We start from the raw sequence: 72,089 nt of genomic DNA, 5'->3' as shown, positions 1-72,089 counted from the left end.
TGTGGAGCAATGGCGTCCTGAGACGCACACGTATTGCTCCACCAACTGTGCACTCTACCAACCCTCCGAACCTCCTGAACACAACAAGACAGTATTACTTCAGCCATATCTCAAACCTACTTAATATATCATACAGAAGTTTCGAAAAAAAATAATTAAGGTTGAACTTACCAGTATCCGAGGTTCTGCCGAAGGGCCACACGGAGGCTCCATTGACACCCACTCTCAGCTTGACGGCATTGCACATGGTACTTCAACCGGTCCGATTCGATCATCCGGTACTCCACACTCCTGCAAATACTGTAGTTCTTCACACACTGAAGCACTGCCTCTTAGCTTTTGAACCTGTGGCCGACCCGAAACTTTACACCACCGTCTAGGATGTAATTCTCTTCACCCGTGTCAGAAAACGGAGTCCTCTCATGCATGGCGTCCACATCCAGACTGTGATAGTGACTTGGCACTGCCGATAGCGCCGGAATTGGGTGAGGTGGCGGCAGGACATGGAGCGCCATGGTCACGGCAGGTGTCTCCGGTACAAACTCATCCTCATCCCCACCATCGAATGAATCACTGTCTGCACTGTCTGGCCATTAATGCCTTGTTTTCGTGAGAAAAACCAGATAGAAAAAGGATAGAAAATGTTGGTGGAGAATATTAAGAGTTACACATCCTTTTATAGCTGCTGCAGCTTTGTCTTCTATCTATCTTGTTTACACTGTAAACGAGATGAGCATTTCATGTATCTCGTTTACAGTGTAAACGAGATAGACACATGACAGCTGACGTGTCCTATCTCTGTAAACGAGATACACGAAATGCCATCTCGTTTACACTGTAAACGAGATAAGACCATGAAATTTTAAATGGTAAATAATTTTTAAATTATTTATTTTAGTAATTATTACATTTATTTTATTTATAAAAGTAAAATATCCATATGCTAACAAGTCTCAAAGAATAAAATGCATATCAATACACAAAGTCAAAATGCATAGACACGAGTTAAATTCCACTTTGGTCTTTGAGATTGGCGAGTTGCATTGATTTGGTCTCTGACTTCTCAATTGCTACAATTTGGTCCTCCAGATTTAAAAAAAAAATGCACTAATATATTTTCTCCTCAACACCGTTAGTGAGATAGCTCAGGTCTTGCCATGATGGACATATTAAAACGATGTTTTACATGTTTTGATGCTAAAATAGCACTAAATGATGTCATTTTAGTATTTGAACAATATTAAAATAGAGGGGGTATAATGTTTTAGTATTATTCTAACCCTTAAACGACGTCATTTACTGTCTTTTTTAGCGCCAAAATGCATACAACGTCGTTTTAATATGTCTAGCGTGACAAGATTTGAGCTACACAACTAACAGCGTTGAGTTTCAGCGACGGAAAATATACAAAAGACTACATTAGTATACTTTTTTAAATCTAGATGACTAAATTATAACAATTAAAAAGTCAAAAAATAAATCAGTGTAACTCACTAATTTTAAAGACTAAAATAGAGTTTAACTTTTCACAAAAAGATTTTCAAATAAGATTGTATTAAAGCGCAAATAACAATGTCGTTAACAATATGAGGATTGGGGGGTGTGGTTTGCGGCCCATGACAACATATTATTGCAAATCTATTATTATGGTACAATAATAAAAATTATATATTAGGTCTTAAAACATGGCAAATTAGATTGAGTACGAAACCAATAAAATAATGACACATGAAAAAGCTAATATCTATTTTGAAGAAATATAACTACCAATTGTAGGTTGAAAATGTCAAAATAATACTATGAAATAAAGGAATAGAAAGTAAACGAAAATGTTTCTAACGCTCGCGGCTCGGGGATAGTTGAAACTTGAAAGAATGCTAACTATCAAATCATTCATATATATATATATATATATATAATCAAATATATAATCAAATCAAGATTTTACTATATAATTATAAAAAATATTATTATTTATATATTAAAATTAATAATCAATTACGTATAAATATATATAATTTAATTTATTTTTAATATATATTTTATATTTTTATATATATTTTATACTAATAATTAATTAGTATAATTTATTTTTATATATATTTAATTTATTTATTTATGCCAACAAATTATAACTCAAATAGTATAATCTTCTTATATTCAGTTAGAAGTTGCGAGTTTGAATTTTTATATCTTTGGTAAAAAAATATTTAATTTACTTTTAATATATATTTTGATAAATATTTTTTCTTAATTTTTTTCCCTCGATCCGTAATTCCATATTAACATTATCAAAATATTCAATATTCAATAAACCATAGAAAGTAGAAACATAGTACTAAATATTTCAACAAATGAAAAGGTATATCATATTTATATATTATAAAAAGGTGGGTAAATTGAAGGCAATTATTGATGATTTCATTTGTAATTGGTTAGGCTCAGGGTACCTTCTTTTTCCCCTACATTCATAAATTTTGATATTCCCACCCCACCTTACATTACATTGTTGTTGCCCATTTTATATAAGCCGCACAATCTTCTTGTTATAGCAACAACCTACAACAATTAGGGAGAGAAGGGTCCTAATAAGACCAGTGCCTTGGGAGTAAAAAAAAAAAATCCCAAAACCCCTCATTATATAAAGAGGGAGAGAGAGAGGAAGAGAGAAAGAAAGAAGTTAAGGAGAGAGTGCAAAGCAGCGCGCACACACAGAGACCCCCTAAAAAAAGAAAAGAGAAAAACATTCTCTTCATCTCATCTCTTTCTATATACGTTTCTTATTCTCTTGTCTTTTTGTTACCTTTTTTTATTACTCTTTGCTTCTGTCTCTGCTTTTTGTCAAATGCGGTGTTGTTCTGTTCTCTTTTAATTTGGTTTGATCAGAGAGAGAGAGAGAGAGAGAGATTTGACTTCTCTTACAATCAATTGTTTGGTCTCTACTTATCCTCGTGAAAAGAACCAACTAAAAAAAAGTGTTTCTATATTGAGATCTCATCTAGCTAGCTACCTACACATAGTACATAGTGTCACTGACATTATTCCAGCTCCGTCAATTCATCCATTGTTTTGCGTGACCCAGAAGAAAATTACAAATAAATAAATAAATATTCCTGCTTCTTTAACAAAGATTGTTATTAGCTTGTTCTTATTATAAACCTCTCTTCCACTACTTTCTCTTGTGTGTGTGTGTGTGTTTTGTCTCTTGAATATGGATGGGGTTTCGTTTGAAGGCGCAAAGGATGACATAACAATGCAGTTTGCAATGGTGTGGAGCCAGATCAAAGCGCCATTGATAGTTCCAATGCTGAGGATCGCGGTGTTTTTATGCTTGATCATGTCGGTGATGATGTTCATAGAGAGAGTGTATATGGGCATTGTGATTAGTCTCGTGAAATTGTTTGGAAGAAGGCCTGAGAAGCGTTACAAGTGGGAGCCAATGAAGGACGATGTTGAGTTAGGAAACTCTTCTTACCCCATGGTTCTTGTTCAGATTCCTATGTACAATGAAAGAGAGGTAAGTTAATTAGTTTGTTTGAGTATTCATTATACTCTTCATAATACACAAAGATGGCTTCTTATTATATTGCTTGTAAAAATAAATTAGCCAAAATCAATCAAAATTTATTTTATTAAACATTCATTAACTGTTATAATAATTAATAAATATTAAATAAAATAAATTTTAATATTTTTTTTATTTTCTTAGTATATTACCGTTGTTTCTACCATAAAATGCAGGTTTATCAGCTTTCAATTGGAGCTGCATGTGGACTCTCTTGGCCTTCTGATAGGATCATTGTACAAGTTCTTGATGACTCCACTGATCAAGCAATCAAGGTAATTAATTACCGTTTCGCTAGAAAACTAATTAAGAATAAAGTCAACTCTAACTAATTAAATAAAAAACAGGCTTGTTACAAAATAAAAAGGAAATAATCATTTACTATCCTAATATTTTAAATTTTTAAAATAAAAAATAAACTTAATTGACTTATACTTTAATTGGCTTCCTAAACTTTTTTAATTAATTAATATCAGTAATGTCCTTTCCATTTATGGCAAGAAAAAACCGCCTCTCCGCTGTCCAAAAAATTTATTTTAATTAGATTTCAATCATTTAAATAATTAATTTAAATGAATTTATAACACATCTTCAGATCATTGTTTACAAAAATTATTTATAATTACATAAATAATTAGAGACTAATTAAAAATTTTTAAATTATAAAAGATACTTTATGTTTTAATCAAATAAATAAAAATCAAACAAATATTTACTCAATTAATTAGACTAAATTTAGTTCGTTAAACATTTTCACAACTCCACAAAGAAAAAAGACAAAACATATTTGAGTAATTATTTAATTTTTGTTCTTTTGTTGATTATGTATTACAAAATTATTCTTAGATATAACTAATGAATTTTGTACTATATGATAGTTATTATTAGTAGAAGAATGGATGGAGTAACATTGATTGACGTTGTGATGTGTGAAAAAATTGCAGGAATTGGTGCAGATAGAATGCCAAAGGTGGGCAAGCAAAGGTGTGAACATAAAGTATGAAGTGAGGGACAACAGGAACGGATACAAAGCAGGGGCTCTCAAAGAAGGCATGAAACGAAGCTATGTTAAGCAATGCGATTACGTTGCCATTTTCGACGCTGATTTTCAGCCTGAGCCTGATTTCTTGTGGCGAACCATCCCATTCTTAGTGCACAATCCTGAGCTTGCTCTCGTTCAGGCTCGTTGGAAATTTGGTAATTAAAACTTTTCTCTAACTCCCTTAACATCCACGTTTTAACGACAATCTCTTTTCTTAGTCCTAATTTAGATTATTTAAAAACTGTCGGTGACATGAGTCTTTTTGTGTGTGTTGAGTTTGGTTGGTGCTGGGTTGGGTCCCACTTTGTGGTTCAACGACCGTGCAAATGTCACACTCTAGCTAACTAGCAGCACCTTCATCTTTCAACTTTCGTTTCATGTTTGCCTTAGATTTAAGCCACGTAACCCCCTTTTTGTTGATGTCAAAGTTTGACGCTAAATTTAACTATTAATTCTAATATTATATGATTTATAAACTCAATTTCTATAAAAAAAAATTGATACTTGAGTTTTAGTGTCTATTTATTATACTTTGTTACCAAAATTATATATGTATCTATCATTGTCGTTTATGATATGGTGTTCTTTTACTACTTTGTGTCTATGGTCCACCCGCTTTTATAATCTCCTCCAAACTTTATATAATAGAATCTTGCGGGGAGAAATTTTTTTTAAAAAAAGAAGTAAAGTTTATTATTTTTGGTCATTATTTTTAATTATTAATTTAATTTTTTTAATTTAATAATTTAATAATATATTTTTAGTTTTTTAGTTTTAAATATTATTGATTAATTATTAATTAAAAAAAATAAATTTTAATAATTTTTTAATATTTAAAAAAAACTTTTTAAAATATAAAAAGTAATTTTACTAAATTTATTGAAAATAAAAATTTTATATTTTAATTTATTAAATATTTTTAAAACTTGTATTATTATCTTTTTAGAAAACATCTTTATTCTTTAGACATTTTTTTAATTAAATTCTATATACTATATAATATATTATTTGTACACAAAAATTACTGTACATATAAACATCTAATTTAATATTATTAAATCAAATTGTGATTATTTATTTATTTATTTTCTTTACTTTTAAATTTTAAAATTGTCTAAGCGGCCACTAATTTCATACACAAATAGTATTTTCAAAATCATATTACCAAAAAAATATTATTTTATTCTATTTGGGGTATAATTTTTTAATTGTCATGGTATTCTCAAATTCGATAGATTAAAAATCAATTTATCACAAATTTAAAATCTATTTAATATTTAGAATTTAGGGTTTATTGATGGCCAATAAATTATTGTATGCATAAGACATAATTCAAATATCTTAATAACTGCTTAAGTGGACAAGTGAGCTGATCACTCGACAAATCATGATGATTAGTTTTGGCGATTATTATTTGGTTTCTTTTGTTCCTATGCTAAGTGGAAGCTGCTGATTGGTTACTCTCTTCATTATTTTTTGATGTCCAGTCTGTCATTAAAAGGCGTTAATGAATTGATAGATGATTATTAACCATGATATAATAATTATGGCTTTTTACATATTATTTCCCTTGATTATAATTCATTTATAGTAGGAATTGGATCTGGTTGAGTCAATGTGAGGCCGAAAAGTCGGGTAAAACCTGGACCATACTGCTTAATGCGGAAAAAGTATAACTAAATTCGCAAGTAAAGGCCTCATCAGAATCCAATTAATTGATCATTAATGCCTCAGAATCCAATTAATTGATCATTATTAATTACTTTGAAAAGTAGGTGTAGATTAGCAATAAATAATATAAGTACTCCTTAATTTCAACGTGGTCAAAATAGTTGTTTCAACAAAGACTATGCTGGTAGTCATTTTAAGTATGATAATGAGTTTCAAGAGTTAGTAATTTACGATGACTATATAGATTGTTTACTTATAGGTTTATTAGCTTTATAATTAGAACAAGAGTCAAGATTTTTAAAGGGAAAATTTTAAAATAAAGGGATGCAAGGTTTTTTAGAGAAGTTATAATTTTACATATCAAATTTATTTTTGTAACCTCTCATCCAATTTTAACTCCTACCCGCATATATATTAGAAAAAAACATTTAAAATTTTTAATGTATTTAACATATTACAATTTTAATTAGTGTCCTTATGATAATTAATGGTTAGGATAACAAGCTACATGTAAATTTTCATGAAACAATAATTATAACAACCTGATTGAAAGTTGAAATACAAGTTGCAAAACAACATGCATACAACTAACAAACTAAGAAAAGTAAAATATATACTACTATATAGTACTATTTGTTAATAAAAAGCTGCTATCTTTTCCTAAGGAATCGTATTCCCAATATTGGGAACATATGATAATGCTTTAGAAACATGTGCTCTCTTGGGTGGCTCTCAAGATGTGATATGAAAGATTAAAAGGGCCACACACCTCACTAATACAAATAAGTATTGTTTCCAACATGTGCACCAACCAGAAAATTTTCCCCATAGCTAACGCCCTTCCCCTGTTCTAGCTAAGAAAAATTTGATATTTTGAGCTGGTCCTAAAATAATTGTTCTTAAAGAGAGCAACACACGAAATCTGCTTCTATCTACATGTGTATTTCAAAGGGTATTTCTGTCTAATGCATGTTCCGAAAACATATTTAAGCATGCACAGTTTTTTTAAAATAACCTTTCCCTGGTACGTAACATTATAAATAAAACAAAATTTAGTTAACAAAGGGTCCAGCATCTCCAATACTTTTGGAATATAATTTTTATACTTACAAGAAATAAATTAATTTCAAAAGTATGACTTTTTATTAAAATCATAGACAAAGTGAAATCGGTCTCACTTTAGAGAAATAGTAATCATAGTATGAATCATCTTGATGAAAAATTAATTAAATTTTGTCAGTTGTATAACTATTTTGATAGAACAATTAAAAATAATATAAAGTTTAAGTTGAACCGAAACAAAAAATTAAAGCCACAAATTTCTCATTTAATTTTAAATTATTATTTATGACATATAATTTCATAAATACTAATTAGACATTTATAAAACTCAAAATAAAATTAGGATTTAACTAACATGTGCTCTAAGGCATATATAAACTTACCATTAATAGAAGGTTTTAATTTTTTTTATTTAATAAATATAAAATAAATACATTAAAAATTAATTTTTTTGTATTTTCAATAAAAAAATTTTCAATTTGTAATCTTAACATATGTTTTTAAGGTAAAAATAAATAAACCCATAATATTAAAATGAAAATATGCATAGGCGTTGCTCTCTAACTACATTAACAATTACCAAAGTATAGAAGATTTCAATTCTTCCAATATATTTAAAATACTGAAATTTAAAAAATAAATAAGTATAGATATTCTTAAAACAAATATTAAATGTAACATATAGCAGAGCACAAACATCATTTTCATAACGATAATATTAAAAAAATAAAAAAAAAATCAGAATTTATTTTATTTAATATTTATTAATTATTATAATAATTAATAAATATTAAATAAAAGAAGTTCTTACTGTTTTTTTGTTACCAAATATTTCGGTTTTCATCGAGAGAAGAAACGTGTTTGTGGCGTTATTATGGTTGTTGATGTAATCATTATTCTTATTGTGGATCTCCATCTTCCCTTTTACCCATCTTTAATTCACTCAATGACTCCTACTGCTGTGTTGCTCCGGCAGCAGCATGTGCAAGTTTTTAATGGTGGACCTCATTATTTTCCAGTCACTGTCTATATCTACTAACCGACAGCTGAATTTATTTCGAACTCTCTCCTTTCTGCCAAATCAATACCATGTCATTGTAAATTTCATGCCAGCTATGTTTTTGACATGCCACTAATATAACATAATATTAATTAATTTTTCTTGTTTTTAATTTTCAGTGAATTCCGATGAATGTTTGATGACCAGGATGCAAGAGATGTCACTGGATTACCATTTCACAGTGGAACAAGAAGTGGGCTCTTCCAGTTATGCCTTCTTTGGTTTCAACGGTACAATCATCTTAATATATATAATAATTTAATTACATATTGCAAATATATATGTATTCTTCAACAACAATCATGCTACTATTGTATAAGGATACATCTATAGTGTTAAAAAAAAGTTTGATTATGCTGCTATAAATAAATTTGATAATCATTTTGTGAAAAGTTTAATTATTTGTTGAAAATATACGTTAAACAACATTTATAAATATACACAAATATGTTGTAACTAATTTAGCTACTCTTTTAATTTTATTTGTGATATGATGGATGATTATAGGGACTGCTGGAGTATGGAGAATTGCGGCGCTAAATGAGGCTGGTGGGTGGAAAGATAGGACCACAGTGGAGGATATGGACCTTGCTGTCCGAGCTAGTCTCAAGGGATGGAAATTCTGTTACCTCTCCGATTTGAAGGTAATAAATAACGAACAATGTTATATGACTAACACAATTTATTATTTTTAGTCAATATTTAGTTAATATTCTAAATTTTAAACACTAAATTCTAAACTCTAATAGTATAAAAATAAGGTGGTGCTTATATATACCATCTTTCAGTCATTGTAATAATGATAATAATCTCAGTTGGAAAGTTGTGTGTATATTTATATAACATTGATGTATGGTTTTGTTGACATGGATCTATTTTTTGTGAGTAAAGGTTAAAAATGAGTTGCCAAGTACTTTGAAGGCCTACCGCTACCAACAGCACCGTTGGTCTTGTGGGCCCGCCAATCTTTTCAGGAAGATGGTTTTGGAAATTATCAGAAACAAGGTAAGCTTTAGACCTCATACTCAAATTTATATTTGTCGGTATATGGATACTTACATTTCAAATTCCATGTATGTTTTGTCCAATGCAGAAAGTGTCAACTTGGAAGAAGGTACATGTGATTTACAGCTTCTTCTTCGTTAGGAAAGTTATAGCACACATCAACACGTTTGTGTTCTACTGCATCGTGTTACCTGCGACCGTTGTGGTTCCTGAGGTTGTGGTTCCAAAATGGGGTGCTGTCTATATCCCTTCTGTCATCACCCTTCTAAATGCAGTTGGAACTCCAAGGTCTTTCTTGATTCCTCTATTGGTTTTCTTCTGTTTCAATTCTTCTCTACAGTTGAATTGGAAAGAAAGAAACTTGTGTTACAAGTAAACAAACACTTTTGTTGACCGACTTTATTCTCTGTTTCCTATGCTTTTGTTTCAGGTCGCTCCATTTACTTGTGTTCTGGATTCTCTTTGAGAATGTCATGTCTCTTCATAGAACAAAGGCGACAATTATCGGTTTACTCGAGGCTAGCCGAGTCAACGAATGGGTTGTCACTGAAAAGCTTGGAGATGCTCTCAAGAGTAAAGCCGGAGGTAAAGTAGCATCGAAGAAGCCTCGATTCAAGATTGGAGACAGGTACAAAAGGGTTTTTCATGATTTAGTTGTTCGCTTCTTCAATTTGATTAAATATTACATTGAAAAATCAATGTATCTGATATCTTTGTCTTCATCAGGATTCACTTGTTGGAACTTGGTGTGGGATTTTACCTCTTCTTCTGTGGCTGTTACGATGTTATGTTCGGGAAGAACCACTACTTCATCTTCCTTTTCATCCAAGCAATTGCGTTCTTCATCATGGCATTTGGATATGTTGGCACCTTTGTTCCCACCTCGTAAAACTATTTGGCTATGTTCTTCATTCAGCGAAATTTTCAGTTTGTGCCTTCACTTGTCAAATGCGTTGTAGTATATAGGGTCTGGCAAATTACACAGCATATTAGTATAAAAAGAAAAGGGGTGATCATTTTTTTTAAGGTTTTGCATAAACAGAGTCTCTGACTCTTTAAAAGAGTAAATTTCCTTGTGAATAGCAAAAGGCATATAACGGAAGTTAACGGAGGTTCTTCACCTGGGAAACAAGTATACACAAAAGACGAACACAGCGTCGACAGCATCTATGGTGGATTGTTGATAAGATTTTGTAGCTTTTTTTTTTCTTTTTCCTTTTTATTTGTAAACACTTTTAATTTAATTTCTTTACATTGTATTTGTTTGATGAAATAAGCAGCTCTAAGAAATGGCTTAAAATACACAGAAGGTTCTATATATTGCATCTCTTTACTCTGTGTAGCCTCTATGTTAATTAGTTAAATCTTACTGAAATAACGAAATTCCTTTGGCATTCCCTATCTAACAAAAACAGCTAATCAGTTTATGTTAAGATTAACAAAAGTGAATAATCTGATGGGAAACTCAGTGGTTCTGGACAGGATTACAATATACAAGCATTTACTTTAGCACAATGATACATCTGTAAATCTAAGAAATCTTTCCTTAGAATAATCATGTGTGCAGTTAATTGTGATAGCCTAGTGACTAACTGTCATTGCACTAAATGTGTGAAACTCCAATTGGTTTTGTTCTCAATTCAGTCGACTGAGGCGCAATGTCAGCTAGTCATTATACTGTCAAATTGACAATTAATTGTATATATAAGTATTCCTTTAACTAAATGACTAATTTAATTTGTAATTATAAAACTAAAAAAAAAAATTCTTAGAAGTCAATATTACACGATTAATATTATGGTCAATATTTAACATAAAAAAATATTCGTAATTTTTAAAAATAAAAATATTTGAAATTTAAATACAACCATTCAAAATCTCCAAAAATATATATTTATCAGACGAATGTTAGTGCACTCCAGAAAAAGTAAGGAGTGTGTTAAGTCTAAGTAGGTTTACAAATGATGACAAACATTTCTTTGGGTTGAAAGCCCAATGCTGTTTAATGGGTGTTTTAATTGTTGCCGGCCCCAATTATTCAAGTTCATGCTGCACCAGCCCAAACCAGCATAAGCTTCAGCAAATCAACATGCTAAAGCTACAACACTTAGTGCTCATGTGCTCTTTAGTGCTCCAAGAGTAAAAAACAAGCCCAATGCTTCTCAAAGCACCGTTCAGCAAATTAAATGGCTATGTATTTGCTAAATGTCATAAGAGGACAGCTGGATCATGCAAGGATAGGTGTAGTTTTGTGAAAGCAAAAAAGATACAAGGACATCTCCACTCTCTTAGCAGAGCAATATTCGGTTAGTGGGTGAGCAAAACACAAAAGCAGTAGCAGCAGGAAAATGAAGCAAAATGAAAAAGCAGAGCATGCTAAGGAAGAAAGAAAAATAAAGGACAGCAGAGGTAGTGGTCGAGCTCCTCTGATAGCAGAGGTAGTGGAGCATGATGAAGAAAGGACTGCATGCCAGCAGTGATAGCTCCAACGAGCAGCTGGTACAAGGAAATGGAAGAGGCAAAAATGAAGGCAAGCTGAAGACATATAAGAAGGCTCACTCCATCATTTCAAAGTAAGAAAAAGAGATTACACACTCAGAGCACCATCTCAAATATTGAGCTGGAATCTTTTTCTTCTTCTCAAGCTTAATTTCTGATCTTTTTGTTATAGCTATCTTGTATCATTTTCTGTATTGAGAAAAGGCTAATCTTGTGAGGTTGAAAAACCAAGAGAGAAAAGGCAAGAGTGATGCAAAAGAGCCACTTAATTCTGATGTAATTTGGTTTTTGAACTAGGATTAGTTCCCCTTGCCTAGTTGGGTTAGCACTGGGTGAAGTCTGAATCTGTTAAATTTTCCTTCCTAGTTGGGATAGCACTATGGGAAGCTAAGCTTTGGTGAAGAAAGCTTAGGGTAGATACTAGTTGAATTAGAGAGTAATTCAATAGTATTGGTGAATGTAATCTGTGAATTATAGTGAAAATTCCACCATGGTTTGTGGTGGAGACTGGACGTAGGATTCATAGCACAAAGAATCCGATACAAGATACATGCTGGCCTATTTCTCTTCTTCCCTACTCTTTACTTATTCTGCACATGAGATAAAATGAAATAATCTCCTGCAACTTGAGCTTCTGCTGAAACAGAGTTTGAAACTATAAGTTTTAAGCCAACTTGATTCAACTCCCCCTTCTCAAGTTCAACTAGAACCTTCAATTGGTATCAGGAGCAAGGTCTCAAGGAGTCAAGCTTCACAGCTTGGAGTAAAGATCCATGGCCAACAACATGAATCCCAACATTGTGGCTTTCACTCTCACTGAAGGGCAGTCTAATAATAGACCTCCCTATTTCAATGGCAGCAACTATTCCTACTGGAAAGAAAGAATGAGGATCTTTGTGCAGTCAATCGACTACAACATCTGGAAGATCATTCTCAATGGACCTGACGTTCCCACTAAACAAAATACTGATGGAGAAGTTGTGGCAAAAGAAGACAGCGAGTGGACAGATGAAGAAAAGAAGAAGGTTGAACTCAACGTCAAGGCAATCAACCTGATGCATTGTGCAATCAGTTTTGAAGAATTTAGAAAAGTGTCAAGGTGCAAAATGGCTAAAGAAATATGGGACAAGCTCAGACTCACCCCTGAAGGCACTAAGCAAGTGAGGGAGACCAGAATTGACATGCTAATGAAGGAGTATGAAATGTTCAGCATGAAGGAGGATGAGAGCATCGATCAAATGTTCAAAAGGTTTTCAATAATCATCAACAATCTGGATGCCATGGGAAGAAACTATTCTGAAGAAACTTTAGTGAGGAAGATCCTGAGAAGTCTTACTAAGAAATGGGAAGTAAAAAGCACAGCCATCTCTGAAAGGAATGATTTGATCAAAATCACCTATGATGAGCTAAGAGGCAAGCTATTGGCCTATGAAACCACTCATATGCCTCAAGACAAAGATGACAAAAAGAAAAGTATAGCACTAAAATCAAGAATGACAGCCAAAGAGGAAGAATCTGATGACAGTTTCTCAAATGAAGAAATTGTGCTCTTTGCAAGAAAAATGAGAAGACTACTGAGATACAAAAGCAAAGACAAAGGAAGCACTTCATCCAAAGACTTCAAGAAAGATCAAGTCAAGTTCACATGCCACCACTGCAAGGAATCCGGTCACTTCAAGTCAGATTGCCCTCAACTTAAGAAAGGCGAAAAGTCCAAGAAAGACAAAAAGGTGATGATGGAAACATGGGAGGACTTGGAGAACGACGCCAGCTCAGAGAGCTCAGATTAAGAAGCTCAATTATGTCTGATGGCAGATCATGATGATGAAGATGAGGTAGATTTCTCTGACTTATCTATTGATGAACTGCACTACATTATCAAAAATATTTCTGTAAACTCTAAGAAACTCTTGGATAAGTATGCAAAATGTAAGAAAGAAAATGAGGCATTGAGGACAGAAAATGATCTTCTTTTGAAAAAGGTTAAGGCTACCGAAACTGGTAATGAATTTTTTTTAAAAAAAGAAAGTAGTGCTTTGCAAGCTGAATTAGAGAAATTCAAACTCAAGCATAAAGTTACTGCTTCCACTGATTTGATTTTTGAAAACAAAAAGCTGAATGAACAAATTAAAAATTTGAATGAAGACTTAGCAAAGTTTGTTCAAGGTTTTCAAAATCTGAACAAACTTGCTTGTTAAAGATTTGGGTCTGAAAAATCTGGACTTGGATTCAAAGAGGAAAATAAGGCTGTTTTCATACAAAACATTCAAAAATCTGAAGCCTCCTCTTCCAAGCTTTTCAAACCAAAAGGATTCAGCAAACCTCAGAAATCAGTAGGCAAGAATCATTGCTACAAGTGCAATAGAAATGGTCATGATCCTCCTCAATGTTTCATCTTTCTTAAGTCTTTTGGTAATGATAGTAAATTATATAAAGTTGTTCATGATTTTAATGCTCCTGGGCAACCAAGAAGATTTCACATCAAAGGATCTAAATGGATTTGGATACCTAAGGTTAGTTGAAGAACATGCAGGTTTGCCTTACATCCAAGAAAAAAATGGACATGTGGTATCTTGATAGTGGATGTTCAAGGCATATGACCGGAAGGGATACTTTCTTCATTAAACTCAACAAGTATGATGGAGGATTTGTCACTTTCGGAGATAATGGTAAAGGTAAAATAATTGCCATTGGTAAGGTTGGCAAAGATTTTTCTACTTGCATAGATAGTGTCTTTTTAGTTGATGGGTTGAAGCATAATCTATTGAGCATAAGTCAATTGTGTGACCTTGGATATGCTGTAACCTTTAGGAAATCTGATTGTAGAGTCATTAATGAGAAAATAGGGGCTGTTTTGTTAAGAAGTGACAATGTTTATGGTCTCACACTAGATGATCTTAAAGTTCAAAATGTAACTTGTTTCTCTTCAATAGAATCTGAAAAATGGATGTGGCATAAGAGATTAGGACATGCTTGCATGCTCCAAATCTCTAAGCTTGTAAAGAAAGGCTTAATAAGAGGTCTTCCTAATATAAAATTTGATAAGGACATCATTTATGATGCTTGTCAAATGGGTAAACAAATAAAAACCTCCTTCAAACCCAAGGAAGACGTCTCAACTAAAAAATCATTGGAGTTGTTGCATCTTGATTTGTTTGGACCAACTAGGACTCAAAGTCTTGGAGGAAAAAGCTATGGCATGGTAATTGTGGATGACTATACTAGGTTTGGTTGGGTGTTCTTTCTAGCTCATAAACATGAAGCATTTTCTGTTTTTGAAAAATTCATCAAAAAGGTTCAAAATGAAAAAGGTTTAAGAATTGTTTCAATTAGAAGTGACCATGGCAAAGAATTTAAAAATCAATATTTTGAATCTTTTTGTGATGAATTGGGCATATCACATAACTTCTCTTGTCCTAAAACACCTCAACAAAATGGTGTTATAGAAAGAAGAAATAGAAGTTTACAAGAAATGGCTAGAGCTATGTTATGTGAATATGAAATTCCCAAGTTCTTATGGGTTGAAGCTGTGAATACAACTTGCTATGTTTTAAATAGAACCATCATTAGGAAGTTTTTGAAGAAAATCCCATATGAACTTTGGAAAGGGCATCTTCCCAATCTTAGTTACTTTCATGTATTTAGCTGCAAGTGTTTCATACTGAATATCAAAGAAAATTTAGAAAAATTTGATCCTAAAATACATGAAGGCATTTTTCTAGGTTATTCCACTCATAGCAAGGCATATAGAGTTTATAACAAGAACTCCAAAACTGTTGAGGAGACCATGCATATCACATTCTATGAGTATAACAATGTTCCTAGTGTTTGCTTGATGATAGTCCATGTTTTGAAGCTGAATTACCCAAGAATACTGAACCATTTCCTCAAAATCCAAGTTCTCATGAAGTTGCACCTGTTAGCAGCAAAAATTTCAATTCTGCAGGAGACAATTTGGAATTATCTCCTGTCGCAGCTGATAATATTGATGCAGAGGCCATTGCTGATCAAGAGGAACCTGAATCCTCATCTCAAACCAGAAGGCCTAGGGAATGGAAGTTTCTGAAAAACTATCTAGAGAAATTCATAATTAGTGATCCCTCCAAAGGAATATCAACTAGATCATCTTTGAAAAGAGCTGAATCCAATAATCTAGCTCTGATATCAAAGATTGAGCCTCAAAACATTCAAGAAGAACTTGCTGATCCATCTTGGGTGTTAGCTATGGAGGAGGAATTGCAGCAGTTTGAGAAAAATCAGGTCTGGACATTAGTGCCTCACTCAAAAGGAAAGAAAGTCACTGGCACTAAATGGATTTTCAAAAACAAATTGGGTGAAGATGGAACCATTGTCTACAACAAAGCTAGATTAGTTGCTCAAGGATATGATCAAGAGGAATGGATTGATTTCGATGAATCCTTTGCACTTGTAGCTCGAATGGAAGCAATCAGATTGCTCCTTGCTTATGCAGCTCACTGTGACTTCAAGCTATTCCAAATGGATGTAAAGTGTGGTTTCCTCAATAGCATAATAGATAGAGAGGTTTATATGGCTCAACCACCTGGGTTTGAAAACAAAACTTTTCCTAACCATGTTTTCAAACTAGCTAAAGCCTTATATGGTTTAAGACAAGCTCCTAAAGCTTGGTATGATAGGCTTAGCTCATTTTTATTGAAAAACAAATTTCAAAGAGGAGCTACTGACACCACTTTATTTATTAAGAACTATAATGATCATTTTATTCTTGTGCAAGTTTATGTTGATGATATTATCTTTGGTTCGGCTAATGAGGATTTGTGTGCAGATTTTGCTAAGCTTATGACAAATGAATTTGATATGAGCATGATGGGAGAGCTCAATTTCTTTCTAGGCTTGCAAATAAAGCAAACTGTAGAAGGCATATTCATTCATAAAGAAAAATATGCAAAGGAACTTGTCAAGAAGTTTAGGCTGGAATGTGCCAAGCCAATGGGAACCCCCATTCATCCAAATATCAAGCTTGACAAAGATGAACATGCCAGAGATGTTGATGAGACACGCTATAGAGGGATGATTGGTTCCTTGATGTATCTAACCTCCTCAAGCCTGATATCATCCAAAGTGTTGGAGTGTGCTCAAGGTTTCAATCAAAGCCTAAGGAATCCCATCTCTCAGCTGTCAAGAGGATCATCCGATATGTGCTTGGTACCACTGATTATGGTTTATGGTTTCCTAAGACTGATTCATTTCAAGTAGTGAGTTTCTGTGATGTAGATTTTACTGGGGACAGAATTGATAGAAGAAGAACTAGTGGCATGTGTTGCTTTCTTGGGAAATCACTCATTGTATGGTCAAGCAAGAAGCAGGCTACATTGGCACTTTCAACAGTCGAAGCTGAGTATATTGCAGCCTCCTCTTGTTGTTCTCAATTATTATGGCTGAAAACTCAATTAGCTGACTATAAGCTGAATGTTTCTAATATTTCATTGTTTTGTGACAACATGAGTGCTATAAATATTTCCAAAAACCCTGTTTTGCACTCAAGAACAAAACACATTGAAGTTCGATTTTATTCTATAAGAGAACATGTGCAAAATGGAAACTTAGATATTCAGTTTGTTAATTCTAAAAGTCAGTTGGCTGATAGTTTCACCAAACCCTTGATAGAAGAGAGGTTCTGCAAACTAAGGACTGAACTGGGCATTCTTGCTTCATCTTTGTTCTCTTAACGATTCTGATGTTGAGATTTTTGTGTTTTGTCTCATAAATCGCGATGAAATTTTTTTGCAGATGATGAGTAAACTTTATTAATTCACTATGAAGCTGACTGGATTCATACCTAACCACAATGAATGATGGACCTCACGTGCTGGAGCAGTTGATGAAATATGGGCTTTCTTTACTGAAACCATTGGGCCCATTTCATTATTGCTTTCTCGATATTTTGACAACTGCATTTCACTTTAATTGGGCTCCTTCAATTTTTCATGGGTTTTAAAATTTTTTTCTTTCGCTTGCTTTTTCTATTTTCTTTAGGCATCATTTAATTTTTTTTTGGTTTTTTCTCTCTCCTTCTTTTAACGTACGAAGGTTACAGCTGTAACTTTCAATGATTTTATAAAACATGTTAAAGTTTTCATTTTTATCTGTTTTCAAGATGCAACCTTTACACTCCTCCAAGCATATAATAACTTCCCACTACATGCATCTTTTCACACTACTCTCTCAACTTCTTAATTTTCTGCAAACCAGTGTTCTATAAATGGCTCGCAAGAAAAGAGCTATCCGCAGAGGCTCTTACAGTGGCACCCATACTAACCATGCTGATCATACGCACTCCTCACCTTCCCAATATCCTACTCACTCTTCTCCTCCATCTCCACCAAACCCTTCTCCTGACATAGCTCGCACTAAGATCACTGCTCGCTGCCTTGGTACTGCTCCTCGCCCTAACCCTACTGCTCCAAATGTCTCTCAACCAAGCTCAGGTAAACCTAGCTCTTCTAAAGGAAAACAACCTCTTCATGATGAAGATGAAGAGATTCCTGCTTCTCAGACTCGACATACCCGCAGTACAGTCATTAATTTTCCTCTTCGTTCAGTCTCTGAACCTAAACTATCCAATCCCATTGGTTACCAGTCCTTCTATGCTGAGTTTCCCCGAGTCTTTTGATCGTCGTCGTTTTCAATCTCTCATGAACTACCTATTTTTCTGCAAAGACATCTATAAGCGCACTCTCTGTCCCCCAAAGCTTGTCAATCTAGACAAACTCTGTAGGAAATGTTTGAACTTTACACCTCTATTTCCATGTCAAGGATGGATTCCCATTCTGTCCATTAAGGAGAAAATTTATCCTAATCTGGTGAAACAGTTCTATAGCAATCTGTCCTACAAAGAAGGGAGAATCGCTTCTTTTGTCAAAGGTAAGGTGATCATCCTCGACAAATACTACATAAGCAAAGCCCTAGATTATTAGGACGGGGGGTGGGGGGGTGATGTCTATACATCGGGTAAGTGGGACGATACCATGAATGTGTCTTATTTTGAAGCTCTGAGTACTGTGTGCATCAATATCCATCTCTTAGAAGGTACTGCTCCTACTCACAAGGCTCTTGGTCCAATCCGTGCCTAGTTGCACAGGATTGTTAATCACATCATTTTGCCTCAGTGCGGCTCTCTTTAACGTGTTTCATTTTGTGACACACTGGTTCTATTTGCTCTTCTCTCTAAAACTCCTATTTCTTTTGCTTACTTGATTGTAAGACATATGCATGCTTGTGTCAGTACCAATAATGATTTACCTTATGCCATGCTTCTTACAAAAATTTTTTAATATTACAATGTTGATTTTGGGGGCCGAAATTTCAAAAGATTGTAACTCATACATAAAAGGGAGTGGTGCAGTAAAGAAAACAGCACCCAGACGTTGCCAGACTGATTACAACACTGATGTTTCCTCTGTTGATGAGGATCCTCTGATTTTCCCTTCAACCTACACCACAATCAAGGTTATGATATGCATTCTGAAGAATGTGCTTGAGGAGTTCATCAATATGACAGACCTTCTTCTCACTCATGGTGCCGAGCGCAAAAGGAACTAAGTTATGGAGGAAAATGCTCTCAGGAAGACCAAAGGGAGAATTAGGATTCTGCGGGACTTTGTGGAGGATATAGAGGTTGGACTCATAACTACTGACAATGAGGGGGATCACGATGAAACCGCTGATGAATCCAACTCTGATGCCTAGGCCTTTTTTAACTCATCTGTGCTTATGACTCAATTTCTTTTTGAATTTGTTTATTTTTTTTGGATGAATATAAAGACTTTAACTACTATGCCACTAACAAATTTTGTGCAGGTGTTTCTTTCCCTCCTTGATGACAAAAGGGGGAGAAAAGAAAATGAATGATAGGATTGGCGTAGACATAACTAATTAAGAATGATGATGACTATGTGACTATTGTGACACTTGTTTAGTGATGTTTTTTTAAGCTGAAATACTGGTAGTCACTCTCTCCATGTTATAGTGTATTTGTGTTTTGGGCGCCTTTGTGTAATTTCTATTCACAGAGTAAGCCATGATTAAGGGGGAGTAATGCTAGCATTGAGGGGGAGCAACTCACAATCCAAATGTCATCAAAGGGAAGTGTTCTCAACTCATTTAACCTAATTTTTAATTTCAATCACCCTATTTTATCATGTTTATCATCAAGGGGGAGATTGTTAAGCCTAAGTTGATTTTGGGTTTACAAATGATGACAAACATTTCTTTGGGTTGAAAGCCCAATGCTGTTTAATGGGTGTTTTAATTGTTGCAGGCCTAATTATTCATGTTCATGCTGCACCAGCCAAGAGAGAAAAGGCAAGAATGATGCAAAAGAGCTACTTAATTCTGATGTAATTTGGTTTTTGAACTAGGATTAGTTCCCCTTGCCTAGTTGGGTTAGCACTGGGTGAAGTCTGAATCTGTTAGATTCCCCTTCCTAGTTGGGATATCACTATGGGAAGCTAAGCTTTGGTGAAGAAAGCTTAGGGTAGATACTAGTTGAATTAGAGAGTAATTCAATAGTATTGGTGAATGTAATCTGTGAATTATAGTGAAAATTCCACCATGGTTTGTTGTGGAGACTGGACGTAGGATTCATAGCACAGAGAATCCGAACCAGGATACATGCTGGCCTATTTCTCTTCTTCCCTACTATTTACTTGTTCTGCACATGATCTAAATGACAATAAAATAAAGAAAATAACTAAAGATAACAAATACTAAAGAGACATTCATGGCAAGGATTAAGAATCAAGGTGTTCTATCCTAGTCATTATTCATAACAAAATAATTACCAAGAGTTAAGCCTATTATGTTATCCCCATATTGAGAGAAAGTCAAATAGGCCTAGTTAATCCCAATCCATAAGTAGCATTAATGGAAACAAGATTAACTAACAACTCTAGATCACCAACATAAGTTGGATATTAATGACTCAAGATTACCAAGCTTCTCTTTCCAAGCCAAGAATGCTCAAAATGTACTCTAAAACTAATTCAAGCATTTTATCAAACACTTGGTGTGCATAAAAAGGAAAGCATATTAAATTGCAATAATAATAAAATCTAAAGCTACCAAATGCAAGAAAATAATAAGAACTCAATTAAGCAACAATAAATATAGAAACATCAAATTACATCAAAGGAATCAAAATTAACAAGAGTGTTCATAAACTAAAAAATGGTATAAAAGAGAAATTAACAAGAAGAACTAAAAAAATTAAGGCAGTTAAATAAGAAAAAGTAAATGAAATTAGATCAAAGCAAGAATTAAAACCAAAATCTAAGAGAATTAGAACAAAATCTACCCTAATTTTAGAGAGAAGAGGGAGCTTTTTGACGTTAGGATTTTTGCCAGTAAAGAATTTTATAAAAATAGTCGCGTTGTAGATATAGTCTCTAAACCAACAGAAATCCCTTCGTACAAATATTTTAGTTGTCACAAGTAACAAACCCCTTTGAAATTGATAACCGAGTATTTAAACCTCGGGTCGTCTTCTCAAGGAATTGCAGGGAGGTGTTCTTATTATTGGTTATGAAAAAGTGTGTTTTGGGGTTTTAGATTAAAGTAAAAAGTTAGTTGAATGACAAGAAAGATAAAATAATAATAAAAATAAACTCTTGGCAAGGTATGAAGAACTGGAAGTCCTATCCTAGTTATCCTTATCAATTGTGATGAGAATTGGATTTTTCTCCCACTTTGTTAACCTCTAAGTATGAAAGTAAGTTAAGTGGATGAATTAATTTCGATTCCTCGAGTCTTAGTCTTTCCTTGGGAAAGGCTAGAGTTATTGGAACTCGAATTAATTCTTGAAGAATTCCAATTTTCAATCAACAATGAGTTTGATAACTCAAGAGTCACCAATTAATCAACCAAAGCCAAAAGGGAAAAATCTAAATTATTTATATAAATAAAAGAAATCAATCATAAACAGAGCAAAGCAATCTTAAATCTGAAATACCTCAAATAACATTAATTAAGAAAATTATATGTAACATGGAAGAGTTCATAAATTAAATTGGGAAAATAAATAAAAATAAAGAACCTGGGATTGAGAGCCACTCCTAAAACTAAGAGAAATCCTAAATCCTAATCCTAAGAGAGAGGAGAGAACCTCTCTCTCTAAAAACTACATCTACTTCTAAAATTGTGAATATGAGAGCTTCCTCATGAATGGATGCATTCTCCCACTTTATAGCCTCTAATCTGTATTTTTTGGGCCGCAAACTGGGTCAAAAACAGCCCAGAATTTGCTGGTTGCGAATTCAAACACGCTGATTTTTGTCACTACGATGCGGCCGCATGGAGCACGCGGTCGCGTCACCTAGCGTCAGAGAAACTTTAGCATATTATATATCAAATCGAAGCTCCGGACATTAGCTTTCCAACGCAACTGGAACCGCGTCGTTTGAACTTCTGTAGCTAAAGTTATAGTCGTTTGAGTGCGAATAGGTCAGGTTGGACAACTTAGCAATTTCTCCAGCTTCTTGTATTCCTTCCACTTTTGCATGCTTCCTTTCCATCCTCTGAGTCATTCCTGCCCTGTAATCTCTGAAATCACTTAACACACATATCAAGGCATCTAATGGTGATAAGAGAGGATTAATATTAGAAATTATAAGTCCAAAGAAGCATGTTTTCAATCAAAGCACATAATTAGGAAGGCAAATGTAAAACCATGCAAATAGTATGAATAAGTGGGTAAAGAGTTGATAAAAACTACTCAAATGAGCACAAGATAAACCATGAAATAGAGGTTTATCACTTTTCTCTCTAGAAAATGACCTAAAGCATGGTTCCTGATGCCAAGGCATCTTAGGCTAGTTTCACTAGCATTTTTCTGTTATTTTTAGTTGTTTTATGCATTTTCTTGAGCCTTAAGTAATCATTTGGGCCAAATAGTCATGCTTGTCTTAAATCATTCAAACATGAAGATTTTGATGCAAATTCCATGAGTTTTTAGTTATATTCCTTGAATGCTATGAATGAAAGATTTCTCATGAAATTTTGCAAGACTTTGATGCAGTTGTTTGGATGATTTCAGGGAAGAAGAGGCTAGGCAAGGAAGCAACAAAATCAATAAAGGAAGCTTGAATATCACATGTGGAGTTTAAGTTCCAGTTTAAGCTTAAACTGGAGCTTAAACGCCAAAACCATGAGAGCTAAGGAAATGCTGAAAGTGGCATTTAACCTCCAGTTTAACCTTAAACTGGAAGTTAAACGCCAGAATTAGAAATGCACCAGGGAGCATTTCCACGTTTAAGCTCCAGTTTAACCTTAAACTGGAGCTTAAACGTGTTCGACTATTTTTTCTCCTCCAGGGTTGCTTTCTCATTTCCACGTTTAAGCTTCAGTTTGACCTTAAACTGAAGCTTAAACGTGCTCGAGCTTGTGCCTCCAGGGAGTGCCAGCGTTTAAGCTCCAGTTTAAGCTTAAACTGGAGCTTAAACGTGTTATATGGAACAGCTTGACCATGCCTTCTTCAAACATAAATAACTTGAGCTACAAAACTCCAAATGAGGTGATTCAAAATGCATTGGAAAGAAGACATCTAGAGCTTTCCAAGCATATATGGCATGCATGGTGGATACTAAAAATTGAGGGAGAAAACAGCCCCGTAATGTGCATAGAAGAGCATAGTACCAACATGCAATCAGGCCAGCTGACCTCTTCACCTTCCATGGAGTATAACTCGAGTTGTAGAACTCCAAATGATGCGCTTCCAGTTGCATTGGAAAGTAGACATCTAGAGCTTTCCAACGATGTATAGAAGTATGGGGTGGACAATGCAACTGAGCTCCCAAAATTGGCATTTTCGAGCACGTTTAAGTGACTTAAACGTTGGCTTAAACGCTGTCAAACCAACCAGCAACCTTGTCACCTTCAATCAAGCATAACTTGAGCTATAGAGATCCAATTGAGGTGCTTCCAGTTGCGTTAGAAAGCTGACATCCATAGCTTTCCAACGAGATATAATAGTCTATATTTGGCATCAAATTGGCAAGGTTGACAAGAGAACAAAGTGACGACTCAAGAAAGGGGGGTGCAACGTTTGAGTGTAGTTTAATGGATCATTATCCTTTTTGGATCAATTATGTCACTCTACCCTTCAAGCAAGCAAGGCCCATCAACAACACCAAATCAAGGCCACAAGAATCATCTAGAATAGTTTATTTTCATTTGATTGTAATTTGCTTTGAATTTCATTTTCATTTTGTAATTTAGGGAGCCTATTTAAAGGCCTTAGTTTCTGCATTTGAGAGACGGGGGATTGAGGGGGAATCCAGCCCCTGAGGGGGAAGTTTAGACACACGGAGAACTTTGGATCATTTTCTTTTAGTTTTGTAATTGAATTCAGAGCTATGACTCACTAAACCCCTTTCATTGGGTTAGGGAGCTCTATTGTAATTCAATGAATCAATAATAGTTTTATCTTCTTCTTCAATCTTTTCTCTTGAATTTTGTTAGAAAGCTTCTCGATCTAATTCCATTGGGTAGTTGTCTTGGGAAAGAAACTACCCATAATTGGAATCCTTCGGAACCTTGGGAAAGGAATGGAGGATTCATGCTAGAGAAGCTTTCTCACAGTGAATTGGATTGGGGTTTGGATGGATATTGTGACATGTAATCCTACCAAATTGTGGTTCATGAAACTGTGTGGTATAATCAGTGATCGAGCATCATCTCTTCTTATGAACATTTAAACCAAGGGATTGGGAATTTGTTTGTTTTTAGGGAGAATTGGTGAGCCAAGGGATTGGGATCCAATCATATAAGATTGCCAAGCAAAATTCAATGAATGCATTGGTTGAGGAAGGGATAAAAGTTGTTTTGATTCGGAGATCTCAATATCTCCTAACACCCAATGAACTCCCCATTTCTGATTTACCACTTTCTCTTTACATTCTGCAATTAAATTCATGCAATCACCCCCATCCCTTTTAATTTCAGCAATTTAGCTTCTCGCTCTTTAATTCATGCAATTTTACATTCCGCAATTCTCATCTAAATCTTGATTCCGCTCAACTAGAACATACTTCTAATCCGAATTGCTCACTCAACCAATCCTTGTGGGATTCGACCTCACTCTATTGTGAGTTTTTACTTGACGATAACCGGTGCACTTGCCGGAAGGAATTTTGCCAATCGTGCAATTTCCTAAATCGTAGCATAACAAGTTTATGCGCATCAAGTTTATGGCGCCGTTGCCGGGGATTGGTTTTCGATTGACAATTCTCTAATTGGAAGTTAACTAGATTGAGCAATTTTTCTTTTCTTTTGTTAATAGTTTTTGTTTCAGTTTATTACTGCTAATTTCTGCAAATTTTAATTTGTTTTCTTTGCTTATTCACTTGTTAGCATACTAACCACTAGCTGTTTGTGATATTGCCTCACTATGGAATTTCCACTATCTTTGGATGAGTATTGTTTGAGACTGAGCACATTGCAAAAAAGAAAGGAGTATCCATCATCTTTTGGTCAATCAAAATTCATGAGAAACTCTCCACCACCACAGAATGATTCATGTTATTATGCTCATGGTGGGTGGGAGTATCAGGAACAGGAAACGGGGTACTTCCCAGAGCCACAAAATGGTCCATGTTTTGGTGAATTTGATCACTACTCAAGTTGTGGCTGGGAAGATCAAAACCAAAGAGATTTCACTTATTCACACCCCATTCATCAAGAGCCATCACCTCTGAATTATCCAACCTCACCTCCTAGTTTTACATATCCAAATTCTTCATCACTTGAGCATTTCTCAGCACAAAATTCCTTCTCAAATTCATACAATTCATTTCACTATCCACAAGACTCATTCCACTACACACAAGAGTCATACCACTATCAACACTCCAACCAAAGACTCTATCAGCCCACACAAAACACATACTCCCAGCCACCATATCACAGCCAAGATAATCAACCTCATCAACCCAATCCGAACCAATCACTTCATGATCAGTTAACCAGGATAGAAGGAATGCTTGCAACTATGGGCAGAGATGTGGCTGATTTGAAAAGCTTTAAGGAAGAAGTGATATCCAACTTACAAAATCAAGGTGCTGCCATTCAAAAGCTAGAAGCACAAATTGGATATCTATCAAAGCAAATCCCTACCCACAATTCTTCTAGTGATACCATGGCAAACCCAAGGGAGGAATCAGAAGAACAAGAAAGGGAGAAAGTCAATCAAGGGAGATCACACTCCAATGAAACAGAGAGTTGCAAAGAGGAAGGGTTCATTGAACCACAAATTCAGGAAGCTTTTGATGAACAGGATACTCCAACTGTCCAACAACAACCAAGTTCTGAGATCAAGGATGTGAAGGCAGTAGAGACAAGCACCAAAATGAGGATTGTGACTGAGAAACAAAGGACCATATCCATGAAGAAGAGAAGGTCGAAGAACAATCCAACTCCTGAGCCAACAAGCAAGTTCACTCAAGCCAATCACAAGGGAAAGCTTGCTGGAAAGAGGCATTCACAACAAGGGGCACTAACTAGCTCCTTTATCCACTTGAAGTCATTCCTCTTAACAAACTGGAGGAAGAGGAAGAAAGTCAGGAACAGCATGTCAAGCTAATGACAGTAAACGAGCGTTTGTTGGGAGGCAACCCAACCAAAGGTAGTTTTTCTTTTGTAGTTATTTCAATAAAAGAGTTAAGTAGATTTATCTGTATTGCAAGGAGCTAAGTTTGGTGTTGCACACCAAAACAATTCAAGGGTGAATGTGAGATTCTAAGTTTGGTGTTCTACCAAAAACTTCATTAAAAGCACATTTCTACCTCAGCATGACTAGTCACTAGCTCCAACCAATCAGGGAAACTACTTAAACAATAGTTTAATTTCTAGTTCATAGTTATTTTCTTAATAAAAGCACATGAGGTTTTCTGCATATGATCCAAATTGCTGCATATGGCAAGGAACTAAGTTTGGTGTTCACACACCAATCTAAGTTCAGAGGCCTACAAACATACATGCATGCTAACCAATTCTCAAAGTGCTTGGGGAACAAGCAACTTCTAATAGCTTTGCAGGAAGACAATCAATCTCATGGAAGGAATATACATCATCATCAAAGAGAACACCGAGGCTAGGAAGGATGATGAACAACAAAGAAGATGCTAAAAGGTTGTATTGTCACTTAATTGCTTGTACTTTGAATTGCTGATATTGGAAGTTTGCATGCACCCCTGCTTTAAGTTTGAGTCATTGCAGTTTTTGTTTGTCTGTTTGTTTAATTTCCAAATAAGTGATAGTCTAAGTGTCTGGATAAACTTCACTTGCTTAAATGTATGCTTGCCATGCTTGTTCTGTTTCCAAAAATAAAAGAAAAGTTTGAACAAAAGTAACTTGGCTCAATTAGTGACAAATCAAGTAGAATTAAGTGGTGGTATGCATGCTTGATTGTTTAGTCAGATCACTAGAAATTGAGTGTAGAATTATCATTTTTTGTGTAGAATTTGAAAACTGTCTATGGATCTTGATGAATAAATGTCTTTGGCCATGAAAAAGAAAGAAAAAGAAGAAGAAAAAGCCACTGAAAAAGGGCAACCAAAAAAAAAAAAGCAAAAAAAAAATTGAGAAAATAAGCTAGGCACCAATGGTTTGAACTTCTGAGACAAATGCCTGTAGTGTTTATGTATTAAGGATATGCTTGGATGAATAGGTTCTGAGGAGTGTTTCAACACTTGGTAACTTGGGTTAACTAACCCGGGATTATCAACCAAAAGTCCATTATCAAGAGCAACCTAAATACAAAACATTTAGTCACACAAAGAGGTGCTGGGCACCAATGTCTCAAGAAGAAATGTGAACTAAAATGCCTGTAGTGGATATGTGTAGTGCACTGATAAGAAAAAGAAAATGCCAAAGGCTTGTGCAACACATGACACTGAGCAAACAAGGAGCAAAGGAGCTCTAAGGAAAAGAAAAACAAAGAAGAGAAAAGTGCCAAGGACATAAGAATAACAAGGGGCCATAGCAGTGTTTGATGGATGCAATGAAAAAGTGATAATCTTACTTGATAAGAATGAAAAAGTGATGCTGCAACTTTCTGCATAAAACCCTTCTAATGAACTTCAAGTGCTTACTAATATAGCCAATGTAATTGCTTTCTGTTTCATACTTTCTTCTCAAGTAACTCAGGACTTGCTTAGGGACAAGCAAGTATTAAGTTTGGTGTTGTGATGCCAAGGCATCTTAGGCTAGTTTCACTAGCATTTTTCTGTTATTTTTAGTTGTTTTATGCATTTTCTTGAGCCTTAAGTAATCATTTGGGCCAAATAGTCATGCTTGTCTTAAATCATTCAAACATGAAGATTTTGATGCAAATTCCATGAGTTTTTAGTTATATTCCTTGAATGCTATGAATGAAAGATTTCTCATGAAATTTTGCAAGACTTTGATGCAGTTGTTTGGATGATTTCAGGGAAGAAGAGGCTAGGCAAGGAAGCAACAAAATCAATAAAGGAAGCTTGAATATCACATGTGGAGTTTAAGTTCCAGTTTAAGCTTAAACTGGAGCTTAAACGCCAAAACCATGAGAGCTAAGGAAATGCTGAAAGTGGCGTTTAACCTCCAGTTTAACCTTAAACTGGAAGTTAAACGCCAGAATTAGAAATGCACCAGGGAGCATTTCCACGTTTAAGCTCCAGTTTAACCTTAAACTGGAGCTTAAACGTGTTCGACTATTTTTTCTCCTCCAGGGTTGCTTTCTCATTTCCACGTTTAAGCTTCAGTTTGACCTTAAACTGAAGCTTAAACGTGCTCGAGCTTGTGCCTCCAGGGAGTGCCAGCGTTTAAGCTCCAGTTTAAGCTTAAACTGGAGCTTAAACGTGTTATATGGAACAGCTTGACCATGCCTTCTTCAAACATAAATAACTTGAGCTACAAAACTCCAAATGAGGTGATTCAAAATGCATTGGAAAGAAGACATCTAGAGCTTTCCAAGCATATATGGCATGCATGGTGGATACTAAAAATTGAGGGAGAAAACAGCCCCGTAATGTGCATAGAAGAGCATAGTACCAACATGCAATCAGGCCAGCTGACCTCTTCACCTTCCATGGAGTATAACTCGAGTTGTAGAACTCCAAATGATGCGCTTCCAGTTGCATTGGAAAGTAGACATCCAGAGCTTTCCAACGATGTATAGAAGTATGGGGTGGACAATGCAACTGAGCTCCCAAAATTGGCATTTTCGAGCACGTTTAAGTGACTTAAACGTTGGCTTAAACGCTGTCAAACCAACCAGCAACCTTGTCACCTTCAATCAAGCATAACTTGAGCTATAGAGATCCAATTGAGGTGCTTCCAGTTGCGTTAGAAAGCTGACATCCATAGCTTTCCAACGAGGTATAATAGTCTATATTTGGCATCAAATTGGCAAGGTTGACAAGAGAACAAAGTGACGACTCAAGAAAGGGGGGTGCAACGTTTGAGTGTAGTTTAATGGATCATTATCCTTTTTGGATCAATTATGTCACTCTACCCTTCAAGCAAGCAAGGCCCATCAACAACACCAAATCAAGGCCACAAGAATCATCTAGAATAGTTTATTTTCATTTGATTGTAATTTGCTTTGAATTTCATTTTCATTTTGTAATTTAGGGAGCCTATTTAAAGGCCTTAGTTTCTGCATTTGAGAGACGGGGGATTGAGGGGGAATCCAGCCCCTGAGGGGGAAGTTTAGACACACGGAGAACTTTGAATCATTTTCTTTTAGTTTTGTAATTGAATTCAGAGCTATGACTCACTAAACCCCTTTCATTGGGTTAGGGAGCTCTATTGTAATTCAATGAATCAATAATAGTTTTATCTTCTTCTTCAATCTTTTCTCTTGAATTTTGTTAGAAAGCTTCTCGATCTAATTCCATTGGGTAGTTGTCTTGGGAAAGAAACTACCCATAATTGGAATCCTTCGAAACCTTGGGAAAGGAATGGAGGATTCATGCTAGAGAAGCTTTCTCACAGTGAATTGGATTGGGGTTTGGATGGATATTGTGACATGTAATCCTACCAAATTGTGGTTCATGAAACTGTGTGGTATAATCAGTGATCGAGCATCATCTCTTCTTATGAACATTTAAACCAAGGGATTGGGAATTTGTTTGTTTTTAGGGAGAATTGGTGAGCCAAGGGATTGGGATCCAATCATATAAGATTGCCAAGCAAAATTCAATGAATGCATTGGTTGAGGAAGGGATAAAAGTTGTTTTGATTCGGAGATCTCAATATCTCCTAACACCCAATGAACTCCCCATTTCTGATTTACCACTTTCTCTTTACATTCTGCAATTAAATTCATGCAATCACCCCCATCCCTTTTAATTTCAGCAATTTAGCTTCTCGCTCTTTAATTCATGCAATTTTACATTCCGCAATTCTCATCTAAATCTTGATTCCGCTCAACTAGAACATACTTCTAATCCGAATTGCTCACTCAACCAATCCTTGTGGGATTCGACCTCACTCTATTGTGAGTTTTTACTTGACGATAACCGGTGCACTTGCCGGAAGGAATTTTGCCGATCGTGCAATTTCCTAAATCGTAGCATAACAAGTTTATGCGCATCAGTTCCTAAGCTATATTAATTGCTCCCTCTTTTATTCGTTTTTGAATTTGGCCTAAAATACTTCAGAAATGAGTTGGATTTGGGCTTGAAGAGGTCCAGAAATTGCCAGCTACGTTTTCTTTAAGTGAGTCGCATGCTTCGTGTCATGCGTACGTGCAAGGTTATGCGTCTGCGCCACTTGGTGAAATTTCAGGTCACGCGTACGCGCAATTGGTGGATTTCCAAAACTTCATTTCTTCATGAATTCTCCACTTTATATACTTTTCCTTCACTTCTCTGGTCCAATTCATACCTCCTAAACCTGAAATCAATAAACAAACCCATCAAGGCATCGAGTGGAATTAAAGTGAATTAAATTTAGCAAATTAAGGGCCTAAAAAGCATGTTTTGAATCTTAAGTGCAAATTAGGAGAAATTCACAAAACCATGCTGTTTAATTGAATAAATGTGAAATAAGTTAATAGAATCTACTCATTTTAACACAAGATAAACCTTAAAATTGGGGTTTATCAACCTCCCCATACTTAAACAATAGCATGTCGTCATGCTAAACTCAAGAAAGACAAGAAAGGGGTTTATCAACCTCCCCATATTTATTCAAAGTAAACTACCTATATGCAATCTATCTAAATGCATGTAACTATTCTAGCTATCTATCTACTTGTCTATACGTATCTACCTAGTAAAAAACAAATCAATTTCTAAGAATACATATATAACGATCAAGGGCTCAAGTAATCATAACCAAATCAAATTCACAATTGAATTGAGCTCTACAAAAGGATTTGCAAACTTGCAAGATAAGCAATGATCATAGGTGAAAATATGGAATTGAGCAATTGAACCCCTCACCAGATATGTATACTGGTGTACAAAATTAGAACTCGCACAACTTCACTAGCAAGTGCATCGGATCTTCCAAGTGCATCGGATTATCCTGTAGACTTAGTTAGGCAAATAGTAAAAAGTGGTTGTTGTTGATGTAAACGCATAAATCAGTGAAGCAAGAAAAGGTTGATGTAAGATCAATATAAAGGAAAATAGTTAAAGGTCTCGGAGATGTTTATCTTTCGGATTAATATTTCTTACTAACTACTTTAATAATGAATGATTCATTCTATGACAAACTGTAAGTGATTAAACCCTATTTCCCTAGCAATTTAATCTCCTCCAATCCTACTAAAAACTTCACAGAGAAAATCAGATCTTTTGGATCAGAGGGTGAAGTTCAGAAAACTAGTTTAGCGCCACAGAAACCTCAATTTAGCCAAAGCTAATCGGATTATATGTTACATATCTAATTAGCCCAGATAGATTACAGTTCAGGAGGAGTGTTTTCAAGCTGTAGCTCAAGTGACTTTGGTCAGAGGATCACAGGAACTCATGTAGAAAAGGGACATACCCAGTTCCATTTAGATGAAGAACGAAAACACACCTTAGAACTAAATTAAACCTATATTAAAATAGAAAAGTAATGATGTTAATCCATAGAAATAAATAGAGCTCCTAACCTTAACCAGGAGGTTTAGTTGCTCATGACTTACAGAAAAAATAGGAAAGTAGATCCAAAGTAATGTGTTTGTAAACCTAAATGATCTCCTCTTTAAATAGTAAATACTAATCCTAAAAGTTGTTAATTTTAATTTAAAAGTTACAAGGATAAGATAAAATAAGCTAAGGAGTGCTAAAATCCACTTTGGGGCCCACTTGGTTATGTGCTTCGGTTGATGCCTGGCGTTCAACTTAGGTTTTGGGCGTTGAACACCCATAGGGGGTAATGCTTGCTGTCCTTGCTCCCTGGCTGGAATTGAACGCCAATTTTGGACGTTCAACGCTGGGCTTGCTCCTCTTTGGGCATTAAACGCCATGTGTGGACATTAAACACCAGGTGTGGACGTTTAACGCCAGTTTTGGCAGTGATTCTGGAAGAGAAGTATAGACTATCAAGATATGCTCGTTGGAATGTACGGAGGTCAGGATTGATAGCATCTGCTATCCTTTCTTCGTCTCTGAACAAGATTCTGCCAAATTCGTCAAAAATTCACCTAAAATCATAAAAAGAATACAGAAACTAAAAGTAGCATCCAAAGATGAATTTGGCACTAAAACAAATCAAAACTTAATGAAATCTTACTAAAAAATACTAGAAAATGCTATGAAAAAGGGTATAAGATGCTCATACATCACAACACCAAACTTAAATTGTTGCTTGTTGGTGCACAAAATTGTGATCATCAATGGCGCCATCAACATGGTACGCTCAATTGTAATCTCAACTTTTTATCACAACTTCGCACAGCTAACCAGCAAGTGCACTGGGTCGTCCAAGTAATAAACCTTACGCGAGTAAGGGTCGATCCCACGGAGATTGTTGGTATGAAGCAAGCTATGGTCACCTTGTAAATCTCAGTCAGGCGGATATAGAATGGTTATAGAGTTTTCGAATATTAATAATAAAATAGGGATAGAAATACTTATGTAAATCCTTGGTGAGAATTTTAGATAAATTCATGGAGATGCTTTTGTCCCTCTAAACCTCTGCTTTCCTGCTGTCTTCATCCAATCAGTCTTACTCCTTTCTATGGCTGGCTTTATGTAAGGACATCACCGTTGTCAATGGCTACTTTTGATCCTCTCTGGAAAATGGTCCGGTGCGCTGTCACTGCATGGCTAATCGTCTGGAGGCGTCACCCTTGCTAATGACTGCATCCTATCCTCTTGTGAAAATGGTCCAAATGCTCTGTCACAGCACGGCTAATCATCTGATGTTCTCGATCATACTGGAATAGGATTCACTCGCGAGTTTGAAGTTCGTCACAGTCATTCAATCCCAGAGTCCTACTCGGAATACCACAGACAAGGTTTAGACTTTCTGGACTCTCATTAATGCCGCCATCAATCTAGCTTATACCACGAAGATTCTGATTAAGAGATCCAAGAGATACTCATTCAATCTAAGGTTGAACGGAAGTGGTTGTCAGGCACGCGTTCGTGGGGGAATGATGATGATTGTCATGTTCATCACATTCAGGTTGAAGTGCGAATGAATATCTTAGAAGCAGAATAAGTTGAATTGAATAGAAAAACAGTAGTACTTTGCATTAATCTTTGAGGAACAGCAGAGCTCCACACCTTAATCTATGGAGTGTAGAAACTCTACCGTTGAAAATACATAAGTGAAAGGTCCAGGCATGGCCGAATGGCCAGCCCCCAAAACGAGATCACAGGATCAAAATACAATCCAGGATGATCCAAAGATGTCTAATACAATAGTAAAAAGTCCTATTTATAATAAACTAGCTACTAGGGTTTACAGAAGTAAGTAAATGATGCATAAATCCACTTCCGGGGCCCACTTGGTGTGTGCTTGGGCTGAGCTTGAGTGTTACACGTGCAGAGGCTCTTTCTGGAGTTGAACGCCAGGTTGTAACGTATTTCTGGCGTTCAACTCTGGTTTGTGACTTGTTTCTGGCGTTTAACTCCAGACAGCAGCGTAGAACTGGCGTTCAACGCCCTTTTACGTCGTCTAAACTCGTTCAAACTATGGACTATTATACATTGCTGGAAAGCCCTGGATGTCTAATTTCCAACGCAATTGGAAGCGCGCCATTTTGAGTTCTGTAGCGCCAGAAAATCCACTTTGAGTGCAGGGAGGTCAGAATCCAACAGCATCAGCAGTCCTTCTTCAACCTCTGAATCTGATTTTTGCTCAAGTCTCTCAATTTCAGCCAGAAAATACCTGAAATCACAGAAAAATACACAAACTCATAGTAAAGTCCAGAAATGTGAATTTAACATAAAAACTAATGAAAACATCCCTAAAAGTAACTAGATTCTACTAAAAACAAACTAAAAACAATGCCAAAAAGCGTATAAATTATCCGCTCATCACAACACCAAACTTAAATTGTTGCTTGTCCCCAAGCAACTGAAAATCAAATAGGATAAAAATAAAAGAATATACTATAAATTCCAAACTATCAATGAAACATAGCTCTAATCAGATGAGCGGGACTTGTAGCTTTTTGCCTCTTGAATAGTTTTGGCATCTCACTTTATCCATTGAAGTTCAGAATGATTGGCTTCTATAGGAACTCAGAGTTCAGATAGTGTTATTGATTCTCCTAGTTCAGTATGATGATTCTTGAACACAGCTATTTTATGAGTCTTGGCCGTGGCCCTAAGCACTTTGTTTTCCAGTATTACCACCGGATACATAAATGCCACAGACACATGATTGGGTGAACCTTTTCAGATTATGACTCAGCTTTGTTAAAGTCCCCAATTAGAGGTGTCCAGGGTTCTTAAGCACACTCTTTTTTTGCTTTGGACCTTGACTTTAACCGCTCAGTCTCAAGTTTTCACTTGACACCTTTACGCCACAAGCACATGGTTAGGGACAACTTGGTTTAGCCGCTTAGACCAGGATTTTATTCCTTTAGGCCCTCCTATCCACTGATGCTCAAAGCCTTGGGATCCTTTTTATTTGTCCTTGCCTTTTGGTTTTAAGGGTTATTGGCTTTTTGCTCTTGCCTCTTGGTTTTAAGAGCTTTTGGCTTTTTCTGCTTGCTTTTTCTTTTTCTTTCTATTTTTTTTTCTTTCGCCTATTTTTTTTTCTGCAAGCTTTGTTCTTTGCTACTTTTTCTTGCTTCAAGAATCATTTGCATGATTTTTCAGATTATCAAATAACATGTCTCCTTGTCATCATTCTTTCAAGAGCCAACATATTTAACATTCTTAAACAATAACTTCAAAAGACATATGCACTGTTCAAGCATACATTCAGAAAACAAGAAGCATTGTCACCACATCAATATAATTAAACTAAGTTCAAGGATAAGTTCGAAACTTATGTACTTCTTGTTCTTTTGAATTAAAACAGTTTTCATTTAAGAGAGGTGATGGATTCATAGGACATTCATAACTTTAAGACATAGTTACTAACTACTAATGATCATGTAATAAGACACAAACATAGATAAGTACTTAACATAGAAAACAAAAAACAGAGAGTGTAAGAACAAGGAATGAGTCCACCTTAGTGATGGTGGCGTTTCCTTCTTGAGGAACCAATGATGTCCTTGAGCTCTTCTATGTCTCTTCCTTGTCTTTGTTGCTCCTCCCTCATTGCTTTTTGATCTTCTCTAATTTCATGAAGGATGATGGAGTGCTCTTGATGTTCCACCCTTAGTTGTCCCATGTTGGAACTTAATTCTCCTAGGGAGGTGTTGATTTGCTCCCAATAGTTTTGTGGAGGGAAATGCATTGGAGGCATCTCCGGGATCTCATGGTGATGAGCTTCATGCGCCTCTTGAGCTCCATGAATGGGCTCTCTTGCTTGCTCCATCCTTTTCTTAGTGATGGGCTTCTCTTCCTCAATGGGAATGTCTCCTTCTATGAAAGCCCCAGATGAGTAACAGAGATGGCAAATAAGATGAAGAAAAGCTAGCCTTGCCATGGGGGAGGACTTTTCGGCTATTTTGTAGAGTTCAAGGGAGATGACTTCATGAACTTCTACTTCCTCTCCAATCATGATGCTATGAAGCCCGATCCACAGTAACTTCGGATCGGTTGCTAGTGGGGATGATGGAGCATTGTATGAACTCTAACCATCCTCTAGCTACAGGCTTGAGGTCCAGTCTTCTTAGTTGAACCGGCTTGCCTTTGGAGTCAATCTTCCATTGAGCTCCTTCCACACATATGTCCATGAGGACTTGGTCCAACTTTTGATTAAAGTTGACCCTTCTAGTGTAGGGGCGTGCATCTCCTTGCATCATAGGCAAGTTAAACGCCAACCTCACATTTTTCGGACTAAAATCTAAGTATTTCCCCCGAACCACGGTGAGATAATTCTTTGGGTTCGGGTTCTTACTTTGATCATGGTTCCTAGTGATCCATGCATTGGCATAGAACTCTTGAACCATTAGGATGCCGACTTGTTGGATGGGTTTTGTTAGAACTTCCCAACCTCTTTTTTGGATTTCATGTCGGATCTCCGGATACTCATTCTTCTTGAGCTTGAAAGGGACCTCAGGGATCACCTTCTTCTTGGCCACAACATCATAGAAGTGGTCTTGATGAGCTTTGGAGATGAATTTTTCCATCTCCCATGACTCGGAGGTGGAAGCTTTTGTCTTCCCTTTCCCTTTTCTAGAGGATTCTCCGGTCTTAGGTGCCATCAATGGTAATGGAAAAACAAAAAGCTTATGCTTTTACCACACCAAACTTAGAATGTTGCTCGCCCTCGAGCAAGAGAAGAAAGAATAGATGAAGAAGAAGAAGAAAATATGGAGGAGAGGAGGGGGGTGGTGTATTCGGCCAAGAAGAGAAGAGAGGGTTGTGTTGTGTGAAAATGAGGAAGAATGGAGGACGATATATAGGGAAGGGAGGGGGGGTAAGGTTCGGCCATAAGGGTGGGTTTTGGGTGGGAAATTGATTTTGAATTTGAAGGTAGGTGGAGTTTATGAGGTAGGTTTATGGGGAAGAGTGGATGGATGTGAGTGGTGAAGTGGTGATAGGGAAGAGAGATTGAGGTGATTGGTAAAGAGTTTTAGGGAAGAGTGTTTATAGGATTGTGTGAAAGAGGGGTGAGAAGAAGTGAGTGGAGGTAGGTAGGGATCCTGTGGGGTCCACAGATCCTGAGGTGTTCAAGGATTTACAACCTTGCACCAAATTGGGCATGAAAAATGCCCTTGCACACAACTCTGGGCATTCAGCGCCAGATTGGTGCTTGTTCTGGGTGTTGAACGCCCATTTTTGCCCATTTCTGGCGTTGAACGCCAGAACCATGCTTGTTCTGGGCGTTCAGCGCCAGCTCTTCTCCAGGGTGCAATTCTGGCGTTCAAACACCCAGATGCTGCCCATTTTGGGCGTTCAGCGCCAGAACCATGCTCTGTTCTAGCGTTGAACGCCAGCCAGCTGCTTCTTACTGGCGTTTGAACGCCAGTGAGATCCTCCTCCAGGGTGTGATTTTTCTTCTGCTGTTTTTGATTCCGTTTTCAATTTTTATATTTATTTTGTGACTCCACATGATCATGAACCTAATAAAACATGAAAGAACAAGAAAAATAGAAATTAGATAAATAAAAATTGGGTTGCCTCCCAACAAGCGCTTCTTTAATTGTCAATAGCTTGACAGTGGGCTCTCATGGAGCCTCACAGATGTTCAGAGCATTGTTGAGACTTCCCAACACCAAACTTAGAGTTTGTATATGGGAGTTCAACACCAAACTTAGAGTTTGGTTGTGGCCTCCCAACACCAAACTTAAAGTTTGACTGTGGGGGCTCTGGTTGACTCTGCAATGAGAGAAGCTTACTGTGCTTCCTCTCCATGGGTACAGAGAGAGATCCTTGAGTTTTAAACACAAGGTTGTCCTCATTTAATTGAAGGATCAATTCTCCTCTGTCCACATCAATCACAGCTCTTGCTGTGGCTACGAAGGGTCTTCCAAGGATGATGAATTCATCCTCATCCTTCCCAGTATCTAGGACTATGAAATCAGCAGGGATGTAAAGGCCTTCAACCTTTACTAACACGTCCTCTACTTGTCCATAAGCCTGTTTTCTTGAATTGTCTACCATCTCTAATGAGATTTTAGTGGTTTGCACCCCATAGATTCCCAGTTTCTCTATTACAGAGAGGGGCATGAGGTTTATTCCTGAACCAAGGTCACACAGAGCCTTCTCAAAGGTCATGGTGCCTATGGTACAAGGTATTAAGAACTTTCCAGGGTCCTGTTTCTTCTGAGGTAATCTCAGTTGATCCAGATCACTTAGTTCATTGGTGAACAAGGGAGGTTCATCTTCCCAAGTTTCAATACCAAATAATTTCGCATTCAGCTTCATGATTGCACCAAGAAACTTGGCAGCTTACTCTTCAGTAATATCCTCATTCTCTTCAGAAGAGGAATACTCATCAGAGCTCATGAATGGCATAAGGAGGTTTAATGGAATCTCTATGGTCTCTAGATGAGTCTCAGATTCCTTTGGTTCCTCAAAGGGAAGCTCCTTATTGATCACTGGACGTCCCAGGAGGTCTTCCTCCTTGGGATTCACGTCCTCTCCTTCCTTCACAGGTTCGGCCATGGTGATTAATTCAATGGCCTTGCACTCTCCTTTTGGATTTTCTTCTGTATTGCTTGGGAGAGTACTAGGAGGGATTTCAGTGATCCTTTTACTCAGCTGGCCCACTTGTGCCTCCAAATTTCTAATGGATGACCTTGTTTTATTCATGAAACTCACAGTGGCCTTAGATAGATCAGAGACTAAGTTTGCTAAAAATTAGAGGTATTTTGTTCAGAGTTCTCTGTCTGTTGCTGAGTGGATGATGGTAAAGGTTTACTATTGTTAAACCTATTTCTTCCACCATTATTAAAGCCTTGTTGAGGCTTTTGATCCTTCCATGAGAAATTTGGATGATTTCTCCATGATGGGTTATAGGTGTTTCCATAAGGTTCACCCATATAATTTACCTCTGCTATTGCAGGGTTTTCAGGATCATAAGCTTCTTCTTCAGAAGATGCCTCTTGAGTACTGTTGGATGCAGCTTGCATTCCATTCAGACTCTGAGAAATCATATTGACTTGCTGAGTCAATATTTTGTTCTGAGCCAATATGGCATTCAGAGTATCAATTTCAAGAACTCCCTTCTTCATAAGCGTCCCATTACTCACAGGATTCCTCTCAGAAGTGTACATGAACTGGTTATTAGCAACCATGTCAATGAGTTCTTGAGCTTCTGCAGGCATTTTCTTTAGGTGAATGGATCCACCTGCAGAAGTATCCAATGGCATCTTAGCTAGTTCAGACAGACCATCATAGAATATATCCAGGATGGTCCATTCTGAAAGCATGTCAGAAGGACACTTTTTGGTCAGTCCTTTGTATCTCTCCCAAGCTTCATAGAGGGATTCACCTTCTTTCTGTCTAAAGGTCTGAACATCCACTCTAAGCTTACTCAGCTTTTGAGGAGGAAGGAACTTGGCTAAGAAAGCCTTGACCAGCTTATCCCAAGAGTTCAGGCTATCCTTAGGTTGAGAGTCCAACCATACTCTAGCTCTGTCTCTTACAGCAAAAGGGAAAAGCATGAGCCTGTAGACTTCATGATCTACTCCATTAGTCTTAACAGTATCACATATCTACAAGAATTCAGTTAAGAACTGAAAAAGATCTTCAGATGGAAGTCCATGAAACTTGCAGTTCTGCTACATCAGAGAAACTAATTGAGGTTTCAGCTCAAAATTGTTTGCTCCAATGGCAGGAATGGAGATGCTTCTTTCATGTAAATTGGAATTAGGTGCAGTAAAGTCACCAAGCATTCTCCTTGCATTATTATTATTTTCGGCTGCCATCTCCTCTTCCTGTTCAAAAATTTCTGTAAGGTTATCTCTGGATTGTTGTAATTTAGCTTCTCTTAGTTTTCTTTTAGAGTCCTTTCAGGTTCTGGATCTGCTTCAATAAGAATGTTCTTGTCCTTGCTCCTACTCATATGAAAAAGAGGGCCAGAAAAATAATAATAATAATAGGGATCCTTTTTACCACAGTATAGAGGTCCCTGTGTGAATAGAAGAAAAGAAGAAGAGAAAATCTGAACTCAGAGAGAGAGAGAGGGGGTTCAGATTTTTGGTGAGTGAGGAAGAGATGTTAGTAAATAAATAAACAAATAGAAGAAGATGAGAGGGGGAAGTGAATTTTCGAAAATAATTTTTGAAAAAGAGTTAGTGGTTTTCGAAAATAGTTTTTGAAAAAGGTTAGTAATTTTTGAAATTTTAAAATCAAAAGTTAAAATAATTAGTTAATTAAAAAGAAATTTTGGAAAAGAGGGAGGATATTTTCGTAAATTAGAGAGAGAGAGTTAGTTAGGTAGTTTTGAAAAAGATAAGAAACAAACAAAAAGTTAGTTAGTTAGTTGAAACAAATTTTGAAAATCAATTTTTGAAAAGATAAGAAGATAAGAAGTTAGAAAAGATATTTTAAAATCAAATTTTTGAAAAAGGATAAGATAAGGAGATATTTTTGAAAAGATATGATTGAAATCAGTTTTGAAAAAGATTTGATTTTTAAAATCACAATTAATGACTTGATTCACAAGAAATCACAAGATATGATTCTAGAACTCAAAGTTTGAATCTTTCTTAACAGGCAAGTAACAAACTTGAAATTTTTGAATCAAAACATTAATTGATGGTGTTATTTTCGAAAATTAGGAGATAAAGATAAGAAAAAGATTTTTGAAAAATATTTTTAAAATTTTTGAAAATAACTAAGAAAAAAATGAAAAAGATTTGATTTTTGAAAAAGATTTTGAAAAAGATAAGATTTTTAAATTGAAAATTTGATTTGACTCATAAGAAAAAACTAGATTTTAAAAAGTTTTGAAAAAGTCAACTCAAATTTTTGAAATTTATGAGTGAAAAAGGGAAAGATATTTTTTTGATTTTTGAATTTTTAATGATGAGAGGGAAAAATTTAAAACATCATTTTCATGTTTTTCTCTTTTCTTTTTGGATCAAAACAAGGAATGCATGCAAGAACACTATGAATGTCAAGATGAACACCAAGAACACTATGAAGATCATGATGAACATCAAGAACATATTTTTGAAAAATTTTTAATGCAAAGAAAACATGCAAGACACCAAACTTAGAAATCTTTAATGCTTAGACACTAAGATTTCAAGAATGCATATGAAAAATAAGAAAAGACACAAAATAAGAAAACATCAAGATCAAACAAGAAGACTTACCAAGAACAACTTGAAGATCATGAAGAACACCATGAATGTATGATTTTTTCGAAAAATGCAAAGAATTTTTAGAAAAAATGCAATTGACACCAAACTTGAAATTTGACTCAAGACTTAAATAAGAAACACAAAATATTTTTGATTTTTTTGATTTTATGATTTTTTTTTGTATTTTCTTTTAATTTTTTCGAAAATCATTTTGAAAAAGAAAAATAAGGATTCCAAAATTTTTAATATGAATTCCACGAATTTTATGCTCTTTAGTCTAAAGCTCCAATCAAAGGGTCAGACATGGCTTAATAGCCAGCCAAGCTTTAGTATGTAACTCAGACATGACACGCCTGACATTCCCTATCGAGAAGAATTAGACATGGCTTTACAGCCAGCCAGGCTTCAACATGCTTCATGAAACACTAGAATTCATTCTTAAAAATTCTGAAGAAAAATATATTTTTGAAAACATTTTTATTTTAAAATTTTTTCGAAAACAAAGGAGAAATTTTTGAAAGATTTTTGAAATTTTTTTTCTTTTTTTGAAAACTTTTTGAAAATAAGAAGAAAATTATCCAATCCAAGCAACAAGATGAACCGTCAGTTATCCAAACTCGAACAATCCCCGATAACGGCGCCAAAAACTTGGTGCACGAAATTGTGATCATCAATGGCGCCATCAACATGGTACGCTCAATTGTAATCTCAACTTTTTATCACAACTTCGCACATCTAACCAGCAAGTGCACTAGGTCGTCCAAGTAATAAATTTTACACGAGTAAGGGTCGATCCCACGGAGATTGTTGGTATGAAGCAAGCTATGGTCACCTTGTAAATCTCAGTCAGGCGGATATAGAATGGTTATGGAGTTTTCGAATATTAATAATAAAATAGGGATAGAAATACTTATGTAAATCCTTGGTGAGAATTTCAGATAAATGCATGGAGATGCTTTCGTCCCTCTAAACCTCTGCTTTCCTGATGTCTTCATCCAATCAGTCTTACTCCTTTCTATGGCTGGCTTTATGTAAGGACATCACCATTGTCAATGGCTACTTTTGATCCTCTCTGGAAAATGGTCCGATGTGCTGTCACTGCATGGCTAATCGTCTGGAGGCGTCACCCTTGCCAATGGCTGCATCCTATCCTCTTGTGAAAATGGTCCAAATGCTCTGTCACAGCACGGCTAATCATCTGAGGTTCTCGATCATACTGGAATAGGATTCACCCTCCTTTTGCGTCTGTCACTACGCCCAGCACTCGCGAGTTTGAAGTTCGTCACAGTCATTCAATCCCAGAGTCCTACTCGGAATACCACAGACAAGGTTTAGACTTTTTGGACTCTCATGAATGCCGCCATCAATCTAGCTTATACCACGAAGATTCTGATTATGAGATCCAAGAGATACTCATTCAATCTAAGGTTGAACGGAAGTGGTTGTTAGGCACGCTTTCGTGGGGGAATGATGATGATTGTCACATTCATCACATTCAGGTTGAAGTGCGAATGAATATCTTAGAAGCGGAATAAGTTGAATTGAATAGAAAAATAGTAGTACTTTGCATTAATCTTTGAGGAACAGCAGAGCTCCACACCTTAATCTATGGAGTGTAGAAACTCTACCGTTGAAAATACATAAGTGAAAGGTCCAGGCATGGCCGAATGGCCAGCCCCCAAAACGAGATCACAGGATCAAAATACAATCCAGGATGATCCAAAGATGTCTAATACAATAGTAAAAAGTCCTATTTATAATAAACTAGCTACTAGGGTTTACAGAAGTAAGTAAATGATGCATAAATCCACTTCCGGGGCCCACTTGGTGTGTGCTTGGGCTGAGCTTGAGTGTTACACGTGCAGAGGCTCTTTCTGGAGTTGAACGCCAGGTTGTAACGTATTTCTGGCGTTCAACTCTGGTTTGTGACTTGTTTCTGGCGTTTAACTCCAGACAGCAGCGTAGAACTGGCGTTCAACGCCCTTTTACGTCATCTAAACTCGTTCAAACTATGGACTATTATACATTGCTGGAAATCCCTGGATGTCTACTTTCCAACGCAATTAGAAGCACGCCATTTTGAGTTCTGTAGCTCCAGAAAATCCACTTTGAGTGCAGGGAGGTTAGAATCCAACAGCATCAGCAGTCCTTCTTCAACCTCTGAATCTGATTTTTGCTCAAGTCCCTCAATTTCAGCCAGAAAATACCTGAAATCACAGAAAAATACACAAACTCATAGTAAAGTCCAGAAATGTGAATTTAACATAAAAACTAATGAAAATATCCCTAAAAGTAACTAGATTCTACTAAAAACATACTAAAAACAATGCCAAAAAGCGTATAAATTATCTGCTCATCACTTGTCCTCAAGCAACAAAAACCAAGATAGGACTAAATGGAAGAGAAAAATATATCAGGTTTTAGAGTTGTCAATGAAGCTCAAGTCTAATTACTGAATGGGGCTACTAACACTTTATTTCTGAATAGCTTTGGCATCTCACTTTCCTTTGAAGCTCAGAAATATTGGCATCCCTTAGAACTAGAATCCGGATGATATTATTGATTCCCCTCTTTTAAGTTTTTCTTGATTCTTGAACACAAATTTTGTTTTCTTTTGGTATTTTTCACCTTTGAGCCTAGCCGTGACTCTAAGTTTGTTATGTTTTCAAGTATTACCACCTGATACATAAATACCACAAGCACTTAACTGGGGAAACCCTTTGGATTCGAATTTAGTTTTGCTTAAATTTCCAGATAGTGGTGCTCAGAGCCTTAAGTGTACTCTTTATAGCATTGGATCACAACTTTAAATGTTCAATCTCAAGATTTTCTTGACACCTTCACACCACAAGCATATAGTTAGAGATAGCAACTCTTTTGAGCTTTTTAGGCCAAATTTTGATCCTTCTAACCGTTGATGCTCAAAGCCTTAGACCCTTTTCGTGAACTTCCACTTTATTGATGAACTTCCCCTTTATTGCCAAGCATAATGCAGTGGATCATCACAGCTCACCTCACAGTGACCTCAGAGCGGTTGCTAGTGGGGATGATAGAACGTCCAATGAAATCTAGCCACCCTCTAGCAATTGGCTTGAGATCCATCCTTCTTAGTTGGAGTGGTTGACCTTTTTAAAGGAGTTAGGATCATCCTTTAATGGGGGTAACTTGAAGATTTCCCTGACTTTTTCCATTTTAAACTATAGGGTCTTTCCTCAGAGCATAGTGTGCCATAAATTGAAGTCAGGTTGCTCTTTCTTTTGTTTGTCCATCATCCATAAATTTGCCTAAAATTCTCAGACTTTTAGAGCTCCACCTCTGTTACAGGGTTGGTTAGAATTTCCCAACCCCTCATTTGAATTTGTTCTTGAATTTCTGGGTATTCATCAGCCTTCAGTTCGACCTTGACTTTTAGGATTATTGTCTTCTTGCTTACTAGATTGTAGTAATGTTCCTCATGAAGCTTGGAATAAAATCGGTGGAGCTCATAAGGTACTACTGCGGGAGCTCTTTCTTTCCTCTTTCTTGAGATAGATCCCCCATCCTTTGGTGCCATGAAAAAAAAATGAAAGAGCAGAGAATCCTCAACACCAAACTTAAAAATTTTTCTCGTCCCCAAGCAAAGAGAGAAGAAAACAGAGGGAGAGGAAGCAGCGTGCGGGGATGATAGAGGAGTGGGGAAGGGCGTGAGAAAGGAGGTAGGGGTGATAGTGGATTTATAGTTGTGGGTGGGTGGGAACTCGGTTACGAGGTGGAAAGATATTGTTTAAAAAAGATATAGTTTGAAAATATATGATTTGAAAAGATTTGGTTTGAAAAGATTTGAATTGAAGAAATTTAATTTTAAAAAAATAGATTTAGTTTGAAAAAGATATGAATTGGAAAGATATGGATTTAAAAGATAATATTGGAAAAGATTTGGTTTGAAAAGTCAAGTCTATCTCCCCTTTTTGAAAATTCAAATCCCTTTCCTCCCCCCTTTGGGCATTCAACGCCCAAACCTGGCGTTGAAAGCCAGAGGGGGGATCAAAAACATTTTTTTTAAGTGCTGGCATTCAACGCCCACTACCGGCGTTGAATGCCCATAGGGGACACAAAAATTGCCTTGACTGACTCCCTTGGGACGTTAAACGTCCTAGTCTCCACCCTCTTTTTGGCGCTGAAGGCCAGTTCTGGCGTTCAACGCTAGCAAGGGGCATCCTTCGAGGTGTTCTATTTTCCTGCCTTGCGTCCCTGTTTCAATTCTAAGTACTGCGCATGATCACAAATGTTAGTAAAACGAGAAAGACTATGAACTAAAATAGAAAATATCATCATATGAAATCGAACTCGAATAACTAAAGTAAAAAGGAAGGGAGTAGAAATCATAGTAAAGAAATATATGGCTGGGTTGCCTCCCACCAAGCGTTTCTTTATTGTCATTAGCCTGACATTTACTGATGTCATGTCAGTAGGAGGGTGGAGATCCCTTGCTCAATTTCATCTCCTAGGCAGTACTTCACTCTTTGGCCATTGACTGTGAATTTTTTGTCGGAGTATCTGCTTTGATGTTCCACATGACCATAAGGTGACACTCTTGTGACCACAAATGGTCCTGTCCATTGTGACTTGAGCTTATCAGGGAAGAGCTTGAGCCTGGAAATGAAAAGTAAAATTTTCTGGCCAGGTTCAAAAACTCTGGAGGCTATTGGTGCGCGAAATTGAACTCCGCACAACTGAACCGACAAGTGCACCGGGTTGTCCAAGTAATACCTCAGGTGAGTGATAAGCGAAAATTTTAATATTAACGCATAACCGGCAAGTATACCGGGTCGTATCAAGTAATAAAACTCACTAAGAGTGAGGTCGATCCCACAGAGATTGGTAGATTAAGCAACTTTAGTTAAATAGTAAATTTAGTCAAGCAAACATTGTTTTGATTCCTGAGATTTGAACACTTTAAAGAGATTGCAAGGAATTAAATGACAAGAAATTTAAAGAACTAAAGTAAGGGAAGCAAATTAAATGACTAAAAGTAAATGACGGAAACTTAAATTTCAAGAAACTTAAATGACATTAAAGATAAATTGCAAGAAAGTAAAGATTGCAGAATTTTAAAGAGCAGAAGAGTAAATAGCAAGAAATAGAGAAACAGAATGTAAATGGTAAGAATGATAAATTGCAAGAATATAGAAGGGAATTGGGTAGTGAGTATTCAAAGAACTAAAGAACAAAAGAGATGAGAATTAATGATGGAGAGATCATTAGGGATCAGAGATGTAAATTGTCATGAATTGATGTTACTCAATTCCTTCTCAATCATGGGTATAGATCCATGGCGGATTGTGAATAATTAGATCCCAATCTCTTGGCAATTCAATTTCTCTTCAACACAATCAATTGCCACTCTCATGATCTAATTGGTCATGAGAAGAGGTGAAGTTCAATTTCTAATCCAAGGCCACACAACTTCCAGAATCTCAACTAAGGGAGGTTACATCTCACATACCAACCCAAAGTGTATTGGTAGAAGAAATCATAAAAGGATGACTCTAAACTGAGTTACATGGCTCCTTTCTCATGTTCACCATATAATTCATGTAGATTCAACCCTTCTCTCAAATGTAGTTGAATCTTTGATGAACAAGAGTTTCCTCTTGGATGAACCACTTGAATTGAGAAGGAAAAGAAGAATTATCAACCCATTCAAATAAACAGAGCTCCTCCCCCTAATGAAGGTGGGGTTTAGTGAATCATAGCTCTAAACTCAACAATAAATGCAAAGATGAAAATTAAAATAAGTGTATAGAAGAATGAAGAAGAAGAAGAAGAAGAATTCCTTTAAAACTGAAATTCAAAGTTGCAAAAAAACAAAATAGAAGACGGGTGAGATGTAGTAAAAATGCTAGTGTAATAGTAAAAGTGTCTAAAAAGTAAAAGTCCCTTTAAAGTACAAACTCCTTCTCTATTTATACTACTCCTAAAACTCATTTGGAGATCTTCAATTGGGTTAGCAATGTGGGCTTTATCCTTGTTGAAAATTGGCTCAATGGAGGTAGTGTTGACAAAAAGAGGAAATATAGCTCATTCTTCTCACTTCTGGCCCAATGGTCTGGCGTTACTGGAAAACACACCAGCTTTATGCACATTGGCAACGTGCCCAAGAATTTCCTGGGCTAGGAACTTGGTGCTTGGGCGTTGCCAGCCCAAGTTGTTGCCAAACACTTGGCCCTTTCTGCCTTTTTGAACTCAGTTTTGATGCCCAACGTTGCCTCTGATTTGAGCTTCAATTTTTTTGCTCCACTATAGACTATGATATACGGTTGGAAAGATCTTGATGTCTACTTTCCAACGCAACTGGAAGCACCTCAGTTGGATCTCTGTAGCTCAAGTTATGTTCCATTGAAGAGGGCAAGGTCAGGCTGCCTGGCGTTGTTGCCCAAGTTGTTGGCAAAACACGCCGGCAACAACGCCCATCCTTCTTCTCTGGTAGCTTCCTGGCGTTGTTGCTCAAGTTGTTGGCAAAACACGCTAGCAACAATGCCCATCCTTCTTTTCTGGTGGCTTTCTGGCGTTGTTGCTCAAGTTATTGGCAAAACACGCCAGCAACAACGCCCATCCTTCTTCTCTGGTGGCTTTCTGGCGTTGTTGCCCAAGTTGTTGGCAAAACACGCCAGCAACAATGTGCGTCCTTCTTCTTTGGTGACTTTCTGGCGTTTTTGCCCAAGTTATCGGTAAAACACGCCAGGAACAACGTGCATCCTTCTTCCTTGGTGGCTTCCTGGCGTTGTTGCCCAAGTTATTGGCAAAACACGCTAGGAACAACGCCCAAGCCTCTTCTTTGGTGGCTTCCTAGCGTTGTTGCCCAAGTTATTGGCAAAGCACGCCAGGAACAATGCCCAAGCCTCTTCTTTGGTGGCTTCCTGGCGTTGTTGCCCAAGTTATTGGCAAAACACGCCAGGAACAACGCCCAAGCCTTCTTCTCCCTGGCAGCTTGATTTGTTGGGCGTTGTTGCTGGAGTTGTTGCTGAACACGCAGCCAACAACGCCCCTTCTTCCTCCTTGCTGCGCACACATTTTGGCATTGCCAACTTGGTTTCCAAGTCACCAACGTGCTTGTTCCTCCTTGCTCCATCACCTACCATAAACCAAAGAATTTTTCTCAAAGTTTTGCCATCTTATGCAATAATTTTCAAGGGAATCATCCACATCAACTTATATATAAACTCCTTGAGTCATTTGCATGAATTATGCCAAATTTCACTTAGTTCTTGGTTCATGGATGCATGGAGGAAAAAACTCACAAAATTGCCCATTTATTTCAAAGAGAGTGAATGAAACTAAGCTAAAACTAACTAAACTAACTAGTTAAAATGGTAAATATGCGAATGCATCAGTGAGTGAGGGTCGAATCCCACAGATTGTTGGATTGAGCAAGCAATGGCCATCTTGTAAATATTAGTTAGGTGATTAGAAAAGATAGTTGTGTAATTGAACGCATAAATGAAATAATAAAGAACGAAATGCCAGATTGATGTGAAAATAGTGACAAGGATTCAGTTAAGGCTTCGGAGATGCTTTATCTTTCTGGATTAACTTTTCTTACTGTCTACATCAATAACGAATGATTCATTCAATGGCAACTGTAAGTGATTAACTCATGTCCTCTCATCAAGTTAATCTCTTCTAAACCACAGCAGCCCACCATATTCGAGTAACTCTTATCCTCTCATCATGTTGACTCATGGCTTCTCATTGTAGACGAAGATGAAGCTCTAAGCAATCCATTCCCCTTCGCGATCCTACTCAAAACACTACAGACATGGTCAGATCTTCCGAATTAGAGAATGCTACTTTTTTCTACTCTAGCCTTAGCACCACAGAGACCTCAGTAACCCACGGTCAACGGGATTTCATTTCACATATCCAAAGTTGCCCAGGCACTCTCTTGGAATCCGCAATGCATTCTCTAACTTTAGTTCAATGCTATCCGGGTCAGGACTCGCACGGAACCCATGTAGAACAAGGATGAATGTCACGGTTCACCCCCAATTCATATAGATTGAAGAACGAGAACACATAAGAGAATAGAATCAGACATATTGAAATAGAAACTGTAATATTATTAATCCATGAGAGTCAGCGAGCTCCTAACCCTAACTTAGGAGGTTTAGTTGCTCATAGCTTACAGAAAATAATAGTAGTAATGTGTCTATGCTTCTCCTCTCTTGGGAGGCATGATACTCAGAAGGAAGGAAGTTTCTTATTTATTATCAAATACTAGACCTAAAAGATGTTACTATTAATTAAAAATTACAAAAATGTGATAAACTAAGCTAAAAGGTGTTAAAATCTACTTCTGCGTCCACTTGGTGAGTGTTTGGGATGAGCTTGGGGTGAATTCATGTGCTTGGACTCCTTTTGGGGCGTTGAACGCCGGGCAGGGGATAATTTGGGCGTTCAACGCCCGTTTTGGGCATTTATTTCCAAAGACAACTATAGACTATTATATATTACTGGAAATCCCTGAAAGTTAGCTTTTCAACATCGTTGAGAGCGTGTCAATTGGACCGCTGTAGCCCCAGAAATACTTGTTTGAATGCACGAAGGTCAGGAGTTGACAGCATCTGCAGTCCTTTCTTTGCCTCTGAATTAGACTTTTCCAAAACTTTCTAGATTCACCCAAAAATCACCTAAATTCAAAGGAAAACCACAAAAACTCAAAGTAGCATCCAAAAAGATATTTTTGTACTAAAACCTAGTAAAACATAATAAAACTTAATCAAATGTACTAAAAACACTAAGGAAATAATGCCAAAAAGCATATAAAATATCCGCTCATCAGCTATCTTTCTGTCATGCCAGTGCTTTGCCCTTTCCCTGTATACTTTGGCATTCTCATAGGCAGTATACCAAAACTCATCCAGTGCATTTAGTTACAGCAATCTCTTCTCGCCTGCAGCCTTGGCATCAAAGTTTAGGAACCTTGTAGCCCAGTATTCCTTGTGTTCCAACTCCACTGGAAAATGACAAGCGTTGCCGTAGACCAATTGATAATGTGACATTCCAATAGGTGTCTTGAAAGCTATCCTGTATGCCTAGAGAGCATCATCCAGCTTTTTGGCCCAGTCTCTTCTGGAGGTGTTCACGGTCTTCTCTAGGATCCTCTTGAGTTTCCTGTTTGAAACCTCCACTTGTCCACTAGTTTGTGGATGATAGGGAGTTGCCACCTTGTGACGGATGCTATATCATTGCAGAATCAAGTCTAGCAATTTATTGCAGAAGTGGTTACCTCCATCGCTAATCAGGGTCCTTGGGACAATGAACCTACTAAACATATATTTTTGTAGAAAATTCAGCACAACTCAGGTGTCATTGGTGGGTGATGCTATTGCCTCCACCCATTTAGACATGTAGTGTACTGCGACCAGGATGTACGTGTTTGAGAGTGGGGGTGGAAAAGGTACCATGAAGTCTATCCCCCAGACATCAAACAACTCAATCTCCAATATTCTTTGCTGTGTGACGCGGCGGAAATTGGCGAGTTAAGAAATTATTATAAGAGATGCATTGCAAGTACAGTTCTTAACTAACAAAAATCCGCTTATCAATTTAGAAGGGTTGTCATAAAATTAGAATTAAAATACTGGGAGTATGAATCCCAGGTCGTCTCCCAACGAGTTGCAGAAAGATGTGCTATTTTATTAATCAGATATTTTCCAAAAGTGGTTGAGTTGATAGATAGGAAACTAAATCAGAGAATTTATGTGATTTAAATAAAAACCTTGACCGGGAGTAGATTAGTCGGAAATCCTATCCTTGTTGGATTTCTCCCAAGATCAATTGATAATTGAAGGTTGTTGAAGAGAGAACTTTTGCGTGGTCTAGAAATTCGCAGATAAATCCTCGTTGCAGGTATAGCTTCTAAACCAACAAAAGTCCTTTTTTACAAACGTTTTGGTTGTCACAAGTAACAAACCCCTGATAAAATTGATAACCGAAGTATTTAAACCTCGGGTCATCTTCTCAAAAAATTGCAGGGAAGTGTTCTTATTATTGGTTATGCAAAGGTATATTTTGGGGTTTTCAAAAGGGTTGAACAAGTAATTTAATTGACAAGGAAAATAAATTAATAATTAATAAAACTCTTGGCAAGGTATGAAAATTAGAAGTCCTATCCTAGTTATCCTTATCAATTGTGATGAGAATTGTATTTTTCTCCCACTTTGTTAACCTCTAACTATGAAGGTAAGTTAAGTGGATGAATTAATTTTGATTCCTCAGGTCCTAGTCTTTCCTTGGGAAAGGCTAGAGTTATTGGAACTCGAATTAATTCTTGAAGAATTCCAATTTTCAGTCAACAATGAGTTTGATAACTCAAGTGTCTCCAATGACTCAACCAAAGCCAAAAGGGAAAAATCCAAATTATTTATATCATAAATAAAAGAGAGCAATCATAAGTCTGAAATACCTCAAATTGCATTAAGTAAAGAAAATCAATCTAAACAATAAGAGTTCATAAACTAAATTGATAAAAAAAAAAGGAACATTGAACCTGAGAAGAAGTTGAAATCCTAAATCCTTTAAGAGGAATCCTAATCCTAAATTCTAAGAGAGAGGAGAGAACCTCTCTCTCTAAAAACTACATCTAAATCCTAAAATTGTGTGTTATGAGCTGATTATGATGAATAGATGCATTCCCCCACTTTATAGCCTCTAATCTGTGTTTTCTGGGCCGAAAACTGGGTCGAAAACAGCCCAGAAATTGCTGGAGAAGAAATCTGCCACGCTGATTTTCGTCATAGCATATTATATATCAAATTGAAGCCTCGGACGTTAGCTTTCCAACGCAACTGAAACTGCATCGTTTGGACCTCTGTAGCTCAAGTTATGACTGTTTTAGTGCGAGAGGGTCAGGCTGACAACTTTGCAGTTCCTTCAACTTCTTGTATTCCTTCCATTTTTGCATGCTTCCTTTCCATCCTCTAAGCCATTCCTGTCCTATAAACTCTGAAATCACTTAACACACATATCAAGGCATCTAATGGTAATAAGAGAGGATTAATATTAGCAATTTAAAGGCCCAGGAAACATGTTTTCAATCATAGCACAAAATTAGGAAGGAAAACATAAACTCATGCAAATCATATGAATAAGTGTATGAAAGATTGATAAAATCCACTCAATTGAGCACAAGATGAACCATAAAATAGTGGTTTATCAACCTCCCCACACTTAAACAATAGCATGTTCTCATGCTAAGCTCAAGAGAAGCTATAAGGGAGTGAAGAGGAATGGTATGATATATGAGATGCAACCTATGAATGCAACTAAATGCAGAATGCTTTTTCCTACTTGGTTAAAAGTAAATAAATCCTCCAAGAACATACATAAATCAGATTTCACTAATTCAAATTATATAATAAAAGACAGGTAAACTTGTAAGAAGATAGCTCATGAAAGCAGGAACATAGAATTAAGCATTGAACCCTCACTGGTAGTGTATATGCACTCTAATCACTCAAGTGTATAGGGTAATTCACTCTACTCTTCTCTAATCATGCTTTCTAAACTTTGTTCTTCATCTAATCAATCAACAATTATTTAGTATACCAATGCAAACATCATGAGGTCTTTTCAGGGTTGTAATGGGGCTGAGGTAATATATATATATAAGGCTAAGTGAGCTAACAAAGTGAATCCTTGATTAGTCTAAGATCTCACCTAACATATACACACTTTATATAATTTAAAAATGCTTTACCTAGCTACCCAAATTTTTCCCACTTTTATATTACATGCTCATGTATCAAACTTATTTTTGAATTTTGTCCCATGTGCATTGATTATTTTTATTTTGCATTTGGGGTAATATTATTTTTCTTTTTCTCTCTCTCTCTCTTTTTTTGTATCTCCTTATTTAATTACTTAATATATATATTTTAATGCACATGGTAATTTAATTATTTTGATTTCACATGAGCATGCTTCCCAAATTTTCAAATAACTCATTCAATTTAATTTCTTGCTTTTTTTCTATCATCCTATGTTCCCGTAAAATTCTCCACACTTAAATTATACACAATATCTATCTTAAGCTTAACCAAGGATTCAACTTGGGATTTTTATTTTATTTTTCTGCTTAAGGCTAGTAATGTAGTTATAAAACAGAATAAATGGGGATAAAAGGCTCAAAGTGGCTAACAAGGGTGATGTAAAAGGTGGGCTTATTTGGGATAAGTGAGCTAATAACAAATAATGGCCTCAATCATATGCAAGCATGTAAATACACTAAATAATGGACATATAGAGTGGAACAAAGTAAAGATTGCAATTATAGAGAAGAAAACATACAAGAATAAAATATTTATGGTTAAATAATGTAACCATATAAATAAGCTCAAAATCTCACAGGTTGTGTGTTCTTTGGCTAAAAAAAAATCATGTTCCAAATACAACTTTCAAACAAGTTTAACACAAATTTTTCAATTTAAATTAGTGAAATACTATAAAAATTTCTTGAAAAAAAAAATATTACTTCAACCAAGTAGTAACTAAATGCACAAAATCAAACAAATATGCAATCAAATATACAAATGCAACAATGAACAAACAAAAAAAAATAAAATATTGGTGTTGAGATAGAAGAGTAACTAACCCATGGAGATCGGTATCGACCTCCCCACACTTAAATATTGCACCGTCCTCGGTGCATGCTAAGATGTGCAAGTGTATGGGTTGCTTCAACTGACGCTTTTCTCATCAAGGAATGTGCGTAGGAACTTGTTTGTCTCTCCTATGTAAACGTCTTCCGGTTCTCTTCCTGGTGGCCATCCTGAAAGAAAAAGGAAAGAAAAGTAACCCAAAAAAAAGATAGAAAATAAATAAAATATGGGTGTTAATGCCAGATAATAAGGAGCTCATTTACATGTAAGCTTCAACATGTACGTGAGAAAACAATAGAAGCACATGGCATACCAGTGGTGCAAAATTTGCAACAAAGGGGAGGAGTGTGGGTAATAAAAATATCAATATAAGTTCATGTCAATGCAAATGAAGTGCAAGTATCATAAAAGATTGGCATTGGCAGATAATTAATATCATCCCACAGTGTAAAACAAGTCACTAAGCACCAAAATAATTCAAGAAAGGATGCAACTGTTGAATAAGAATATTTAACACCAATGGTAAAATAATAAATTTAGAAAAGAAAAATAAAAATATGCACAAATTTAAAATACAATGAATGAAATATACAAGTAAATTAAGTAAAATAGAATGAAGGTGAAAAAGAATGAGAAGTGAAAGAAATAAAGTAAGAAAGAAAGAAGAAAAAAGAAAAGACAAGTTAATTGGCGCTGATCTGGATAAGTTGTGTGGCGCAGGCGACGCGGACGCGTGGGTCACGCGATCGCGTGGCCTGATTTGTGCGATTGGCGCGAGTGCAGCCTCGCGTTCGCGTAACTCTCTGTTCGAAACTCTTTTTGCCAAATTTTTGGGTGACGCGGTCGCGTGGTTGACGCGATCGCGTGAATGGCCTTTCTTTTAAAAATGACGTGAACGCGTGGGGCACGCGTTCGCGTGGGGCACGCGTTCGCGTGGTAGGGCTTGGGCTTCTAGCATGGTTCCAGCCCCACTCCATCACAACTCTCTGCCATACACCCGTTTACGTCGATTTCACAGGGCCACACGTTCGCGTGGGTGATGCGGACGCGTGGGAGGCATTTTTCCCACATGACGCGGACCCGTCATCGACGCGGTCGCGTGGATCAATTTTTTGCAAAAGGCACGCCTCCAGCCACGCTCTCGCGTGACTCTCTGTCCAATTCTCTTTTCTTCAAAACGCACTGGTGATGCGGACGCGTCAGCGACGCTGCCGTGTCGCGTGCGTGATTTTCTCTTTTTTTTTTTAATAATGCAGTATGCAGAATGCAATGCTAATATGAACGTTATGCATGATTCCAGGTCCAATCAAAACTCAAAAACAAACAAAACAGACTAGAATTAAAACTGAAAAAGGGACGATCATACCATGGTGGTTTGTCTCCCACCTAGCACTTTTAGTTGAAGTCCTTAAGTTGGACATTTGATGAGCTTCCTGTTATGGTGGCTTATGCTTGAACTCATCCAGGAATCTCCACCAATGTTTGTGATTCCAATATCCTCCGGGATCCCAAATCTTGTTTCTACACCCGTCTTCAAGTTGATTATCATGATTCCATCCGGGTGGTTCAGCTTTAGAATTCTCAGTAAAGCGTCCAAACGACTTTCTAGACCCATTCAGTTGAGCTTTACACCAACCCTTGCATTTAAACTTTGAGCACACAACCATGTTGAACCTTGCATGACAACTCCAACTACTAACCATCTTCCTTTTATGCTTAATGCCACAAAGAGCTCTAAGCTGATCATCTGTTTCAAGTAAAGCATATTCAAGTGAGCTAATTAAACTTAGAGATGAAAGATTTACCCACTTGAATGAAGGAATGGATGGTGATGGCTTTGGGGGAGAGGTCTCCAATAGCATTGGCAAGGTGATTTCCAGCTCCAGTCCCTTGAGTTCTTCCTTGTCAACTTCCACCTCCTTGTAAGTTTCTTCCAATTCAATCTCTTCTTCATTGCTCACCAAGGGCATGGGAGGCTGTGCTTCTTCTTCTGTAATCTCCATCTCTTGACCAACCTCTTCCATGTCTTCAACTACGATATGCCTTGGAGGTTGTACACCCTCCTCAACATCAAATGCAACCGTCTTGGAAGGAGGTTCTATGTCTTGACTTTCCCATGGAGGTTCAGCATCTCCCAAGTCTTCAACCACTTCTTCTTCTTCAATAATTTCGGCTTCCTCCACTTGTTCCAGTACAAATTCATGCTCCTTACTGTCTACCGGAGTTTCTAATGTCTCCTTCATGCTACGTTCTTCATTAGATTGTCCACATGAAGCCATGGGGATTCCTTGAGTGTCCGTGTAAGACCCGGTTAATTAACGGCTAATTAACCCATAAATGAGAATTTATTCTAGAAAGTCAAAAATATTTTTTTATGGCTTAATATGATAGAGGAAATTGAGACGAGAATTTCGGTACTAATTTTATAGAAATCGGACCAAGATTGGACCGAACGGGCCAAACCAGTCCAACCGGACCCAAAGTGGGCCCTTGGCCCAACATAACTAAACCAAAACCCTAGTTTTCAGCACTCTCTCTCCTCACACAACACCAAAACACGCTGAAAATTGAGATGGAAGGGGGAAGAACACTCTCTCAACTTCCTTCTCTCACTTGATCTTCAAACCACCATAACTTTTGATCTAGAGCTCCGATTGCCGCTCCGTTTGTGGCCACGCGTTCACCGCGGAGAGCTCTACAAAACCCATACAATCAATCTTGAGGTAAGCCACGTTTTACTGTTCGAAATTCCAGCCCTTGATTTCGAGTTTCATGAGCAAAAATGTTACGATTTTGGGTTCTTTGATGTTATAGGACCCAACTCTCTTGAAGAAGAAGGTTAATCTTGTCTCTTTGGATCTTGGGTGTGGTAAGATTCTCAGCCCTAGTGTGATTTGTTATTCTATGATGTTTAGGTATTGAGATGTTGTGTATGGGTATGATGATTGTGGCTTAGGTTGTGTATATGTGAATATTGGAGCTTGATTGGTGATTTTGGAAAGCTTGGAAGAGGGTTTTGTGTGATAAAATCTGTTCTTGGAGGTGTTGATACCTTGAGAGCTTGTGGACAAGTGGTTTGGAAGTGCTCCGGTTGAGCTTGGGAAATCGGCTAAGGTATGGTTTCGGTTTCCCGTATCTAATATGTAATGTGGTAGGAAATACTTAGGCTAGAGGCCCTAAGATAGGCATTGAATTGATGATGTTGTGGAATGGTTGAGATATATGATGTGATCATATGTGTGATTATGAATATTGATGCCTTGATTGTGTGATATGTGAGAAAATGCATGTTGTGATATATGCTTGATGAATGATTGAGGTTGAATTGATGGGTGGTGCCATATTGTTGGTGAGTATGATGATTATGTATAATGATGGTTGATTGGAAATTGATATTGTTAGAAATTGGGATGAGAAGGATGTATGACATAATATTGTGTTTATCCTTTGGCCTTTTGATTGAGAAGTGTTAAAATGGTTGGAGGTAGTTTTGAGAATTTTGGTAAAATGTCAATGCGTGAGTTGAGGATGGCTTGTTGTTGAATTTGGTACACTTTGATTGATTTCAAAGAAAAGGGATGAAATTGGCATGTTTTAATTGATTTTGAAAAGAGTTGAAAGTGGCTTGTTTTGAAAATGGCACTTTGTGGTTTTGAATAAAAATATGGTTTTTGGGCATACTTTGACGGGACATAACTTGGACTACGGATCTTTGATTTATGCCAAATCTGTTTAGAAATGAAATTGGATCCGGGATGTCCATGCCGTTCGAAGAACGGGTGAAAAATGATTTAAAATGAGAGAGTTATGACCGTCGGAAGATTGGGGGTTGAATCTGTGAATTCTGCAGCTTTTAACTTAGAAAATTTTTAGCAGAATGACCCCTCGCGCATAGGCGCACTTGGCGCGTATGCGCCGTTCTTCGAGAAAGCATCATCCACGCGTGCGCGTGGAGTGCGCGTACGCGTGGACCTGTTTTCATTCCAAAGTTGATTTTTGAGTTTTAAAAGCCAAATTTCATACTTCTAAGCCTCTGATCTCACCACTTATGTCTTGAATCATTATGATATGCCTAGCTATGAGATAAGGAGCTAGTGAATGTGGTAACTTGCGAGTGAAGCAAGGGAAAAATGAATGATCATTGAGGATCAAAGATGATTATGTGAGATGCGGAGAATGGCGGTGGAAGTGCTTGTTATGCCATGGGCCGAGGGTCCGTAATTGTTAATGAATTGGCCGGTTATGGATTTAACCGTGAGCCGGATGGCTAGATTATTGCCGTGTTACGGCGGAGCCATGATTATGGCTAAGTATAAATGCATATATGCTATTGAATGAATTGTGAATGTTTGCACTTCCACCATTGGAGATGAGGGTTTCCCTGGGTAGTAGCAATGGCTAGCCACCATGTGCTCCGGGTTGAGACTCGAAGCTCTGTTAACCCAATGTCGTAAGTGTGGCCGGGCACTGTGAAAGGCCCGGATGAGCTCGCCCCCATAAATATTCACCAGTGATGGTGATGGATAAATATTCACCAGTAAGGGTGATGGATATGGATCATGATTATGATCAAGTTTATGATGAGTATAACTCGAGTTGGGGATGCACGACAGAGGGACAGTCCAATGGTTAGCTACCAGGACTTGTCGGGTTGGCTCTATAACCGACAGATGATATCATCAGCCACTAGGGACAGGCATGCATCATAAGCATACTACATGAATTGTTTGAGATTGCCTATTTGACTGCATATTACTTGCTAATTGTCTAAATGCCTTATCTGTTCCTATTTGTAAATCTCTTGTCTGATATAACTGTGTTTGCTATATTATACTCCTGCTGGTGGTTGGGAGGTCTGAAGGAATTGGAAAGGAAAGTATTAGTTAGACTGAAGAATCTTTAGACAGTTGCCACTTATGGTTTAGCTTGTTTATAAGCTTTGATTTTATCTGGAGGAAGTTCTAGGATTGCCTTCGGCTTTCCTCTATTATTATGTATTATATATGTGGAAGCTGTTACCATGCTGAGGACCTCTGGTTCTCACCCATGCGGATTTTGTGGTTTTCAGATGCAGGACGCGAGGCTTCTCGTTGAGGCATGCTGGAGACTTCTGGATTAGCGAAGATCTTTGTTCTCGGGGCTCTGTTTTGGTTTATATATCTTGTTTAGATACTTTTATCTCCATTAAATAATACAAACTGTGATGACTCCTTCTAGAGGTGATTTTTGGAGAATAGGTTTTCTGTATTTGTGTCCCTTTGGGTTTCCTTTGGGGTTTCCCTTATTTTATCATATGTATATATTGCTATGCTCAGGCCAGTTATCTTCGCGGCCGGATTTTGAGTCTTGATATTCCTGTTTTTGACACTCCTTTGTATATATATGATCTCGCGTTAGCTTATCCCTGTTCGTTACGTTATCGATCGGAGTGTTGCGCTTTCGAGTTACGGTTTTTGTTTACCCCTTTTTCTATAAAGGCTCCTAGTTATAATCAATTATTCATACTACTAAACGTACTAAATTTTGGTTTTAGAGGTCGTAATACCTTGTCATCTCTGAATTATGACTTAAGCATAAGACTCTGTATGGTAGGGTGTTACATTATGGTATCAGAGCAGTTCGTTCCTGTAGAGCCTGAGGAATGGACTGACTATGCTTCTGTGCATTCTCTGTGTGTGTGTGTTATGTGCTACTAGTATATCTGCTTGATATAATTGGCATAAACGTTCATGAGCATGTATTTGGGACTTTGAAGCACTACACTTCCGATATTGAGACTGATCAACTTAATATCGATTGTTTGGTGTGTATAGGGACCAGATGGCGCCTCGTGTACGCGGTAGAGGTCGTGGGAGAGGTCGTACTAATGCTCGTGCGCCGGAGACTAACCCGAATGACCCGGTGAACTTTATGACTGTGTTGAATAATATGGCTGCTGCTATGCAAGCCACTGCTGAGGCTCTTGGTCAACAGATGAATAACCATGGTAATAACGGAGGTGGAGTTTAAGGCCCGATGACACTGGCGAACTTTTTGAAGGTTAATCCACCGAAGTTCAAGGGAACTACTAGCCCGACTGAAGCTGATACGTGGTTTCAGGCTATGGAGCGAGCACTACAAGCGCAGGTGGTGCCTAAAGGACAGCGTGTTGAGTTCGCTACCTATTTGCTCACTGGTGAAGCGTCGCATTGGTGGCAGGGTATCCGACGCCTCCTGCAGCAGGGTGATGACTATATCACCTGGGATGTCTTCCAAGAGGAGTTCTATAAGAAGTACTTTCCGACTTCTGCTAGGACGGCCAAGGAGCTTGAATTGTTGCAGCTGAAGCAGGGTACTATGTCCGTATCTGAGTATACTGACAAGTTTGAGGAGTTGTTCAGATTCTCTCGTATGTGTCAAGGGACTCCGGTGGAATATGAGGAATGGAAGTGTGTTAAGTACGAAGGAGGACTCCGGAGTGATATTTTCGGTTCGGTGGGGCCAATGGAGATTAGGACTTTCTCCGAATTGGTGAACAACTGTAGGGTTGCTGAAGAGTGTGTGAAGAGGGCAGCCACTGAGAAAGGAAATCACAAGGAATCATTTCCACAAAACCGAGGGAAGAGCTTTGCACCTAGAGGTCCACCCTTCAAGAGGGGAGGTTCTTTTAGGAGGCCCAACAATAACTACTCCCAAGGAAAAAGGTTTGGGAAGCAGCCTCAGAATGATCAAGCTTGTACTAGGTGTGGGAGTCACCATCCGGGAGTACCATGCAAGGCCGGATGGGGTTTGTGCTACAATTGTGGAAAGGCGGGGCATAAAGCCGCAAGTTGTCTGGAGAAGCAAAAGCAAGGTGCTGGGAAAGCACAACAGACTGGTCGGGTGTTCACCACCTCAGCTGTGGGTGCAGAGGGATCCGAGACACTCATTCGAGGTAACTGTGAAATGGCTGGTCAAACTTTAAATGCTTTATTTGATTCGGGAGCATCGCATTCATTTATTGCATTTGAGAAAGCCCATGAATTAGGATTGAAGATCGTAACCTTAGGTTATGACTTAAAAGTGTATAATGCTACCCATGAAGCCATGGTAACTAGGCTAGGATGCCCGAAAGTTTCGTTTAGGTTCAAGCAGCGTGATTTTGTCCATAATTTAATCTGCTTACCGATGATCGGTCTTGATCTTATCTTGGGATTGGACTGGTTATCCGAAAACCATGTCCTGCTTGATTGTTCTACCAAGTCGGTGTACTTTATGCCGGAGGATACAGAAGGGCCGGTTGTGGTGAATAATTATTACTTGAATTCGATGATGGTGAACTGTTCTGGAATCGAATGTCAGGGTATCCTGTTGTTAACCGCGGGTGTTTCGGGTGATGATCAAAGGTTGGATCAGATTCCGGTAGTGTGTGAGTTTCCAGAAGTGTTTTCCGATGATATTGAGGAATTTCCACCTAACCGAGAGGTCGAATTTGCTATTGAGTTGGTGCTTGGGGTGGGACCAATCTCAAGTGCTCCTTATAGAATGTCACCATTAGAGATGGCCGAGCTAAAGTCTCAGTTAGAGGAATTGTTGGGTAAGAACTTTATTCGACCAAGTGTTTCCCCGTGGGGTGCTCCAGTGTTACTGGTGAAGAAGAAAGATGGAAGTATGCGGCTCTGTGTGGATTACAGGCAGCTGAACAAGGTTACAATAAAGAATAAGTACCCATTGCCGAGGATTGATGATCTCATGGATCAGTTACAAGGAGCTGGGGTTTTCTCTAAGATCGATTTGCGATCCGGTTATCACCAGATAAGGGTGAGGGGTGAGGATATCCCTAAGACCGCTTTCAGGACTCGTTATGGTCATTACGAGTACGCTGTAATGTCCTTTGGATTGACGAACGCTCCTGTAGTATTCATGGATTAAATGAATAGAGTATTCCGTCCGTTTCTGGATAAATTCGTTGTTGTCTTCATTGACGACATACTGATTTACTCCAAGATTGAAGAAGAGCATGCAGAACACTTGAGGACCGTGTTGCAGATTTTAAAGGAGAAGAAACTCTATGTGAAACTGTCTAAGTGTGAGTTTTGGAAGGATGAGGTGAAGTTTTTGGGTCACGTGGTGAGTAAGAAGGGAATAGCCGTAGATCCAACTAAGGTAGAAGCTGTGATGGGTTGGAAGCAACCAACCACAGTAACTGAGATAAGGAGTTTTCTGGGTTTAGCTGGCTATTACCGAAGGTTCATCAAAGGCTTTTCGCAATTAGCTTTACCGTTGACAAAGTTAACTCGCAAAGACACTCCGTTTGTTTGGACTCCTGAGTGCGAGGAGAGCTTTCAGACATTGAAGAAAAGTTGACCACTGCACCTGTGTTAGTGTTACATGAGCCGAACGAGCCTTTTGAGGTGTACTGTGATGCGTCGTTAAAGGGCCTAGGGTGCGTGCTGATGCAGCATCATAATGTGGTGGCGTATGCCTCACGACAGTTAAGACCTCATGAAGTTAGTTACCCTACGCACGATCTGGAACTCGCTGCGGTCGTGTTTGCCTTGAAGGTGTGGAGGCATTATCTCTATGGGGTTAATTTCCAAGTCTTCTCCGATCACAAGAGCTGGAAATACCTCTTTGATCAGAAAGAGCTTAATATGAGGCAAAGGAGGTGGATGGAATTATTAAAGGACTACGACTTTGAGTTGAATTACCATCCAGGAAAGGCAAATGTAATGGCGGATGCGTTAAGTCGGAAGTCATTATATACGGCTTGGATGATGCTTCAAGAGGAAAAGTTGCTCAAGGGATTCGAGAGTCTAAAAATTGGTGTTCGAGAAGTATCTGGAACCTTGTGTTTGAGCCGATTAGAAATCTCAAGTGACTTTAAGTCCAAACTCCTAAAGGCTCATGAAAACGATGAAGCGTTATGGAAGGTGTTACCGGCTATCGAGCAAGGAAAATAGTGGAGAGTGTCGGAAGAAAAAGACGGGTTATGGAGATTCAAGGGTAGGATCATTGTGCCGGATGTTGGCACTTTGAGGTAAGATATCTTAAAGGAGGCACACAAAAGTGGATTCTCCATTCACCCGGGAAGTACTAAGATGTACCATGATTTAAAGGGGATGTTATGGTGGCTGGGTATGAAGAATGATGTGGCGGAATATGTTTCAAAGTGCTTAACTTGTCAAAAGGTAAAGATTGAACATCAAAGACCTTCCGGGATGTTGCAATCCTTAGAGGTTCCGCAATGGAAGTGGAAAAGTATTGCAATGGACTTTGTGTCGGGATTGCCAAGGACTAGGACTGGTTTTGATGCTATCTGGGTGATCGTGGACCGACTGACGAAGTCAGCTCACTTTTTACCCGTTCGGATGACTTACACCCTTGAGGAGCTAGCTCGGTTATACATAAAGGAGATTGTGAGACTCCATGGTGTACCTGCTACTATAATCTCTGATAGAGATCCTTGTTTCACTTCGAGGTTCTGGGGTGCATTTCAGAAAGCTTTTGGAACTCGATTAAGCTTGAGTACAGCGTACCATCCTCAAACAGATGGTCAATCCGAGAGGACGATCCAAACACTAGAGGATATGTTGAGAGCTTGTGTTTTGGACCAACCGGCGAGTTGGGATCGGTATATGCCGTTAGTAGAGTTTGCATACAATAATAGTTACCATGTGAGCATCGGAATGGCTCCGTATGAGGCTTTGTATGGGAGAAAATGTCAATCTCCACTATGTTGGTATGAAGCTGGAGAGAAAGGCTTGTTGGGGCCGGAAATGATAGCTGAGACCACTGAACAAGTCAAGAAAATCCGAGATAGGATGCTTACGGCGCAGAGTCGCCAAAAGAGTTACGCCGATCAGAGGCGGAAGCCCTTGGAATTTGAAGAAAGAGATCATGTTTTCCTTAAGGTTACTCCGACCACAGGAGTAGGTAGAGCGATTAAAGCAAAGAAGTTGAATCCTCGATACATTGGTCCATTTCAGATCCTAGAGAGGATTGGGCCGGTGGCGTATCGGATGGCTCTACCACCTCATCTTTCGAACCTGCACGACGTATTTCACGTGTCGCAGCTTCGGAAGTACACTCCTGATGCTAGCCATGTGTTAGAACCTGAATCGGTTCAGTTAAGAGAAGATTTGACGCTTCCAGTGGCTCCAGTCAGAATTGATGATACTAGTATCAAACGGTTGCGTGGAAAAGAGGTTTCATTAGTCAAAGTAGCTTGGAATCGAGGCGGTGATGAGGAACACACTTGGGAACTTGAGTCGGAGATGCGAACGGATTATCCGCATTTATTCTCAGGTAATTGAATTTGAATTTTGTGGGCAAAATTCCCAATTAGGTGGGTAGAATGTAAGACCCGGTTAATTAACGCCTAATTAACCCATAAATGATAATTTATTCTAGAAAGTCAAAAATATTATTTTTATGGCTTAATATGATAGAGGAAATTGAGACGAGAATTTCGGTACTAATTTTATAGAAATCGGACCAAGATTGGACCGAACGGGCCAAACCAGTCCAACCGGACCCAAAGTGGGCCCTTGGCCCAACATAACTAAACCAAAACCCTAGTTTTCAGCACTCTCTCTCCTCACACAACACCAAAACACGCTGAAAATTGAGATGGAAGGGGGAAGAACACTCTCTCAACTTCCTTCTCTCACTTGATCTTCAAACCACCATAACTTTTGATCTAGAGCTCCGATTGCCGCTCCGTTTGCGGCCACGCGTTCACCGCGGACAGCTCTACAAAACCCATACAATCAATCTTGAGGTAAGCCACGTTTTACTGTTCGAAATTCCAGCCCTTGATTTCGAGTTTCATGAGCAAAAATGTTAAGATTTTGGGTTCTTTGATGTTATAGGACCCAACTCTCTTGAAGGAGAAGGTTAATCTTGTCTCCTTGGATCTTGGGTGTGGTAAGATTCTCAACCCTAGTGTGATTTGTTGTTCTATGATGTTTGGGTATTGAGATGTTGTGTATGGGTATGATGATTGTGGCTTAGGTTGTGTATATGTGAATATTGGAGCTTGATTGGTGATTTTGGAAAGCTTGGAAGAGGGTTTTGTGTGATAAAATCTGTTCTTGGAGGTGTTGATACCTTGAGAGCTTGTGGACAAGTGGTTTGGAAGTGCTCCAGTTGAGCTTGGGAAATCGGCTAAGGTATGGTTTCGGTTTCCCGTATCTAATATGTAATGTGGTAGGAAATACTTAGGCTAGAGGCCCTAAGATAGGCATTGAATTGATGATGTTGTGGAATGGTTGAGATATATGATGTGATCATATGTGTGATTATGAATATTGATGCCTTGATTGTGTGATATGTGAGAAAATGCATGTTGTGATATATGCTTGATGAATGATTGAGGTTGAATTGATGGGTGGTGCCATATTGTTGGTGAGTATGATGATTATGTATAATGATGGTTGATTGGAAATTGATATTGTTAGAAATTGGGATGAGAAGGATGTATGACATAATATTGTGTTTATCCTTTGGCCTTTTGATTGAGAAGTGTTAAAATGGTTGGAGGTAGTTTTGAGAATTTTGGTAAAATGTCAATGCGTGAGTTGAGGATGGCTTGTTGTTGAATTTGGTACACTTTGATTGATTTCAAAGAAAAGGGATGAAATTGGCATGTTTTAATTGATTTTGAAAAGAGTTGAAAGTGGCTTGTTTTGAAAATGGCACTTTGTGGTTTTGAATAAAAATATGGTTTTTGGGCATACTTTGACGGGACATAACTTGGACTACGGATCTTTGATTTGTGCCAAATCTGTTTAGAAATGAAATTGGATCCGGGATGTCCATGCCGTTCGAAGAACGGGTGAAAAATGATTTAAAATGAGAGAGTTATGACCGTCGGAAGATTGGGGGTTGAATCTGTGAATTCTGCAGCTTTTAACTTAGAAAATTTTTAGCAGAATGACCCCTCGCGCATAGGCGCACTTGGCGCGTATGCGCCGTTCTTCGAGAAAGCATCATCCACGCGTGCGCGTGGAGTGCGCGTACGCGTGGACCTGTTTTCATCCCAAAGTTGATTTTTGAGTTTTAAAAGCCAAATTTCATACTTCTAAGCCTCTGATCTCACCACTTATGTCTTGAATCATTATGATATGCCTAGCTATGAGATAAGGAGCTAGTGAATGTGGTAACTTGCGAGTGAAGCAAGGGAAAAATGAATGATCATTGAGGATCAAAGATGATTATGTGAGATGCGGAGAATGGCGGTGGAAGTGCTTGTTATGCCATGGGCTGAGGGTCCGTAATTGTTAATGAATTGGCCGGTTATGGATTTAACCGTGAGCCGGATGGCTAGATTATTGCCGTGTTACGGCGGAGCCATGATTATGGCTAAGTATAAATGCATATATGCTATTGAATGAATTGTGAATGTTTGCACTTCCACCATTGGAGATGAGGGTTTCCCTGGGTAGTAGCAATGGCTAGCCACCATGTGCTCCGGGTTGAGACTCGAAGCTCTGTTAACCCAATGTCGTAAGTGTGGCCGGGCACTGTGAAAGGCCCGGATGAGCTCGCCCCCATAAATATTCACCAGTGATGGTGATGGATAAATATTCACCAGTAAGGGTGATGGATATGGATCATGATTATGATCAAGTTTATGATGAGTATAACTCGAGTTGGGGATGCACGACAGAGGGACAGTCCAATGGTTAGCTACCAGGACTTGTCGGGTTGGCTCTATAACCGACAGATGATATCATCAGCCACTAGGGACAGGCATGCATCATAAGCATACTACATGAATTGTTTGAGATTGCCTATTTGACTGCATATTACTTGCTAATTGTCTAAATGCCTTATCTGTTCCTATTTGTAAATCTCTTGTCTGATATAACTGTGTTTGCTATATTATACTCCTGCTGGTGGTTGGGAGGTCTGAAGGAATTGGAAAGGAAAGTATTAGTTAGACTGAAGAATCTTTAGACAGTTGCCACTTATGGTTTAGCTTGTTTATAAGCTTTGATTTTATCTTAAGGAAGTTCTAGGATTGCCTTCGGCTTTCCTCTATTATTATGTATTATATATGTGGAAGCTGTTACCATGCTGAGGACCTCTGGTTCTCACCCATGCGGATTTTGTGGTTTTCAGATGCAGGACGCGAGGCTTCTCGTTGAGGCATGGTGGAGACTTCTGGATTAGCGAAGATCTTTGTTCTCGGGGCTCTGTTTTGGTTTATATATCTTGTTTAGATACTTTTATCTCCATTAAATAATACAAACTGTGATGACTCCTTCTAGAGGTGATTTTTGGAGAATAGGTTTTCTGTATTTGTGTCCCTTTGGGGTTTCCCTTATTTTATCATATGTATATATTGCTATGCTCAGGCCAGTTATCTTCGCGACCGGATTTTGAGTCTTGATATTCCTGTTTTTGACACTCCTTTGTATATATATGATCTCGCGTTAGCTTATCCCTGTTCGTTACGTTATCGATCGGAGTGTTGCGCTTTCGAGTTACGGTTTTTGTTTACCCCTTTTTCTATAAAGGCTCCTAGTTATAATCAATTATTCATACTACTAAACGTACTAAATTTTGGTTTTAGAGGTCGTAATACCTTGCCATCTCTGAATTATGACTTAAGCATAAGACTCTGTATGGTAGGGTGTTACAGTCCGAACGTCGAGAAGCTAATTGATGTATCATTTGCTCCAATTGATGAAGGGTTGCATGAAATTGATCCACCATTTCCTTGAGACGATCCGTTGATTTTTGTTCCGCTTGGGTATCATAAGTAGGACCATAAGGCTCTTGGATTGATGGATATGGATATGGTGCAAATGGAGGTGGTGGTTCTTGGGAGTAATTTGGTTGGAATTTGGGTGGTTCTATATATGGTTCACATGGTTCATAAGGTGGTTGGTATGGTGGATGAGGGTTAGGATCATATGAGGGTGTTTGGTGGTAAGGGACTTGTGAGTATGCTGGTCCAAAATGATGTTGAGGAGGTGGGTCATAGGTATATGATGGGGGTCCACCATATCTATCGTCTTGGTATGCACCTCGGAATGGCTCTTGACTATAGCAGTTAGGTGGGTGTTGGCTGTCACGGAAGGGTCCACCATAACTGTTGTTTTGACATGCATTGTGGAATGGTCGTGGTCTATGGTATCTTGGAGAGTGTTGTTGCCTAAAGGGTTGATCAGATCCTCGTGGCTCCTTCCATCTCTGATTGTTTTGACTTTGATGCATGTTCCTGTTATAATTTCCATTCCTTGCAACAGCATTAGAACCAAACTCAAAGCGAGAGGGGTGAGAACTCATAATAGTAAATAAAAATTAAAAACAAAAATAAAAACAAATTTTAAATAAAAAGGTTATTGAAATTTAAATTTATGAATTTGAAAATTAAATTTTGAAATTTGAAATTTGAAATTTTGATTTTTAAATTTTTTAAATTTGAATTTTGAAATTTGATTTTTGAAATAAGATAAGATAAGATTTTGAAAAAGATATGATTTTTTTGAAAAAGATTTGAATTTTGAATTTTAAATTTTGAAATTTGAATTTAAAATTTTTTTAAATTTGAATTTTGAAAATTGAAATTTGAAATATGAAATTTGAGTTTTAAATTTTTGAATTTTTGAATTTAATGAGGAAAGAGAAAAATAATAAAATGACACCAAACTTAAAATTTTTAGATCAAAACGAAGAAAACAACTAAGAACAACTTGAAGGTCAAGATGAACACGAAGAACAAATTTTTGAAAAAAAAAATTTTTTAATAACTAAATAAAAACCAGTAACCTCTTAATTTATGAAAAAGTAAAAAAAAAACAAATAAACAAGTAAAAAGCAAATATTTACAATAACCAATAATAAGGCACACGTTTGCAATTCCCCGGCAACGGTGCCATTTTGAAGAGAGAACTTTTACGTGGTCTAGAAATTTGCAGATAAATCCTCGTTGTAGGTATAGCTTCTAAACCAACAAAAGTCCTTTCTTACAAATGTTTTGGTTGTCACAAGTAACAAACCCCTGATAAAATTGATAACCGAAGTATTTAAACCTCGGGTCGTCCTCTCAAGGAATTGCAGGGAAGTGTTCTTATTATTGGTTATGCAAAGGTATATTTTGGAGTTTTCAAAAGGGTTGAACAAGTAATTTAATTGACAAAAAAAATAAATTAATAATTAATAAAACTCTTGGCAAGGTATGAAAATTAGAAGTCCTATCCTAGTTATCCTTATCAATTGTGATGAGAATTAGATTTTTTTCCCACTTTGTTAACCTCTAACTATGAAGGTAAGTTAAGTGGATGAATTAATTTTGATTCCTCAGGTCCTAGTCTTTCCTTGGGAAAGGCTAGAGTTATTGGAACTCGAATTAATTCTTGAAGAATTCTAATTTTCAGTCAACAATGAGTTTGATAACTCAAGTGTCTCCATTGACTCAACCAAAGCCAAAAGGAAAAAATCCAAATTATTTATATCATAAATAAAAGAGAGCAATCATAAATCTGAAATATCTCAAATTGCATTAAGTAAAGAAAATCAATCTAAACAATAAGAGTTCATAAACTAAACTGATAAAATAAAAAAAAGGAACATTGAACCTGAGAAGAAGTTGAAATCCTAAATCCTTTAAGAGGAATCCTAATCCTAAATCCTAAGAGAGATAGAACCTCTCTCTCTAAAAACTACATCTAAATCCTAAAATTGTGTGTTATGAGCTGATTATGATAAATGGATGCATTCCCCCACTTTAGAGCCTCTAATCTGTGTTTTCTAGGCCGAAAACTGGGTCGAAAACAGCCCAGAAATCGCTGGAGAAGAAATCTGCCACGCTGATTTTTGTCATTGCGACGCATCCGCGTGGAACACGCATTTGCGTCACTTAGCGTCAGGGCAACTATGACATATTATATATCAAATCGAAGCCTGGGACGTTAGCTTTCGAACGCAACTAGAACTGCATCGTTTGGACCTCTGTAGCTCAAGTTATGATTGTTTTAGTGCGAGAGAGTCAGGTTGACAGCTTTGCAGTTTCTTCAACTTCTTGTATTCCTTCCATTTTTGCATGCTTCCTTTCCATCCTCTAAGCCATTCCTGTCCTATAAACTGTGGAATCACTTAACACACATATCAAGGCATCTAATGGTAATAAGAGAGGATTAATATTAGCAATTTAAAGGCCCAGAAAATATATTTTCAATCATAGCACAAAATTAGGAAGGAAAACGTAAACTCATGCAAATCATATGAATAAGTGTATGAAAGATTGATAAAATCCACTCAATTGAGCACAAGATAAACCATAAAATAGTGGTTTATCAGTTGTCTGCTCAGTTATCCTTTACCAGATAAAGGAAAGTCAAGCAAGTTGGAAGTCAGTTTCAATTCACAAGTTCTAATCCTCTACCTTGGGAAGGACTAGTGTCAGTGATTAGAGGGCGACCTAACGCTAAACCCAATTATAATTTTACTCTTGAGCATTCCAACTCAATGTTCTCCTTTCAACCAACTCCCAATCAAGTTATGGAACTACTCGCTCATTATGAACGTAAAATTCACGGAATAAGAAAGGGAAATAAAGAAAGACATGATAAATAATAATCAAAAGGATCAATAAAAAAAATAAAAATAGTTCTTGTATTAATAAATTCTAAAAATAATCCAATAGTAACTCTGAATAAATTAAGGATATGAAAGAGTAAGTAACAAGTAAGGAAACAAACTAGAATGATGAAATCTTGACGGAGGTAATAACTCTTCTCAATATCCCAATCCAAAAAGCAATAAAAGCAAAATCCTAAGAACTATGAATGTGTAGAGAGAAACCTAGAGGAAGAATAAATTCAGATCTAAAAATAAAAATTATTGTGGAATGAATGTTTGATGCCAGGGCATCTTGGCCAGTTTCACTGACCTTTTCTTTACTGTTTTTAGGTTAGTTTCATGCATTTCCTTAGGAAATAAGCTAGTTTTGGGTAGATATTCACTTACACCTTGATTCAAGCATACATTGTGCATTTTACATTATTTCATGAGGATTTTGCATAAGTTTAGTGACAAAATTGTATGTTGCATTGCCCATGACTTGGACTAGAACTTTGATGCGCTCTATTGCTTGATTTCAGGACCAAAGGAAGCAAGGAATGGGAGGTAACTGATGACATGTCACCATGTCATATTTTTCTATGCTTTTTCCTTTGTTTTCAATAGGTTTTATGCACTTTCTTAAGCCATAAGCAAGCCAATTGGGTAGTTTTCCATGTTTCCTTCGATTCAATCAACCATGGATGAATTAATGCAATTTCATGAGATTTTATACTATAATTGTCATATATTATGAAAGAATAACAAACTCATGATTTTGAGCATAGCTTTGATGTGTTTGGTTGATTGATGATAGGTGAAAAGAGTTTTGAAGAAGGTTGAAGGAAGAAGGAATGGCTAGGAGCAAGAGAGAACAAAAAGCTTGAGCAAAAGTTTGCCTCAAACTTTAGCTCAAACTTTTGGGAGAAAAGCTTGAGCCAACGTTTGCCTCAAACTTTTTGGCAAACGTTGGCATCTCAAAATCAATACCCTGGAGGAAAAAGCTTGCGCCAACATTTGAGGTCAAACTTTTGCTCAAACGTTGGCGCCACAACAAACACACCCTGGAGGGAGCAAAAGCTGGCGCCAACGTTTGACCTCAAGCTTTTTGGCAAACGTTGGCGCCACAAGGCATACAAGGGGTATACTTCCAACAAGAATAACTTGAGCTACAGAGCTCCAAATGAGGTGATTCAAAAAGCAATGGAAAGTAGGAATCGAGAGCTTTCCAAGCATATATGGCATTGCATGGTGGATATTAAAATTGAGGGAGAAAACTGCCCCACAATGAGCATAAACGAATATGGTGGCAACCTGCAGTGAGGCCAACTGACCTCTGCACCTTCGACGGAGTATAACTCGAGCTGTGGAACTCCAAATGATGTGCTTCCAACGGCATTGAAAAGTAGACATTCAGAGCTTTCCAACAATGTATAATAGTATGGGGTGGACAATGTGTTTGAGTCTCCAAAATCTGGCGTTTTCGACCACGTTTGAGGCAAACGTCGCCTCAAACGCTGCACACCAAAGCCAGCGACCTTGTCCTCTTCAAAGGAGCATAACTTGAGTTGTAGATGTCCAATTGAGGTGATTTTAAGTGGGTTAGAAAGCTGACATTCAGAGCTTTCCAACCATATATAATAGTCTATATTGGGCATAAAATTTGTAAC

General features: G+C 37.3%; 2 protein-coding genes, 1 non-coding gene and 1 pseudogene across 3 annotated transcripts; all 4 read left to right on the top strand.

The window, feature by feature from the left end:
* Positions 1 to 2,553: 2,553 nt before the first annotated feature.
* Positions 2,554 to 10,723, top strand: LOC107648805 (glucomannan 4-beta-mannosyltransferase 9). Its single transcript, XM_088491930.1, has 9 exons — positions 2,554 to 3,517; positions 3,742 to 3,840; positions 4,510 to 4,762; positions 8,520 to 8,630; positions 8,908 to 9,044; positions 9,292 to 9,405; positions 9,494 to 9,693; positions 9,836 to 10,033; positions 10,132 to 10,723. Exons 1-9 carry the CDS (start codon positions 3,212 to 3,214, stop codon positions 10,292 to 10,294), a joined length of 1,581 nt encoding a protein of 526 aa, XP_088348056.1. The 5' UTR covers positions 2,554 to 3,211; the 3' UTR covers positions 10,295 to 10,723.
* A 1,954-nt stretch (positions 10,724 to 12,677) lies between these two features.
* Positions 12,678 to 13,694, top strand: LOC148561571 (uncharacterized). The gene has a single exon (XM_088490769.1). It carries the CDS (start codon positions 12,678 to 12,680, stop codon positions 13,692 to 13,694), a length of 1,017 nt encoding a protein of 338 aa, XP_088346895.1.
* A 25,664-nt stretch (positions 13,695 to 39,358) lies between these two features.
* LOC148561570 (small nucleolar RNA R71) lies at positions 39,359 to 39,466 on the top strand. Its single transcript, XR_015886602.1, has one exon. It is a non-coding gene; the product is annotated as a small nucleolar RNA R71 (small nucleolar RNA).
* A 20,240-nt stretch (positions 39,467 to 59,706) lies between these two features.
* On the top strand, positions 59,707 to 67,243 carry LOC148561569 (uncharacterized; annotated as a pseudogene).
* Positions 67,244 to 72,089: the final 4,846 nt, after the last annotated feature.

Source organism: Arachis ipaensis, chromosome B6, assembly GCF_059453495.1.
Source record: "Arachis ipaensis isolate K30076 ecotype BB chromosome B6, ASM5945349v1, whole genome shotgun sequence".
Lineage (NCBI taxonomy): Eukaryota > Viridiplantae > Streptophyta > Magnoliopsida > Fabales > Fabaceae > Arachis > Arachis ipaensis.
This window is presented reverse-complemented; position numbering and strand designations above follow the sequence as displayed.

Coding starts and splice junctions, on each gene's coding strand:
- LOC107648805 (XM_088491930.1), top strand. CDS start 3,212: ATGGATGGGGTTTCGTTTGAAGGCGCAAAGGATGACATAACAATGCAG. Junction 4,763..8,519: donor TCAGGCTCGTTGGAAATTTG/GTAATTAAAACT, acceptor TTTAATTTTCAG/TGAATTCCGATGAATGTTTG. Junction 10,034..10,131: donor CGATTCAAGATTGGAGACAG/GTACAAAAGGGT, acceptor TGTCTTCATCAG/GATTCACTTGTTGGAACTTG.
- LOC148561571 (XM_088490769.1), top strand. CDS start 12,678: ATGGCCAACAACATGAATCCCAACATTGTGGCTTTCACTCTCACTGAA.